This window comes from Pelodiscus sinensis, chromosome 12, assembly GCF_049634645.1.
Source record: "Pelodiscus sinensis isolate JC-2024 chromosome 12, ASM4963464v1, whole genome shotgun sequence".
In the NCBI taxonomy this organism is placed as follows: Eukaryota; Metazoa; Chordata; order Testudines; family Trionychidae; genus Pelodiscus; species Pelodiscus sinensis.
In genome coordinates, this window is record NC_134722.1 from 26481619 (window position 1) to 26553707 (window position 72089).

At 42.5% G+C, this 72089-nt stretch overlaps 1 long non-coding RNA gene across 1 annotated transcript; it reads right to left on the reverse strand.

Annotated features, from left to right (window-relative positions):
• Nucleotides 1–28157: 28157 nt before the first annotated feature.
• Nucleotides 28158–54959, reverse strand: LOC142831155 (uncharacterized). Its single transcript, XR_012906822.1, has 4 exons — nucleotides 54592–54959; nucleotides 48316–48411; nucleotides 46501–46618; nucleotides 28158–28708 (listed from the first exon to the last, which is right to left on the reverse strand). It is a non-coding gene; the product is annotated as an uncharacterized LOC142831155 (long non-coding RNA).
• Nucleotides 54960–72089: the final 17130 nt, after the last annotated feature.

Genomic DNA, 72089 nt, shown 5'->3' on the forward strand with positions numbered 1-72089 from the left:
AAATGGCGATCGGGGCTCTTTTCCGGAAAAGCGTGTCTACATTGGCCACAGACACTTTTCCGGAAAAAGGGCTTTTCCAGAAAAGCAGCCTGCCAATGTAGACACTCCTTTTCTGGAAAAACTGAAAACGGAATAGGATCAGATTCTTCCCCACTTTTATATCTGTGAAACCCCATGACCTTCAATATGACTCAACATAAGTTATACTATGTAGGTACAACTGGCTAAATACTATTTATGGATCAGATGTGTGAATAGTTGCGAAAAGCTTAGGTTTCATATACAAACGCTTAGACTGAAAACAATGATGGCATGAGTGAAACCATGAAAAGTCAGAATTTTATTCTATCATCTGCTTTACATGAGACATAAGGAGTTAAAAAAGGAATCAGAAAATGAACACCAGGAAATTATATTGGGGAGGGGGAAAGCAAGGGAAGAAAGAGAGGAGCAAAGAGTGAAATCCTTGACAATGGTGGAGGGGGGCGGAGGGATGAATTAGGGAAAAGTTTTCATAGTATTTGTCCAGTTCTAATCAGAAATCATAAAACTGAGCCTTAAAGGTAAATTACACAAGGGGCTCAGCATTGATGCATGGACTAACTGAATTTTGAGTCCAAGAAGTTTATGGGTTTAACTGCAACATTGGTGGAAAAGGATTTTAAATCATTTTCAGCAAGTCTTTTATAATGACTAATATTTACATAGTTATATTCCTTTATTTCTAAACAGCTCAGGGTACTTGATACAGTGATTTATTTACTTAGACAACAGAAGGGAATGCTTTACTTGAGATTAAATATTTATATCTATGTGTGTTTCTGCCCAGATATAATATGTTAATAATTTAGGTCGTTGTCAAAGTAGGGTAATGATAGGCAAGGGATACTACAGAGACATCTCATCACATTTCCTGGGTGACATGTTTTGTCACGTTGGATAATTGGGCTCCAGACAACACATGGCATTTGAGTGCACAGCAGGAATTTGACACAATATTTGCACAGTACATCTAATCCACTCAAACTGAATGCAAGTGACACCAAAAAAGATGCTACTTAATGATCCTATGGGAGGGCCTCTGTGAGGCCCTATCTGGCTGCAATCTAACTCCAAGACACTTTGTGAGAGCCCGCTCACTACTAAGAGTATTTGATCTCCCTGAGCATCCCTCTTCATTACAGTCTGATGCTGCTCCTTCCAGGGAAATCACCAGCTCTTTGGTAAACAGGGTTTGGGGCCCTGAAGCTCCAGTCCTTACGAAGCAAGCTGCTCTCTTACAGCCTCCCAAAAGGTGCCCTCCTGCGCATCTCCGTGGCCCACAAAAAATCAAGCCAGACATTGCTACCCAATCTCTTCTTGGACATAATCAAGGTTAAAATGGAAAACACTTGAGATGAAAAATATCATGAGTATCTCTGAAGAGGAAAAGCACAAAGCTTTCTGTAGTGAGGACCCGAATGCCGGGATCTGGGATTCGGTGTTCTTTCCTTGAAAGGTGATATGACTGTACAACCATTTAATGCAGTTCCAAAGGAACTAATATGGAAGGGTAGGGAAGGACTGTGATTCTAGCACTACAACTGATATTGCAGACAAGACTTGGCTCTAGCACTGAATGATCGTGCTACAGTGTAAATAGACAGCATTAGGAAACAGACAATGCTTTAATGAAGTACGTTCAATAACCATTATATAACATATAGTGAGGTACCTGTGAACAATTAGTTAAATGTTTTCATTAGCATCGTGTTCAATTAATGTATCTGACCACATTTAAATGCTATAGAGTATATTTTCCTGTCACTCTGCAGAGAATAACATGTGTAATTCCCATTACATCTGAATATATTAAAATGTAATGATTAATTTGTTTTCTAATTAAGTCTTACATATTTGTAGTTATTTTTTATTCATTGGTTACATCTCCAACACTGCATCTAGGATAACATAGGAAAAAATTCTGTTTTGACACTTGTTTGCAAGTCCCTCTGCAATGAATCTCAATTTGTTCACTAAAATAAAATGCTGGTTTAATATAGCATATTTTGTCAGTGCAGAGTCTGAGAATAGGCTCTCTCTGAGGGAGTGCCCATCATTTAGAGGTGTCTTCTTCTCAGGAATGTGTGTGTGATAGCTCAATACGGTCTAGAGACATATTTTTAAAGGGGAGAGCAATGAATGAGCCCTCTAAAAGTTGTGTGCGTGCATGAGATTGTGAAAAACAGTTTTTGTGCAGTAGAAAGATATGTATTCTCACAGAAATCTGAATACACACATTTTTGTAATATGTACAGATGTGTATTTTCAAAAGTCCTGTGAATGCATTTTTGGAGGCTCTTGCACATCCCTTCATGTTTCATGACTTCTTCTGCTTGGCTTCACTGCCATAGCAATTGTTTCTTCAGTCTGAAGGTTGTACAAAATCCAGTACAGTATATGTCATCAAGAACTAGTTGTAAGGCTGATAGAGAGCAGCAGAACCTCTTCTTGATTATCCTGCCAAGCAGGATGAAGTAGAATGCTATTCAATGTCACTTCTTTGAGTCTTGGCACTTTTCCACAAGAAACGTCATTTATTCCTACCCTATATTTTGAAGTTTTGCATTTAATGCATTTTCCAAATCTATACAACAACTTTAGGTCTAATTTATGAAAACAAAATACAACCCTAAAACTTTAGTTTTCACCACAGATTATAAGCAGGAAATCAGGAATTTACAATGAGCTGCGGGATCTAATTGAACACCTATCCAAACACTCTCCAAGCATTCTTCAACCACATGGATGAAACTGCCCCCCAGGATAGTGAATCAGGGCAGAAATAGTGGAGACTCTTGTAAAGCTTTGTCTTGGCTCCAGCTGGAAGCAGAATTGATTGCTCTTTTACCCCTTCTTAATGCTGCACTCAGACTACTACCAGTCCCCTAAAGAGCCATTACCAATTATTGTGACAGCCAGACATAATTGGTGTATTATGTCTAATAACAAAGAGTGGCGATCTATCCCACTTAAACATGATATCTCCCATTAGTGTGGCCCCTATGCAGGCACTACCCCAGACCCATCTGAACTGCTTTCATTTCTTCAAATGTCATCCAGATTACTACAGGAACAGCATTAAGTATGGATGTCTAGCAAATTTGACTTAAACATAGTTTCCCTAAAAGAGAAATGGAAAGAGGAACGAGGCTAATTATTCTCTGCTACAAATGGAAAAAAAATGTTAGCCAGTGATCTGAACTGCTCCTTGGACCTACAGATATGGGTAATCTGTATGCAAAATGCATTGGCTCCCTCACCAATGGTTTCAAAACAAGTGCCACTCCATCTGACAAATGATGACTTTGTGATTCCTATATATATTTGTTAAACTCTAAGGGTATGTCTACACTAGCCCCCTAGTTCGAACTAGGGTGGCTAATGTAGGCATTCAAACTTGCAAATGAAGCCCGGAATTTAAATATCATAGAATCATAGAATCATAGGACTGGAAGGGACCTTGAGAGGTCATCGAGTCCAGCCCCCCTCCCTCAAGGCAGGACCAATCTCTGTCTACACCATCCCTGACAGATGTCTATCTAACCTGTTCTTAAATATCTCCAGAGAGGGAGATTCCACCACCTCTCTTGGCAATTTATTCCAATATTTGACCACCCTGACAGTTAGGAATTTTTTCCTAATGTCCAATCTAAACCTCCCTTGCTGCACATTACTCCTTGTCCTGTCCTCAGAAACCAAGAGGAACAAATTTTCTCCTTCCTCCGTGTGACACCCTTTTAGATATTTGAAAACCGCTATTATGTCCCCCCTTAATGTTCTTTTTTCCAAACTAAACAAGTTCAGTTCATGAAGCCTGGCTTCATAGGTCATGTTCTCTAGACCTTTAATCATTCTTGTCGCTCTTCTCTGTACCCTTTTCAATTTCTCCACATCTTTCTTGAAATGTGGCGCCCAGAACTGGACACAGTACTCCAGCTGAGGCCTAACTAGTGCAGAGTAGAGCGGCAGAATGACTTCACGAGTTTTGCTTACAACACACCTGTTGATACAACCTAGAATCATATTTGCTTTTTTTGCAGCAGCATCACACTGTTGACTCATATTCAACTTGTGGTCCACTATGACCCCTAGATCCCTTTCCGCCATGCTCCTTCCTAGACAGTCGCTTCCCATCTTGTATGTATGGAACTGATTGTTCCTTCCTAAGTGGAGCACTTTGCATTTCTCTTTATTAAACTTCATCCTGTTTACCTCTGACCATTTCTCTAACTTGCTAAGGTCATTTTGAATTATGTCCCTATCCTCCAAAGAAGTTGCAACCCTACCCAGTTTGGTATCATCTGCAAACTTAATAAGCGTACTCTCTATCCCAATATCTACATCATTGATGAAGATATTGAACAGTACGGGTCCCAAAACAGACCCTTGCGGAACTCCACTTGTTATCCCTTTCCAGCAGGATTTAGCACTGTTAACAACAACTCTCTGACTACGGTTATCCAGCCAATTATGCACCCACCTTATTGTGGCCCTATCTAAGTTATATTTGCCTAGTTTAGCAATAAGAATATCATGCGAGACCGTATCAAATGCCTTACTAAAGTCCCGGGCTTCATTTGCATGTTCCTGGGTGGGCACCCTTTTTAAATCCCCTTAGTTCGAACTGACTGCCCGCGGCTACACACGGCAGTCAGAAGTTAATCCGAACTAAGTCCTTAGTTCGGATTAATTGTTACTCCTCCTGCAATGAAGTATAACAGTTAATCCGAACTAAGGGCTTCGTTCGGATTAACTTCTTACTGCCGCGTGTAGCTGCGGGCAGTCGGTTCAAACTAAGGGGATTTAAAAATGGCGCCCGCCTGGGAACATGAAAATGAAGCCCTGGATATTTAAATTCCGGGCTTCATTTGCAAGTTCAAATGCCTACATTAGCCACCCTAGTTCGAAGTAGGGGGCTAGTGTAGACATACCTTAAGGGTACATCTACACAGCAGCATTATTTCAGACTAGCTGATGTTATTCCAAAATAACACAGTGTGCATCTACACTATGAGCCTTTATTTTGAAATAATGTCAAGTTGGAGGACTTCTTACTCTGACTCATGGTAACTCATGGTAACTCTCATTTCATGAGGAGTAAGGGAAGTCGAAGGAAGAGTGTTCTTCCTTCCACTTCCTGCTATGTAGGCAGCACCAAAATCTGAAATACGCTGTTTTGACTTAAGCTACACAATTGATGTAGCTGAAGTTGTGTAGCTTAATTCAACTTTAGCCCTGCTGTGTACACATACCCTAAGGTACCATAGAACTATTAAATCACTAAAAACACTAAATCTGAAAAAATGGAAATCCATAAAGTGAAAAGCTCTTGTAGATAGGAACAAAAAACAAACTAAGCCTGGCTACTATGGAAAAAATTGTATACCATAAAAAAATCCTCAAGAAAAATTCAGAGATATGAAAGGCGTTCCTGAAAGTAGCAGAATAATCCTATTAAATGCCTATCCCTCACCCCTTTATCACCCACTTCCTTTCCCCCTTTTCTCTTTCTCTCTCCTCTGCAGTTTTGCTTCTTTTCTTTATCTTATTCTAATTTACTTTTTCCCATTTTTCTGCACCTAAAATAAGTCAAAGTAAGATTCAAAACTAATTGGATTTAAAAACAAATGTTGTTTTGTAGACTTTGAAATACAAATTGATTTGTGTTTTAACCATATTATATATAATCCAAGCTTTCAAATATAGTTAAAATAGGGTAGCAAATGCTTAACACACTCTGAGAAGTGTGTGTTATGAGATGTTTATGTGTAGTTTGTTTTTTCTCTGATAATAGGTTAATAGGGAAAAAAAGAAACAACATACAATCTTGCTAATTTTATAAATTCTTATCTTTCAGAGAAGATACAAATCACATTTTCCCCCAAATGATAAGCTACAAACCCTTAGGTTGAATAAAATTGACTAATTTCTGCGGCTCAGGATCAAATTCTCCCCAGGATGTTCATTCTACATATGGCTTCAGTGGGAACTCACACATATACCAGTAGCAGAATTAGGTTTTTGGCTATCTTAGAACTCCTTTAGTCTGATTACACTCTTAGGCTGTGTCCAGACTCAGGGGTTTTTTCGAAAAAAGTAGCCTTTTTTCGAAAAAACCTCACCTGCGTCTAGACTGCAGCCACGTTCTTTCGAAATTAAATCGAAAGAACGCGGCTTTTCTTTCAATGGCGGTAAACCTCATTTCACGAGGAAGAACGCCTTCTTTCGAAAGTTCCTCTTTTGAAAGAAGGCGTTCTTCAATGTAAATAGGGCTTCTTCGAAAGAGAGCATCCAGACTCACTGGATGCTTTCTTTCGAAAAAGCAAGCCGCTTTTTCGAAAGTTCAACGTGCAGTCTAGATGCTCTCTTTCGAAAGAGGCTCTTTCGAAAGTATCTTTCGAAAGAGCCTCTTTCGAAAGAGGCTTGCAGTCTAGACATAGCCTTAGGGTATGTCTACACTGCAACATTATTTTGAAATAACAAGCTTTATTTCAAAATAACTTTGTGTCTACACAGCAGGCATTTATTTTAAAATAATGTCAAAATACTGTTAAGCTGGAGGACTTTTTACTCTAACTTCAGTAATGTTCATTGTACGAGGAATAAGGGAAGTTGGAAGAAGAGTGCTCTACTTCAAAATAAGTGCTGTGTAGACACTCCCAATTTCAAAATAAGTGATTTCAAAATGAGCTACGCAATTGACGTTGCTCAATTTGCGTAGCTCATTTTGAGTTAAACCCTACTGTGTAGACGCACCCTTAGTTACGCACATGCAAGTTGGTAACTCCTTTCAAATCAATGACATTACAACAGTGTACATTCAGTTTAGCCCTGAACAGAATTAGGTCTTCTATTCCTAGGTTTTCCACAAAGTGGGTAAAAAAATAAATATAGATTAAAAAAAATTAAAAAGGACGCTGTCAAGATAAACGTGTTAACACAGTCATGAAAGACTTTTAATCAAAGCCTGGGAAGGGGGAAAAAAGACATTTACTATGTTATGTTTCTTCAGGGCCAGGGCAAATGCAAAAGAATGAAGAACTAGACATTCTTTGTAGTTGATATAAAAGGCAGCATCTGTCAGAAAATTGTTCCCTTGTAGGACAGCAATGGAAGTGCTTTTTGACAATTCTAATCAAGGATGTCCTAGTTAGTATTCAAGATGGCCCTGGTGATAAATTACATGAATAACTTTGGTTCTTTGTCAGGACCTGGATAATATCTGTCTATAACACATCTGTATCAGTGCACACTTAATTACTGACTAAAGGACAGATACAGAAGCACAAAAGTTTTCTACACATCCTTTATACCCAGAAAATGACAAATTCATGTAAATTATGGCATACATTACAGAAGCAGACATTATGTTCAATTTCTCTGTCACTCATTATACACTAGTGGGGGCACATGGCCCATACTACTTTGGAGCCATGCAAGAAAAGAGCTTATTTGAAGAGTTTACTTATTTTAACAAAATAAAAGTCACTCTCTCTTTTAGCAAGACCATTTCAGTAACACATATAGGAAAATCATTCAATGAGAAATCTGCTTGAGTAGAGACTCCAGGATTTGGTCCTATATGAGCAAGGAAATCTTACTTATTACTACTCTAATGATTACTTGAAAAGAGTATTTATAAACATTTACTTTGATGGCCTCCTTATATTTGTTCTGAAAGGTTTTAGGTGTATTTTTTTTCTGTTTGCAATAATTTTTGCAGAAAGAAAAGGCATTGCTAATAATATTCTGAATAGCTAGTAACTCTGCAAGTATTTCATATTTGATCCAGCAGTGTGAATATACACTTATATGAAAGTTCTTCGAATGGTGTCCCTGTGGGTGCTTCACTCTGGTGTTGGTGTGTCCTCGCACTGTTGAGCAGAGATTTTTAGCCTAGCAATGCCTTCCCACACCGCATATGTACAGCAGCCATCTCGTGCTGTTTTCATCAGTTAGCTGTGCGCATGGCACAAGTCTCCCTCTGTTCCTTTTCTACTGTCCTCTGCAGAAGACAGAGTTTCCAGCAGTGCTCTCCTCAGTTGAGAAAAAGATATAAATATATAGTAAGTTGTAGTTTATTCAGTTTAGGGTTAGTAGTGCTAGTTAGTTACCATTAGTAGTGCTAGTTAGTTACCATTTAAAAAATGCTACTCCCTGTTTTTTCCTCCCTGCGTTTGGTTCCCGCTCCAAATTCTTGGCCCCAGTCAGCATTATGCAAGGCTTTAAAAAATTTGACTCCTGCAAAGTGTCGATGCTCACTTCAGATGGGCACGCCTCATGTATAAAGTGTCTAGGCCAGGGGTGGGCAATAATTTTTGCAGGGGAAGCACTTAATGAATTTTGGTACATGGTCACAGGCCAGCTCCATCTCTCGAAAGGGGCAGGGCCTGAAGCAGAAGGGGTGAGAAATTAGCCTCTCCCCAGAGTTGTCTGGGGAAGGAGGCTTTGAATTAAAAATACAGCAAAGGGATCATGGCTCCTGGACCTGCCACGACCACATTGTCTGGCTGCTGCCTAGAGTTGCTGAGGCTGTTTAAAAGACTGACAGGGTAGGGCCATGATGGGGAGCTGTGAGCCATATAAATAGGATCCTATGCCTGAACCATCACACAGAAATTCAGTGGCACAGGCAGATGCAGTCCATGGGCCAGATCAAAGAGTTAGGTGGGTCGGATTTGGCCCCCGAGCCGCATCTTGCTCAGTCCTGGCCTAGGCAAAGGCCATGTGGCACAAAAGTTCCCACATTGTCAAAGTATGACTGCTAGGGCCAGGAAGGACCAAAAGATGAGGCTCAAGAACTTGCTTTGTCAGAAATGTCTTCAACCACCAGAAGCCAAAACAATGCCTCCTTCAGAACCTGTAATACTGAGGAAAAAGACTAACTCGCCACCCATAAGGGATTCATATAAGTCCTGGACCTCTCCAGCATGTTTCCTGCCTGCCGTGCCATCCACTTCATATGCTGGGAGCTCACCTGTGCCATCAACATCAGCACAGAGTATAAATGAAAGATGGCACCGACCCAGGATGCCGAGCAGGAACCCAAAAGAAAGAGCATCGTGCCAGCACCGTCAGCACAGACACCCACAAATATGCCACCTCCGCTAGTGCTGAAAGATGCTACGGCACTGCAACTACCAGACTCCCGATGCCCAAAGGCACCTCAACATCCTTCTGCACTGCGCCAAGTCTAAACAGAGCGAACCACAGTCTTGGCACAGGACACTACAAATCATCAGTAAGAAGCCTCCTTATTCTACTAGGATTGTGGAACCTAGCCCGCACCAACGTTTTCCCAAAAACATTTCTTTGTCTCGTACACCATCATCTCTGGGTACCGTACCTGGCACAAGACAAGACAGTCAGTTTTCTTTCCAGCATTCCTTACCAATGGCTTCAGTGAACTCTTGGTGCACAAGCAGTCATAGATCTTCATACCATCCACCTCAACTTTCTTGGTTTAACCACCTATGGCCATATACATCCCAACAATATCAAACCCAGAGGCCACCCTGGGAACCATGGGGCCAATACCACTCTTGACCATCTCATCGATACTGATCTTGTCACTCAACTGTGCTCACCCCAATGTGCACACCAGCAAAATTTCCTCCACAAATGGTTCAATCCTCTCCAGCTCATCCCCCCCTCAACAATGTCAGCCATGACTCAAACCAGTCCAACAGAGGATGATGATGACATACCTCAGTCAGACTCAGACAGCCACTCCCTTCTCCGGCAATCTTCATCCTCCCCAGAAGGACAAAGTGGTGTTTCCCTCCGCCTCTTCTCCGCCAGCAGAAACAGATCTGAAACAATTTCAGGAGTTATTCAAAAGGGTAGCACAGTCACAAGACATACCCTTACAAGAGGTGCAGGTAAACCAGCAAAAACTCTTAGAATTTTACAACCTTACTCAAGACACTTTTACCCGGCTGGGTCTTTTAATAAATGTACAGAAATTTACTCTGGATCCCACCCAGGCTGTGTCCAGACTCGGGGTTTTTTCGGGAAAAGTAGCCTTTTTCCGAAAAAACTTCCCCTGCGTCCAGACTCAAGCCGCGTTCTTTCGAAATTAAATCGAAAGAACGCAGCTTTTCTTTCGATGGCGGTAAACCTCATTATACGAGGAAGAACGCCTTCTTTCGAAAGTTCCTCTTTCTAAAGAAGGCGTTCTTCAATGTAAATAGGGCTTCTTCGAAAGAGAGCATCCAGACTCACTGGATGCTTTCTTTCGAAAAAGCAAGCTGCTTTTTCGAAAGTTCAACGTGCAGTCTAGACACTCTCTTTCGAAAGAGGCTCTTTCGAAAGTATCTTTCGAAAGAGCCTCTTTCGAAAGAGGCTTGCAGTCTAGACATAGCCCCAGAGAATAGAATGCATCAGAGTGTTTCTAGATGGGCAGGGCGTTTCTTCCCTTGAGCCATTTCCAAATGCTGTGCAATGTTGTTCAAACTATTTTACAGTCCCCAGTGATATTGGTCCAAATATGTCTACAGGCCCTATGACATATAGCAGCCATGATCTTAGTGGCATCCTTGGCGAGACTCCATATGATATGCCTACAAGTGTGGCTGGCATACATGTATATCCCCAATTGACACAGCTTGCCAAGCAAGTTACACCCACATTACTAATGCTCACATCCCTGCAATGGTGGAACTGCCCACACAATCTTCTATCCGGAGTCCCCTTTTATCACCTAGCTCCCTCGCGGGTATTCACTACAGATGCTTCCCTTCTAGGCTGGGAAGCCCACTGCAGGCATCACGTAGTGCAAAGCAGATGGTCACAACAAGAGTTAGTAAAGGTTCACAATCATGCTGGAAGGGCATAACAAGTGGGGTTCTTCAGGAGTCCGTTTTGGGACCGGTTCTATTCAATATCTTCATCAATGATTTAGATGATGGCATAGAGTATGCTTATTAAGTTTCAAGATGATATCAAGCTGGGAGGGATTGCAAGTACTTTGGAGAATGGGGTCAAAAATAAAAATGATCTGGACAAACTAGAGAAATGATCTGAGGTAAAAAGAATGAAGTTTAGTAAGGATAAATGCAAAGTACTCCACTTAGAAAAGAACAATCAGTTTCACACATATAGAATGTAAAGTGATTGTTTAGGAAAGAATACTGCTGAAAGGGATTTAGGAGTCATAGTGGACGACAAGTTAAATATGAGTCAACAGTGTGACACTGTTACAAAAAAAAGCTAACATGATTCTGGGATGCATTAACAGGAATGTTGTGAGCAAGACATGAGAAGTCATTCTTCTGCTCTACTCTGCACTTTGGCCTCAATTGGAATATTGTGTCCAGTTGTGGGCACTATGGGTACGTCTAGACTACAGGGTTTTGTCGACAGAAGTTTTGTCGACAGATTCTGTCGACAAAACTTCTGTCGACAAAGCGCATCTAGACTACCTCAAGCCATAGACAAAACTATTTGCTTTGTCGACAGAGAGCGTCCAGACTGCAGGGCGCTCTGTCGACAGAAGAAAGTACCCGGAACTGCTTTGCCAGGTCACAGGGGCAGCATGTACTTCCTGGTGCTGCTGCCTGCACTTTGCAGAGACACATGCTAAAAGGGACACCCCCCACGACTAGCCATTGCTCTGCTGCTGCAGCTGCCTAGAGGGATAGCAAAGGTTCTGCAGTGCCTGTTTGGAGTGCCCTGCTTCCTGGCACGGCACATCAGTGGGGGGGGGGGGGGGGGGAGAGTTTGAAGGTTTTTCCAAACCTTTCTTTACCATGGAGCGAGAGCTTCCCCTGGCCAGGCGCTGGCCCCACTCCACGGTGCTTCAAATGCTGCTGCAACTGCATGAGATTATCATGCTGTTAATGCCTGGTCCGGAACCTGAACCCAGACTGGATCCCCTCCTTCAGGATGCAGCAGCACTGTTCCTGCCTCCGAACTTTTTCCCGGACAGGCGATGTTGGAGGATGGAAACAAGTACGGACTGGTGGGACCAGCTCGTAATGGAGCAGTGGGATCATCAGGCTTGGCTCCAAAACTTCAGGATGCGGAAGTCCACCTTCCTGGAGCTTTGCAACTGGCTTGCCCCCACCCTGCAACGACAGGACACCCACCTGCGCCCTGCCATCCTGCTGGAGAAAAGGGTAGCTATTGCCCTCTGGAAGCTGGCCACTCCTGATAGCTACCGGTCAGTGGGACAGCAGTTTGGTTGATGGAGGTAAGTCCCTTCAGGACGGGGGGAGGGCAGTCCGTAAGGGGACTGTAACCGAAAAAGGGTGGGTGGGGGTTAATGGAGGGGAGGTGGTGGAGGGCTCCTGTGTCTTACACCATGATACTACTGGGAGCAATCACTGGGGGGGGGGGGTTGGGTTCTTGGGGGGGGCGGATGGTCGCCAAAGGACTTGGGCAACCCCTTTGACTTCATAATCTGTGTTTGTTTGTATGTGTCTATTTTTGCAGGTGGTGAGGGCCATCAACTCACAGCTGCTGAATCGGATTGTCCGCCTCGGAGACCTAGACACGATCATGGCTGGTTTTGCAGGGCTGGGATTCCCAAACTGCGGAGGAGCGCTCGATGGAACACGCATTCCCATCCGTGCACCACCCCATCAAGCCGCCCGGTATATCAACAGAAAAGGGTACTTTTCCATTGTGCTGCAGGCCCTGGTGGACCACCGTGGACTATTTACGGACCTGTGTGTGGGGTGGTTGGGCCAGGCACATGATGCTCGGGTCTTCCGCAATTCACACCTGTACGAAAGGCTGCAGACAGGAACCTTCTTCCCCCAGCGAACCTCTGCTATCGGGGATGTAGAGATGCCGGTCTGCATTGTGGCCGATGTGGCGTACCCCCTCATGCCCTGGCTTATGAAGCTATACACAGGGCATCTGACACCGAGCAAGGAAGTGTTTAATGTGCACCTGACACGTGCCCGTTTACAGGTAGAATGCGCATTTGGCCGGTTGAAGGGAAGGTTTAGGTGCCCGCTAACTCGCCTTGACATGGGGGAACACAATATCCCAGAGGTGGTGGCAGCATGTTGCATCCTCCACAACCTGGTGGAGAGCAAAGGGGAGGCCTTCCTCCCAGGTTGGGGGCCAATGGCTGAAGTGGAGGGCAGGCGGTTTGCGCAGCCTCGGACAGCTGCCGTGCGCCAAGCCCATCAGGCGGGGGTTTGCATCCGGGAAGCTCTGCGTGAGCGCTTCTCAGCTGGAGGCCTATGACTCCCCAAGGTATCCCCAATGGGGTCTGTGGGCCTTCCCCCCCATCCCAAAACCTTCCCTCCCACAATCCATCCCTGCATCTGAACAGTTAAGGCGCACACACCATGTTAAACAGTAAAAATATGTTTATCAAGGAGTAACGTAAGAAATTAGATCTGTTATACAAAATATAATTGTTCAACAACTGTGAAAAATAAAGTTCTTTTTTTAACTAATAACCTGTGTTTATAACTGTGGTAGGAGGGGGGATTTCAACCTGGAGGAAGGGAGGGAGGGAGGGAGGAGGGATTTCCAACATGGAGTGAGGGAGGGGAGATTTCCAACATGGAGTGAAGGAGGGAGGAGGGGGGATTTCCAACATGGAAGGAGGGACGGAGGGAGGGAGGGCAGACAACTTAAGGGTAATGGCGGCCTCGCCTGGGCCGCAAGGCTTTGCCACCCCTGGTCCGTGGACCCAGCCGTCCTCGGGCTCGAGTGGGGGCTGACAATGACTCTGCTCTAGTGGGGGGGGGAGGGGCAGGGCTGGAGGGGTGGCAGGGGCTGAGGGAGAGGAAGGAGTGGCAGGGGCTGAGGGAGAAGAAGGGGGGTCAGAGGGGGCTGAGGGGGAAGACGGGTGGTCAGAGGGGGCTGGAGCTGGATGGGCAGGAAGAGTCCCCAGGGGAAGAGGGCCTGGCACAGCCAGGGACTCCCGGATGGTGGCACACATTGTGCTCCACTCTGGGAGGAAGTCCTGCAGCAGGCGAGTATGCCACCGAGCCTCCTCCCTCGCTCTTTCAGCCATGGTCTCTTGCATTTTGGCCACGATCCCCTCCGTTTTTTCCATGACCTCCACATGCCTCCTCAGGAGGTCGTTGTAGGTCCTCCAATGCCTGCGGGTGCTGTGGGACCGGGTGGGTGGTGGCACAGGCGTTGCTCGGCGGATAGCAGCAGCAGGTCCAGCTGTGGAGAAGAAGAGGGAGAACTGATCAGTGTTAGCAATTCACACACAAGTCCATACAACAAGGGATGGGAATGTTGTTACTGGTAGGCCACGTCTGGCCTTGCCAGCCGCCTCGGCTGCACAGGGGACCCGTTGTGGCTAGGACAATGTCCACCTCCACCCGCTAGATCCTCCCGCCCTCCACTGTGGCCACCCAGGCCAGATCAGTGTGCAGCCACAGTAGGACAGGGGCCTGCTGCACCTTGGGTCTCCCATGCCCCCCACCCACATACCCACCATCTGCCCGCCTGCTTGTACATGCACAGAGAGATGCAAGCTGTCCAGGAGGGAGGACCAAGATGTGAACACTGCTCTGCATCCTCTCTGCTCCCACCTCCCCTGTGCTGTGTCTGTGACCCTGCCTGCACTCACCTGATGTTCCTTCTCCTGCATCGGAGGGTGCCTGCGAGGCTTCCTGCGTCTCTGGGACAGGCTGCAGAGTCAGGGTCAGGGTGTCCTCCGTCTGCTCCTCCTCCTCCTCCTCCACATCTTCCCTGGGGACCTCCTGCCGGCTCTGCTGCACTGGTGTGTGCAACCCTGTCTGCATGAGCACTGGTGCAGACATAGGTTCCTGGCCTCCCAGGATGCGGTCCAGTTCTTGATAGTAGGTGCAGTTCACTGGGGCTGTATCTGAAGCCGAGCTCTGCTCTCGGGCCTTCATGTATCCCTGGCGAAGTTCCTTCACTTTGGCCCGGACCTGTTGGAGTGTTCCTTTATCGGCCAGCCCCTGAGCCATGCAGCCATAGATGCTGGCATTCCTGCGCCGGGTGTGTAGGGCCTGGACTGCTTCCTCCTCCCCCCACAGTTCAAGCAGAGTCAGGACCTCTGTCCCTGACCAGGCTGGGGTTCTCCTTTTGTCGCCTGTGGGCACCAGGGCTGGCTCCCTCAAAGGTTCTTGGGGGCCTCGTGGCGCTGGAGCTGCACACATGGCCATGTGCAGGTGACGCTGGGAGAGCTCTGGGCTGACAGGCTCTGTCTGTGGCCAGCTTCCTGTCACAATGCCTGCCAGGGATGTCTGTGCCTTTAAAACATGGCTACAGACAGGACCAAGAAGAGGTTTTTCTTGAAGAAGGACTGTCCAGCAGGGGGCTTGCCTGGAGGACTTTTTCTGTCGACAAAAGAAACCCCCGCGTCCAGACTGCCCTTTCTGTCGACAGAACTCTGTCGACAAAGACGTTATGCCTCGTAAAATGAGGTTTACCAGCGTCGACAAAACTGCTGAGTTCTGTCGACGTTATGTCGACAGAACTCAGTGGTAGTGTAGACGCAGTATAGTTTTGTCGACAAAAGTCCACTTCTGTCAACAAAACTCTGTAGTCTAGACACATCCTATATTTCAAGAAAGATGTGGTGAAACTGGAGAAGGTCCAGAGAAAAGCAACAAAAATGATTAAAGGCCTAGAAAACATGAGCTATGACTGAAAGAAATGGGCTTGTTTTGTTTAGAAAAGAGAAGACTGAGAGGGGACATGATAGAGGTTTTCAAGTATCTAAAAGAGTGTTACAAAGAGGATGGAGAAAAATTGTTCTCCTTGGCCTCTGAGGATAGAACAAGAAGCAATGGGCTTAAATTGCAGCAAGGAAGATTTAGGTTGGACATTAGGAAAAACTTCCTGTCAGTGTGGTTAAGCACTGGAATAAAGTGCCCAGGGAGGTTGTGGAATCTCCATCCCTGAGATATTTAAGAGCAGGTTAGACAGACACCTGTCAGGGATGATCTAGACCAGTGGTCACCAACTAGTAGATAGGGATCTACTGGTAGATCTTGGAGCCTTTGACAGGTGATCCTGACAGGTTTGGCCGGGAGACTATCAAGTGCCAGCACTTTAGCTGCCCCCCTGCCCTTTGCCTTGGAGCTGCCCCCCACCTGTGGGAGCCTCCTGATTGCTGTGTACAACATGAGAAGAAGAGGAAGGGGGGGTACTGATTTCAGGGTGCCCCTCCTTCCACCCTGTACTCCATCTCCACAGAGCAGAGGGGGTAGGGATGGAGAGTTTTTCGGCTGTTTTTGGGAGTGGTGTAGGGGCAGGGGTGAGCCTGCCTTAGCCCCCAGCACCACCACACAGAAGCCACCTGTGGTAAGTGGTGCCCAGCTGGAGCCTGCATTCCGAACTCTGGCCCCACTCCTGAATCACTCCTGCACCCCAAATTCCTGCCCCCCAGCCTGATAAAAGAGGGTGAGGGAGGATGGAGTGAGCAGGGGAGCGGCCTCGGAGAAGGGGCAGGAAGGAGGCGGGGTAGGAGCATTGGGCTTGAGGTAGATCCTGGATTGCACTTAAATTCAAAAAGTGATCTCATGCTTTAAAAGGTTGGAGACCACTGATCTAGACAGTGTTTGGTCCTGCCATGGGGGCAGGGGACTGGACTTGATGACCTCTCAGGGTTCCTTCCAGTTCTATGATTCTAAGAGATGAGGCTGCACCTCAATATCTTAGAACTCCGAGCAATCCGCAACGCTTGTCTCCATTTTTTGCCACTGATCCAGGGCCATTCTATATATATTGTCACGGACAACACTCCCTGTATTTATTACATCAGTCAGCAGGGTGCCCGATTATGCTTACTATGTGCCGAGGCAGTCAATTTCTGGAACTGCTGCATCACAAACAACATTACACCAACTGCAATGTACATATCAGGCCAACAGAATATCAAAGCAGACAAGCTGAACAGACATTTCTTTCAACACCATGAATGAGAACTTGGCCTGACAATCATCTTACACATTTTTCGGCAATGGGGGTTCCCAGTCATAGACCTCTTTGCCATGAATTCAACTGCAAATGCCATCGCTTCTGCTTCTGAGGGGAAAGGGCAAACACTCTACAGGGGTGCGTTCTCCATACTATGGATAGCTCCTCTCTCATACATATTCCCTCTGATTCCCCTAATCCCCAGGGTAATCTACAAAAGCTGAGAGGACCGAGCGAAGGGCATCCTAATAATACCAGACTGTCTGAGACAACACTGGTTTCTGTACCTGTCAATCACCAGACCCATTCAACTCCCCTTCACTACGTAAACTACTTTACGTAGCTCTGTTGACGGAGCCATGTAGTCTAGACACACCCATAGTTAGCTCATGGATTTTACCAATGACATATATTGGAGCTGAATATCCTTTTAGGGGAATATGTTTGAATCAGGTATTGTGGGATCCATCATAACAGTTATGATTTATCAGTTCTCTGTTTTTGTTCAAGAAACTAATTGCCTCTTATGATTTAAACTTGGATATGAAAGAGTTTGGGTTGGAATATGTGGACAAATCTTAAAAAAAACCCAGATTATGGTTTGCAGAGCACTGTATCTTGATGCTTTAAAAACCAAAAATGTCAGCATCAATTAATGCAGTGGTTCTCAACCGTGGGCCATATGGCTCCCCAGGGACCACGCCCTACCTCTAGGGAGCCACATGAAAAAAATGAAACCTTAGGTAAATTATGTACCTTTTTTTCCAACTAACAACAGCTATGAGGGGGGCCACAGAGGTAAATGAGGCTCAGAAGGGGGCCATGAGCAAAAAAAAGGTTGAGAAACACTGAACTAATGCACATTAAACCAAAAGAACATGGCTCTCAAACCATAGAATCATAGGGTTGGATGAGATCTCAGGAGATCATTGAGTCCACCCCTCTGCCCAAAGCAGGACCAGCCCTAAATGTGAACCGAGTGGAATATTAACCAGACAAATGCAAAAGCAATTGCTTAGATTATAAATTTCTTGGCGAAGGAGCCATTTTTATGTTTGAGGTCTGTACAGTACCTAGCACTATGGTTTCCTGGTCCATGACTGAATTCCAAGGTCCTACCGCACTACAAATAATAGTACAACAAGTACTATTATAACCGCACTACAAGTAGTTCAACAGAACTAATAGGTCAAATTGTGTTAAATGAATTGGAAAAGGAGAAGACCATCAAAGACATCTGAAAATGCTAGTTGACAGACTCGCCTGCCATTCTGTTCTAGTCAAGAAGTTACCAGAATCAGTAATTTCCAAATCAAGTGCATTAGCTGTGTAATTCCAATAGGTTTGAAGTCCTGTTTACTGAACATATTGTGTGCTAAAATGCCAAGCAAAAAAATTTTTTTTTAGAAAACTGTTGTCTGAAATTTGTTCATTTAATCATATTCCTTATAAGATCCTTTCCAGTTGTACAAAACAAACACTTCTGACACGTCATATATGACTTGACAAAGCAGAAGAGTTTTGCATTCATGTCTATGTGGGCATATGTACTCTGGCCACAATATTGATTATATGTCTTCAATAGCAATTTTCCAGTTGGATAACTCACTATATCAAATACAGTACCATTACATTCCAGGAATTCACAGCATCAAAATGCAGTGGTTACAAAAATAGCTTGATTACCTGCCTAAGTTTCTTTTAAATTTTACAGTAAATATTTTGCCATCACTGATTTCCCCCCACATAATTATTGGAGCCGTGAAAACATGCAGCATTAGACTAATCTATCTTTTTAAAAGTTAAAGTACAATGTTACTTTCCTGCTGGAAATCTAGTACATAGAATAAAGCAGAAAACATCTGGAATGCCTTTTTATGGAGCAAATACGCCTACCTTCAGAGAGCATATACAATATTGTGGGTAGGATTGAGGCAGTGGTAGGATGTTAAGAACCTACCGTGTAGAAATCTACAAGCCCCTACCCCAAGGAGTCATCAAGTTTCCAAGCAATCTAGCACTGCTCCCAGATGACTGCCTTTTGTATTTAATAATTAGCAGATGGGAGAGATGAAGACATATGCTTATGCTTCCTTTTATGCAAAAAAAAATGTCCACTGTTGGAAGACACAGATCATTTTCCTAGCTCATCAATTTAAACACATCCCTCCACTCTGTGTCTTTCTTTCCATTAGTTCCTCCATCTCCAGCACCCCAAACACAAACTACTTGTCTTTACCTTTTAAAACCCTTTCTAGCCTATCCTACCTCCCCTATCACCACTGGTATGCTGCCAAGCTGACAACTCTTGGCTCAGTTTTGTCAATAATAACCAAGCTTCATGGCCTTATTTTTTTTTCTTTCTCTCATTTCATCCTCTCTATACATGGGTGAATTCTCTGTAGACATCTGATAAGGTACCTCTTTGCTTTCTTCAACCTCCTCCTTAAATTGTCTTGAGCTATAATGTTTATTTTTAAAAGGAATGATTAGGCAGCTGGTGTGTTGTAACCACTGATTGTCATACCAACTAGTATAATTATCTTGTTGTTTTCTTAATTCCCTTTTTTTACTGCAGTTACCTACTGTATCTTGTCTTAGACGGAAAGTTCTCCAGGCAGTTACATGTTTGTACAGCACCTACTGCCTGCTCCATGACTGGGAACTCTAGATGCTACTATAAGTTAGAGAGCCCTGTAAACCTATGAATATCCACAAGTATCCACAATCATGAATGTGGATGTGGATGTCTGTGGGTTATTTTTGCAGATGCGGTTGTGAATACCAATTTTGTATTCATGCAGCACTCTACTAATATGCTAATAAATAATAATAGACATTGATTGGAAATATGTCTGTATTGTTCCAAATAGTCTACTGTTATTGTTGCCAAAAAGTGCAACATTTGACTGTTTGCTGTTTATGTTTATTTGGTTATTCATTATCGGTATTAAGTGTAATGGATTTGATTGAGCAGTGAATTGAATAGGTTGAGAATTCAAATAAAGTTAGCCGGGATGACAAGATGAAGTTACTCATACTGTGCAGTAATGATGGTTTTTCGAAATGTGTGTCCCTGTGGGTGCTCCACCCCAGTGTTGGTGCATCCTCGCGTTGGCAAACAGAGATTTTTAGCCTAGCAGTGCCTTCCCATGCCAGGCATGCACAGCAACCGTCTCACACTGTTTTTTTCCATTAGCTCCACATGTGGCGTGAGTCTTTCTTCATTCCTTTTCTACCACAAATCCTGTAACGGACTCCAAAGTAAAGGCAAGGCCGGCTCAAGCCATTCTTGTGCCCCAGGCAGCAGGCGTCCCTCATCGAGTTAGACAAGCAAGCAGGGAACCCTGAAAACTGTCAGTTTGGGGTGGGGGTCGGGTCCCCTTAAGCACAGCCCTCGGCTAGCCTGAGGCAGCAGCTCCACAGTCTAAATCCTAACCTGATGCCCTGCCGGCACTGGTTCTGGCCAGCCTTAACTTCGGTTCAGGGTCCACTCAATGTGGACATGCTATTTCGAATTAGCAAAACGCTAATTCAAATTAGTTTTTAGGTCTAGATGCACTAATTCGAATTAGCTTATTTCGAATTAACTAATTTGAATTAAGTTAGTTCGAATTAGTGCTGTAGTGTAGACATACCCGAGTAGAATTAATAAGAGGGTGAGGAATGAAGCACATCATCCTTTCCTGTTATCAACTTAGTGTCTTTGTACGGATGCATTATGAACAATGATTATATCTTGTATTTTTAAGAAGTGCCTGATCCTTTAAGAAGAAATTTATCTTGCTAGCATGTCCACTGAGGTGGGTTTAAATACACCTTTTACAGAAGGATGCTTACACAAATACATTGTCCCAAATGCAGACAGCGTATTTTCTCTGCCATGTGTCATGTTAGTGGCCCTACTGACTAGAAAGAGGACACAAAGTAGATAATATTTAGCTTGTAATAGGTACACATTGCTACAAATGATTTGCAGAATGGTAGATGAAAATAAATTTGCTATATTTGAGCAGTACTCAGTCCCTAGTTTGCATTTGTATTTTAAGCAAATCATTTATCGTATTCAGAAATGGTTATCAAAATACTGACTGAGATCACATTGAAGGCCTCAAATTCAATTCTAAATGATGTGCTATATTCAGAAATCTAGTACATCTCACATCCAAGTAATTTTTAATTGATCATTTCAAAACTGTTTTTCAAGGTTCTGAAAAACAACCTGATCCAACTCCCATTGGAGTTGATCTAAACACTGCTGTTGATTTTAACGGCAGTTTCATCAAGGCTTAAGCCACTTAGGACAAAATCCAGCCCAGAATTGCACCTGCTACAGAAGTTCTCGAGTGGTCTTTGCTGGGCTTGACTAAGTGCAAAGGAGGATAGCTCAAGGTGGACTAGGATGGGTGAAAAGCCATGTCCAGAGTGCACCATACTGCTGCTTCACAAACGAGAAGCAAATATTAACATCCCTAACCAGTACTGCCAATCATAGCATGCACACAGGGATGCTGGCTCCTAAGTGCTAGGCCACATCACCTTGGAACTAAGAATTACCAGCAAACTTGTTAGCCACATATTGCCACCTAGCATTGCATGGCATACTAGAAGCATGTCTGATCCTGCAGCTCTCAAGAAATATTGTGTGAAGGAAAAAAGGAAAGAAAGAAACTATGTATTCTGCCCCCTGAATGTAATGGAGTAAATTTAGCCTTTAGCGAGGTTTCTAAACAGCCATTCCACTACACAATCCACAAACAGAGCCAACACATCCTATAATATACATGTTAAAAGGTTATTCTTATTTTACAGCAGTATAATGCCAGAAGAGCCACCTAGTTCAAGAAAAAACCCAGTGGCTTATATGAATTGTCTAGCAATGGCTACCGTATGTGAGCAAATTGTCTTCACTGGGACATGCACAGTCTATGGACCTGTGCTCTTATCACAGTGGTGCTTGACTTGTGGCCATCTGCTCCGAGCAGGTTCTCTCCTGAAACCTGGAGAATACCTGTCTGAGTAAGCTACTGCATTAGCATTTCACCCCAGAAGAACTAAAATGAAACCCTCATTTAGGTCACAAATAGAAATTAGCTTGGTGGATTTATCTTAGTCTCCACGTGCAAACTGGACAATTTGGGAAGGTAGTGATTTGGGATGAAATAAGAATAGGTAGTGACAAACAATCCTATCCCTCCTCCTTAAGAAGGGTGCCACAGGCCTGCTATCCTCCTCTTGGGCATGGTAGTCTACCTTTGTGTTATACAATGCAGAATCGAGACCTTGCATTGTTCTTCAATGTGGGGAAAGCATCTGCCTTTGCTTTATGGATGATCCATGGTTTAACTGAATGGAACCAAAGACTAATCTGAAAACACCTGCAAGATCAAAGCATATCTGAATTGCACTTGTGAAATCTAGGATACCAGCAATATAAATGAGAGTGGATTCTAAAGTAAATGGGAATATGAAGAAAGGGGAAATAATTTAATCAAGAAGACACCTTCCTCAGCTATTCACTGAATACTCAAAGAACAATACTGAATAGTAAATATTGGTGATGGGTGATACTATGGTGGAGATAAATAAAAAGTATGTGAAACATACTTGTGCTTATATTTTTGTGAAGGATCTGGAGAGAATGCTTAACATGTTACAGGCAAGTTTTCTCATCAGATAGTAACCTACATAACTCCCATGTAACTCAAAAGGGAGTTATAGATACCTGTATCTGGGGGCATACTTTGACCTTTTTTGCAGAGATGATGAGTATGTGGAAGACTAATTTTATTCAGATCCTAGCTTGCATGATCAAGAGAATAACTTAATACATGGAAAGCTTTAATATAATCTTCAAAGGGACATTTTCCCTTGGGCAGACTTTACTTTGCAGGGTGGCAATCATGGAAAGAAAATTAAGATGAAAATGCAAGTCAGCTGGCAACCTGTTGGAAAAATTAATGCAATCTTGAAACCAGCCCACCAATGTGTTTGAGAAGAAAGGCTTTCAATAACGACTGCTGGCAGGGTTTAGGGCAAAAACTGACCTATAGGGTGGAACAGAAGGGCAAAAGAGAAAAATGCTCTAAGAGAAAATGCTCTAAGAGAAAATGGTGAAGGGTAGGTATAATTATTAATTTTGACAATGCTAAATGAGTTTGCAATAGGGAATCAAACTGAAGAAGACAAAAGCCACTCTGGGGAGATAAATTAAATTAATTTTGACTACTAAGGGCTGCTGTATGAGACAGCTAGGAGCAACAAAACAAGATTATATGAAAAGCTGGGTAGCTACATATGGGATTGTCCAGTTTGTGACTATAATCGTCATTGAAAATGGCAATTACATAGGATTTTGATCCTTCAAATCTGCACTCGTACAAGTAGTCCTAGGGATTTCAATGAGAATTGCAGTGGAAATTTTAGTGAAAGGTAGGGCTGTGATTCAGGGCATTGACTATTAGGTGTGTATTGTAACAAATCCATTTCAGCCATTACATTTCCAATTAATAAGAAAACTTTTGGAAACATTTTTGTAATATTTTATCAACGTGGTCTATTTATTGTGATTGTGGAATGGGTGAATAAGTTGATTTCTGGAACATTTTGGTATTGTAAAGATCACTGCCAATAAATAATATAGTAAAAGGAAAAGAACGGAAAGGAAATTTTAAGCTGAAATCCTTTACACACACAGGGAAATGAACTATACTGTACTAAATAAGACTAACATTTGGGGCTGACTTTTCCATGAAAATGTTTATACATGCTAACAAAGAGCTTTTTCCATAGACAATGTACCATGGAGATTACATAAAGATTTTTCCTAGATTTGTTACACTTTAGCTTCCCATCAATAGTTTGAATTTATTATATAAAATGTCTGTTTTTCTGGCTGAAGAAGCAAAACACATGTTGTGAATGTTACAGCTGAGCTTATTATGGTGGACAAAAAGACCACAGAGGAGAGAGGGTTACATATTCACTAATCTTGAGCCTAGCTTGGAAGGTCAGTGTAAATGAGAGTTGGAGAACACAAGGTAACCTGAGCATGATAACACAATTGTACAAAAATTATCTCTATTTTATAAGTCTTCAAGAAGGTTCACAATTGTAAACAGGGGCTAATTCCCTTTCTATTTCTAACAATATCATATATTTTTGTAGACTGTGCTTTAAATAATAAGAAGCAGTAATAACTCTACAGGTACAAGTAATTCTGAGATCCTAATGATTAGCTCAAACACATATTAACACAATGTACGGTGTGGTTCTGAAGGAAATGCTTTTAAATTGAGGGCAAGAGGCCAACTGGAGTTATAGTCACACTTAACACACATACTGTAGATTGTAAACATTTTTAGTCTCATAAACACTCAACAACTTAGTTTATGAAACAAACTTCTCTACAGGAGTGATTTTAATCAGGTTTGCCTGCAACATGAAGATTAGCCTGCTTCTGTAGTTTCTGAAAAAGCAGGATGTAAGTATTAACCAGCGTGGATTTAAATTAGCTGAAGCTGAATTCCATAGATGATAATCTGTATTTTTAATTATGATAGTTTCTTCTTAAATGAACTCTGTAGGTTTGCCACCTTTTTTGTATTAATGTACTTTAATAATTATAGTTTCAGAAGCCTAATGGCATAACAGCAGCATATAAAGCTGCCAGGCAAAATACCCTGGTTCAAAATACGCCTCTGGGTTTCAGTTCAGGGCCTTTATACACATCTTGAAGATTCTGCAATGAGGTGAAAAGCTAGAGAACTTGTTCTATTGATTTAAAAAAAAATGTTAAGGAAGACACATGCCAGCTTTGACTGACCTTCAAGCCAGTGAAACTTCCAATGCATAAAACTTCCAATGAAATGGAGCTATTTTACATTTCATGTTTCTTACAAATTGGTCTTCTTGACATGTAAATTTGAATAAACTAAAGTAGGGGACAATTATATCCAATTCATACTCAACATAATGATTTTTATTTTCTTTTAAAAGCCAAGCTGGTTTGTTAGCATAAGTCCACCACTTGTAAAAGAAGCATGCCGTAACTATTCCTCAAACAAAGATAGCACAAAAGTATAAGCAATAAGAACTTGAATGTATGTGTGTGCATGCATGCATGTGGGGACTTTCACATTTTCTTTCTATTATTTTCCTACACAAAAGCTCTTACATTTGGAAATGTCAGATAGCAATCTATATAGTAAAAAAAAAAAATTGATACACGAGAGATTTTCTGAAAAAGCACTCTTCTGAGCCTTAGGACTTGTCTAGATGGAAAGTTAGTATGTGGCAAGCAGGCAATAGATCTACAGCACACTAGTGTAATCCTTCTGCTGGGTAGTGCCAGCAGCAAGTCCACAGTCGGTGCTGTTGTGATGCAGGTAAGTCTGGAGTGGGTGCTGCATTCCTGCCCGGGGGAAGGGAAGACTCCAGGCTGAAGAGGTGCGGGGAGTGCAGGAAGCCTCATCACTCAGAGACCTCTGCCATCCCTCCCTCACACAAGCCTGCTGCTATGGGGTGGGGGACTATGGGGTGGATGGCCAGGTTCAATATCTAGGGATCCCTTTTCATCTATCTCACACAGAACCGGCTCGGGCCCCCACCCAGTAGCCTGGAAAATTCAGACAGCCCTGGGAGCCTCTGAGAGGTAATGCTTCCCCATTCGCAAGCACCAAATCTGAGGGGTAGCAAAGAAACTTTTAATGAAAGAGAGAGAGAAGTTACATGGCATTAGCTTGGAAAAATACTACAAACTTAGTTCCTAACCCCCCATGAGCAATGGATTGAGCAATGTCCTTTGCCCCTCAGGCTCACTAGTCCAAGGTAAGGGTTCCATTCACTTACCCAAACTTTCTCCGTACCCCACTTCAAATGCCCCACTTACAGTTCTGTCCAGTCAGTGCAGACCATTACACATCACCCTGATGCCTCCAGTCATTGAGCCTGAGGCCATACCACCGTTGTGCTGCTCCTGTGGTCTGCTGGCGCCACTTACCACAGCTCATACTGGCTGCCCGCTGGTCATTCCCGCCAGCCGCTCTGCTGGCTGCCTGCTGCTGCTCTGCTGGCTGCCTGCTGCCGCTTCTACCAGCTGTCCACCAGTTGTTCCCACCAGCCACTCCACTGGCTGCCTGCTGGTTGTTCCTGCCAGCCGCTCCGCTGGCCGCCACTCCTACCGGCCACCTACCGGTCACTCCTGTCAGCAATCTTGCTGGCTGCAAAGGGTCTGGCTCCAGGCCGAACCAGTGACTTCAGCTCTTAGGCTATGTCTACACTGCATGCTTCTTGCTCAAAAACAGTTTTGTGCAAGAGTGTGTCTACACTGGTCACAGCGCATCGTAAAAGCCATGTGCTTTTGTGCAAGAGAGCGTTCACACTGGCGGGATGCTCTTGCGCAAACACTTCATCCCGGAACAACTTTGGAGAGGGCAAAAGGGCACCAGGACTTTCCGGGGGTAGGGCTGGAGCTCCTTTGAAACACGTGCTTAAAGAGATCTCCCTGGGCAGCCATTTTTCTCCTGCTGCGTGCTTTGGGACCTCTTGTAGGGACTGAAAGCTGTAGAAGTTCTAGCTGTGGTTGTCCTCTGCCTTACTGGACACCACAGCTTTGTGCCCTTGTGCCCTTTGTGCATTTGGCCTCCTCATTGCTGTGCCATGGAGCCAGGGCTGGCCCTGTGCCTGCTCTGGCCCCACACGGCCATCTTGGAGTGCCTGCAACTGCTGCTCCAGGCTGCTGAGCTACTCCTGCAGGATCTCGAGACTGAGCTCACTCTGGACTCCCTCTGCCCGGATGCAGTGGTGTACCTGTGGCATCCCCACCTGACTGTGGAGAGGCGATATTGGAGACTGGATACCAGTACCGACCGGTGGGACTGGCTGGTCCTGGAGCAATGGGATGACCAGCACTGGCTCCGGAAATTCAGAATGCAAAACCAAATGTTCCTGGAGCTGTGTGCCTGGCTTGCCCCTGCACTCCAGATATGTACCACCCAGCTGCGGCCCACCATCCCTGTGAAAAAGATGGTTGCCATTGCCCTCTGGAAGCTGGACACCCCAGACACCTACCACTCGGTGGGACATCAGTTCGGGGTGAGCAGGTCCACAGTCAGTGCTGTCGTGATGCAGGTAAGTCTGAGGTGGGTGCTGTACTCACTGCCTGGGGGAAGGGAAGACTCCAGGCTGAGGGGGTGGGGTGAGTGGGTGAAGCCCCATCACCCAGAGACTTCTGCCATCCCTCCCTCACACAGGCCTGCTGCTATAAGGTGGGGGGCGGTGGGGCAAGGGCGCCCTGGTGTGTTTGGGGGCAGAGGGCATCAGAAAGCATCACAGGGGGATGGGCACCCCATGCTCTTCTGCAGGTTGTCCATGCCATCAATGACATCCTGCTCCAGAAAGTCATATGCCTGCGGGACGTGGATGCAGCGGTGGCTGGCTTTGCTGCCCTGGGGTTCCCCAACTGTGCGGGAGCCATGGATGGGATCCACATCCCCATCCGTGCACCAGAACATCGAGCAGCCCATTTTATTAACCGCAAGGGGTACTTCTCCATGGTGCTCCAGGCCCTCGTGGACTACCATGGCTGCTTCACAGACATTTATGCGAGGTGGTTTGGCAGGGCACATGATGCCCGCATTCTCTGTAACTCCAGCCTGGATCTCAGGATGGAGGTGGGCACTTTCTTCCCCCAGCAGGAATTTACAGTTGGGGACATCCACATGCCTCTCTGCATTGTGGGGGATGCGGCCTACCCCCTCATGCTCTGGTGGATGCTGCCCTACCCAGGATGGATGGACCCCGGCCGGGCATGTTTCAATGACCACCTGAACTGGGCCTGCAACCAGGTCAAGTGCGTCTTTGGACGGCTGAAGGCGCACTTCCGTTTTCTGCTCACCTGTCTCGAGATGAGTGAGCAGACCATTCCTGATGTTGTGCCAGCATGTTGTGTATTCCACAACATCATGCAGCAGAAGGGGGAGGCCTTCCTCCCAGCGTGGATGGCAGCCGAGGGCTGGGCATTTGAACAGCCCCGCACAGCCGCCATCCGTACCACGATGAGGTGCGCATCCGGGAGGCCCTGAAGGACATGTTCTCCCAGGCCCCGTAGTAGGTCGCTTCTGTCTCCCATCTACATCTCCTTCCCATCCCCAACCCTTCCCTTCCCCCTCCTTCCTTCACCTCCCAATAAACAAAACTGTTTTTTGTTCAAACAACAGAAAACTTTTATTTGTATTTACAATAGGGAAGAAGGATGGGCAATGGGAGGGTGTCTGAACTGGGAGGGGGAGGAGGAAGGGGCTCTGAAGTGGGAGGGGGAGTTATTGCTAGGATGGGTGACTCCTGCCAGTGGCTCTACGGGTGCGGAGGCCTCGCCGTCCTTCAGGCCAGGTCGGGGCAGGCAGCATGGGGATGTGGGCAGGCCAGGGTGCAGCAGGTGGAGGCATGGCAGCAGCTGGAGGGGCGGCTGGAGGGGGCATGAGCATGGCAGGGAGGGCAGGTGGACGTGGCAAGGCCATGCCGTAGTGCATGGCATGACTGATGTGCGATGTCAGGGTGGTAATCGCATTGCACAGCTGGTCGCACCTCTGCAGAAACTGCCCCCCTGCCTGCTGCCGCTACTCCAGGTCAGCCTCGATCTTTCTGCTGACCACCGTCTCAATCCTTTCGATGGCCTGGATGTGCCACTGGAGGAGCTAGTCCCGCCGCTTGGCCTGCCGGACTGGTGCCTGGGTGGTTGGTGGTGCCACCGCCACTGCAGGGCTGGAGGGTCCCTCGCTTCTGAGTGGTTCTGCTGCAGAGAATACAGAAAATGATGAGGTGATCAGGCAGCCCTGCCCACACTCTCCCTGCACCCCATGCCCTCCGCCCAGAGCCCAGGTGACAGCACACTACTGTGGCTTGGGCCTAATCAGTCCCCTGTGTGTATGTTTGCATACAGGTCTCCCCTGGAGTAAAGTGATCCTCCATGGATTACAACCCTTGGAGACATAGGGTTAGGGTTAGGTTGCAACCCTTGGAGACAAATCTGTAGTACCAAGTGTGTTCTTTGGGTAATGGGTGAGGTGAGGGGAGTGTCCGTATGTGGACAGTTCCAAATTAAAAAGATGTGGTTAAATGTTCATGGAGCTGGTAATCCCACTCTGTAAAAACAAACTGTCTACAGAAATAACAGACAGTAACCAAATCAGTATGCAAGAGGCTCATACAAGAAATCTACTTCAGGTGGAGCATTTGGTGGGCATTAGCCAAACTCATAAAGAAACGAACATCCTGAAAAATAAAGGCCAGATTAGGAATGAAAATCAGATTTTGGAATATGAGAACAAAGTATGAAGCTACTCAAACCACTCAAATGTCTTTGGCATCAATAGGTGTAGATGGACAGGTTCAAACAAACTACATTTTAGAAAAACTAATACTTTTAAAGTCAAAGGAAATAATCACGATCATCTAGTCTGACCTCCTACACATCTCAGACCACAGAACCTCAGCTACCCACTTCTATAAGTAGGACACCTAACCTCTAGCTGAGTTACTGAAGTCCTCAGATCATGCTCTAAAAACTTCAACTTACAGGAATCCATCAATTACATTAGGTAAAACCTGCAAGTGACCCATGTCCCAAACTGAAAGGAAGTTGAAAGACCCCATTGACTCTCCTTTGCAGATGCTTACACCCATTTAAGCATTGCATAAAGTGTCTAAAATAATGTGATTTAACAGCTGAGGATCTAGATGAAGCCTATTCATTTAATACATTTTTGTATTCCTTTATTGCTGAAGCTTTTGACTATTTCAGAAGCTGTCTAAATCAAACATACTGTGAGAGAAGGCTAACAATATTTGTAGGTCCTTTCAGCTCTAGTGAATACACTGTAAAAAATTCTGACTAATGTTTAATACTTCACACGATGTTTCACCAGTTAATGTTTATGTACTTGAAATTGCAATGAAGTACATTGGAGAAACTCAGCTGCTAACTATTTCAGCTATCTCACCACTATGTCATAGACTTAAATACACAAAAAAGAGTTTAGTTTCAGAAAATCAGAAAAAATAAATGCACAGACTATCTTCATGAACCAAAAAGAACTAAGTACATGAATGGCTGCTTCTGAAACAGTGTTGCTTATAAAGCTACTGAGTTGTCTGCTTGCTATTATCCCTTTTCTACCACTGATATGAACCCTAATCTACACACTGGAGATAAAATTCAGTCTGGATGCTTATCCCATTTTTATTACTATGTTTCTTCTGAAAACGGTGTTTTCCCAAATATCTGAATTATGTATTTTGTTTAGTGACTTAGGTGAATGATGACCTCGCTAGCACTAGTTCTCTGGTCTCACAGATGAATAGATTGTGTATTCTCTACTAAGTCATTTATCTATTATGCTTAAATAACTGTTCACTAAAGACTTGATTGAATATGTAAAATAAAGACTAAATTCATTTTTTGCATTCTTTACTATAGCTGCAGTTTTCACCTCACAGATGGCCTTTCTGTGTTTCCTGAACGTGATCCTCAGATTTTTCAAATCCTTAAAGCATGCATTTCCCATATTTTGAATGAAATGTCCAAATTTTTCATTGCTTTAGACTAGTAACCAAAACACGTCTCAGTATCAGTGACTTTAAATCAGCGTTTTTTTAAACTGTGTTCTGTGGCACACCGGTGTGCTTCGAGGCAGTCAGAGGTGTGCCGTGGAGAACAACAGAGTTCAAAATGGCCATCCTTAAAAGGGCAGGAGACCTCTTCTTTTGTTGTTTTTGCTCAACCAAAAAATCCTTAGTGTTCCTCAAAAAAAAAAAAAAAGGATTGTTGGGTGTTCCTCGGTCTTAAAAAGTTTCAGAAACACTGCTTTAAATCATGATAGAGTTAAATGGAATATATTGTAAAGTAATGGCATGGAAATTACTTATTGAATCACAGTGGATGTATGCTTGTATGATTATTATATTTGTCATCCACAACAGGATTCACATTATACAATGTTTTCATTTACCAAAGACAAAAAATCCATCTTTATTTTCCCAAGACATATTGGGACTGGAGAAAGGAAGGGAATGGAATAGACCTGGCACAGCAGAAAGGCCATGAAGATCCTGAGAGCAGAGAGCAGAATAACACAAGCTAGCTCAGCCACCCACCATACTGCTGCTCCAAAATGGAGCCATCTGAAACCTACTTAAGCTTCATTGCCAAATGCTGCATACGTGCCCCAACCACCACTTTGGCCCTTCAGTAGCCCATAATCCAGACAATGCAAATGTGACAAAACCACATTTGGCCCTTCCCATTCCTGGATTGCACAAAATTTGCCACCATGACTCCAGTCTTGCGAAGGGATACATATGGGCAGCATGGACTTGACGACCTTTCAAGTTTCCTCCCAGTGGTGTCTACTAGAGCTAGACATTATAAAGTCCTTCCCTAGTGTAGATATACCGCCAGAGTCCCTTTATCTTCAGTGCAGGATCAGTTTCTTCCTTTCATGGGCAGCTTCATAAATTCTTCCATTCCAGAACCAAATAAAAACAAAATAAAAAGTTGAATTTTCTTGCAAGCCAAAATTCTGAGTAATTCATTTTGACAAAATAAACATTTTATTTTGATTCTGACTTTTCTAAAAAAAAAAAATGATAATATAAAATCTGCAAAACTGAAACAAAGTCATCTCAAAAGGGAAAATTAAAATTTTCCACTCCAAAAAATGGAACATTTCAATCTGATCATTTCACCCTCCTCAAAAAATGAGGTTTACAGGTTCTTTCGAAAAAGGGGTTTTGGCAAAAAAATTTCTTCCGCAAAAAGGATCAGAAGAGGATATGCAAATGAAGCATGAGAATATGCTAATCAGCGCTTCATTTGCATTTCCTCTTTTACAAGAGGAAAGCCGTTTAGATGTACCCTAAGAGACAAGAGGCAGCAGTTGGTTACAGACAGAAACAAAGGAGCACAAGGAGACAATATTGGTCAGCATGTTGGACAGTGGTCTCAGCACATCAGCAGCCTATTTGTTGTCAAGTTGTTAGTGTGTAAGAGATAGGAACAGAATTCAGACACTCTTGATGCCCAGTTCTATGCACAGACTAATAATGAGCCTTTGCTCTTTTTTAAGAACTTCAGAATTGCCACTCCTTCTCCACAAATTAAGGCTATGAAGAGATGTAAATACAAGTTGAACCTCTCTAGTCTGGCACCCTTGGGATTTGACCAGTGTCAAACCAAATAATTTGCCGAACCATAGATGGTCAATATGTCTAGCAGCATTACCAATACTTCTACTGCTTCCTAGGCTCTTAGAAGACATTTGGGGGTAAATTAGAGCCCAAAACAGTGCAGAACCTGAGAGTTAGGACTGGTGGCTATAAACAAACTTTATAGGGCCACAGGAAACTTGGCCACACCCAGGATAAGTGGACACCAAGCTAACTAAAATAATGCCGGACCATGGATATTGCTGGACCAGAGAGTGCCAGACTAGAGAGGCTCAACCTGTATAAGAAAGACAAACAAGCAAACCAGCCCTTTTCCATCACGATTTTCTGTGCTTTTGCTCTTTTCCTTATCTCTGTGTCCAGAATGTGTAAATATGCTATTAGTGGATATAATCGTAGAAGAGAATTCCATAGTATTTTTATATCTCTTCTATTGATTAAACCAGAAGAGGATTTCTATATCAGAAGCAGGTCTTCTATTAACCAGAGCTCTAAGACTGTCATCGCAACAATCTGAATACTTCAATAAATATTTTTCCTAGTGTTTCTGTTCATAAAATGAGATTCCTTCAGCAGATGTTATTTTACAGCTGAACAAACAAGATAGCTAACAAAGCCACAGTGGTAACAAAACAATTCTTTTTTCCCCCTTCAGACTGCAATTCTTCATTTATAGTATCAAAGAAAGGCTACAAAACTCCAGCAGCCCTTGTGTACATTTAAAATAAATCTTATTTCAAGGAAAGGTTTTCAAGTTCACATCAAATCTATGAGTTACATTGTGGAAAAAGAAAACAAACAAGCCATAGCAAACTTTCATGCTTCTGCTATTATTGGATCATAATGAAATAAAATACAATTCTGCTGATGTAAAGTATATACATTCTGCAGCTGAAGTGAGAGGAACACAGAAATATAATGCCAACACTAGCCATATACCCTGAAAATCTACAGAGAAATTGCAGCACACTAAGACACATATTTTACCTGGTTTTCTTGTTAAACACTTCCTAGAGTTCTCCAAGGGTACGTCTACACAGCAGTGTTATTTTGGAATAACTGACATTATTCCAAAATAACATAGTCCACATCTACAATACAAACAGTTATTTCAACATAATGTCAAAATAATGTTGAGCTGGAAGACTTCTTACACTGACTCCTGTAACCCTCGTTTACTAGGAGTCAGGGAAGTTGGAGGAAGAATGCTCTTCCTTGGACTTCTTGCTATGTAGACAGAGCCAAAAGCTGAAATAAGCTATTTCCAATTAATCTACCCAATTGATGTAGCTGAAGTTGGGTAGCTTATTTCAGCTTTAGCCCTGCTGTGTAGATGTTCCCCAACAAGAGTCATCTCATTTTGGGCTGCAAACCCTTACTCTTGGGAGCATCCATATTCATAGGATTAGTGCTCTTGATTCCAGTGGAGCTTCTCCTTTGAGGAAGGATTTTCAGGTAAGTAAAAATTTGCAAAAGGGAGCCTTTAATTTGTTTTGAACTTGAAAAACAAGTATACATTGTAGAATTTAGTCTGAGTAATTACCACAGATGAAGCTAAACATCTGAGTTGATTTTATTGTAGCCCCTTCACAGATTAAGCAGCACATTTTTTTTCTATAATTCACTGTTTACATAACAAGGCATTTCATAGAGGAAATGAAACATAAAGCTAAAATACTTATGTTTTTACCAGTGAATCTATAATAAAATAATAAGAATAAAATAATAATAATCATAAAACTATCTAATAGAGAAGGTGTAAATTATAAGAACCTCTAATACAAAGTCACCTGCACTTAAATCATTTGGTGTTTGGCAAGGGTACTGATAAATTTACTCAGACAAGCAGCACAAGAATTTGAAAATTTCTATCTTTGGGCAAAGAAATAAAAAAGGAAGAGGCGACAAACCCTTGATGTTGTGAGGTACTTAAATCTGTCATCTCCCAGGTTAGTAAGCAGGTGAGGGTGTACGATGGGCACCATCTTGGCTGAAACACTGCACCTTCCTGCACTGCACCAGGAAACTCAGAGATACAAACAAACTGTCACAGATTTGACCAGAAGAGCCAAGTTTCCCTACTTAGGGCTTGTAACAGACTCATGTGTTTGTAGCCAGACACAAAACCCCATCTTGTTTTTCCACGAGCCCCATCTTGTTCCCCCCCCCCCCCAGAAAGCAAGAGAAAGGCAGTCAGCCTTTGATGCCCTGGGAACACAGGTTTGCTGCCTGTCCCTGACTCTACCATAAACAGAAACCAGACAGTAAATGGGCTAGCTGACGACCCGGGGCCTCCCGTCGCCCTGATGGCTAGTACCAGTAATTGACACGCCTGCACTGTCCCAGGAGAGGAATCTTCGCCCATCACATACCAAAGGTGCCCATTGTCTGCATTTTCCCAGGTGTAAATTATGCTTTGCACCCTTCGTGGGAAACTTGGCATTCAAAGCCATTTTTCCTAATTGGCCACTTGAGCCTAGGAAGAAGCCTTCATGACCCAAGGGGTATAAAAAGAGGTTCAGCCGCCCACCCCATTTGAGCTCCAATCATCTATACCTGCTGGCAGGTATTGATTGTCTCCCGAGGTCTGTGGGACGCCCAACCTCGCCCTACTTCTTCCCGAGGGATTGAGAGAAAGACGCTGGCCACGCCAAGTCTGGAACGCAGGGGTGAGAATATATACCTGCTATGTGTCTATTTTGCATGCATTTAATAAGAGCTCAGAGAACCAAAAGGGTTTCATGGTACCTGTAAGTGACTTATTAGTGTAATTTCTGTCCTGTCCTTTGTAGTGGCTGTGTTATCTGTAACACAGCAGTAGCATTTAACAACTAAGTTTACCCTGTAACAATAAAATAGTAACTGTTTAAGCTTTAACCTGACTCCTTCAGTTGCTGTAACAGAACCAAGCACAATTTAAAAGAACTTCAGCCGGTCATAAGGGACTCACTGCCCTGACCGTCGGCTGACAGTGTTCTGCAAATTAGGCATGGATCCAGATCTGTAACATCCACTCACCAGTGAGTTATGGTTACTTAACAGCTCATGGGATCCACCTCGGGGGAGTGGTAATAAAGCCTGTTTAAATCCTCTGGTTCACTTACTAGTTCCAATCCAACTTTGGAGATTGTTCTTTGAAGGCCTGGGTGGAAGTCAAATCTCATTGTGGACTGGGATTTCCAATGAGCCAGATGAGAGTTGGGTACCTAACTCCAAATGGTTCTTTTAAAATTCCTAATTACTAGTGACCAGCATCATTAATGTAGAACTAACTGTAGCAGTTTCACCAGACAGGCTAAAGAGCGGATGATTCTGGAGACAAATAATTTGCTCACTATTAAAAATGATCCTGTGAGTGTTTTGCCAGGCAGGCTGGAAGGGGAAGCTTGTGCTTCTGCTACCCCGGATGTACATATTCCTTGTATAAACACAGGACTTTTGTCCTCAGGATTCTAAACTTTCCAATAAATCTAAATTCAGCTAAAAACACTTTAGAGCAAAATGACTTCTACTTAGCACATCAGAGTGATTTTTATAGCTAGTTCATATGAACCTGAGTATCAGGTAATGATTCCATTACAACTTCTATTAGTGAAAGAAGAGCTCCACAGAACTCTTCTTCAGGACCTCAAGTTAGTTCTATAAAAGATATTATCTCACCTGCCTTGTCTTTCTTAATTTGTACTTGTACACTGAACATATTTAAGAGTTGAGCTTGAGAACCCAATCCTTCAAACCCTATTTGTGTGAAAATATTTACACATGTGAACAGTTCATTGGGTATGAAGTTGGATACTCAAAAATTGAGACCCAAAATCAAAGTCTGTTTTTGAACATTTTAGACTGTGTAATCAATCTTCTTGTGTCCATGTCATCAAAGAATATATTACATTTTATTCAGTCTACTTCACCAGAATAGGATATGAACTCATTTATATATTTTATTTATCTAGATGCAGAAATCTCTGCATGTGTCTGCCACTATAAAAAAATATCAATTGTCTTCATCTTTAATCCATTTATTGGGTGATTCTAAGGAATTTGCAAGAAAGGGACTTTAATACAATGACAGTATTAAATGAAAAAGAATTAGTCTTTGTCTAGGTATATGAAAAGTGCATCTGGAATTTTAATTCCTGTCACAATATTTGCCTGGATCTAAATTTTAAGGGAAACATTACCTTGTCATACTTAAGAAAAAATGACATTTTCATGGCACCGTGTGTTACCTGAAAGTGTTTTGTTTTTCACATTTTATAAGGCTGCCCAGCATTGCTGTTTATCAATCCAATTATTCCAAAAGAGCCTACAGTAAAGCTGAAAAAAACCCAACAACCACCCAAGATCTGAATACTAAGCAAGCTAAACATCAGCGGATCTGCATATTTTTAAAGTAAAACCCCAAGAGCTTAATTTAAATGAACTTATCACCCAAATGCCTTCAGGCTCTGAATCTCACTCTTTCTCTCTTCCTCTTTTTAGAGGGATCCCACCACCAACTCAGTAAGTTGATTCAATACCTGACTTTTTCAAACATCTTATTTTATTGCTGGATGCATTTCAAGTATAATTTGTTTGCTATTTACTATTACAAGTTGAGCCTGATTCTCCTCTCCCTTATATTGGTGTAATCTATTTCTGGTTTATACTGGTGTAAGGTCTTATTTACATGGGACACCTGAAGGTGTTTAGCTTAAAACAAACTAATTTAATGAAAACTGCAAATTCCTGTGTGGCCATTCATTGCAGTTTGAGTGTCCAAATGGACGTCAGATTAACAAAATCCATTTAAATTCACTATTTAGGTTCAGATGATGCAACTTGTCATGCAGGCAAAGCCTTTAGTGAGATCACAGTTAAGTCTGAGCTGTATCCCCTGGATTACGAGGATAAGCCATTGCTGAGACACACAGCGGATAAATAATCTTTTCTTGATTACACTACTTATCACACACCTTAAAATTTTGGCAATTTTGGCTTAAATAAATAGATATCCTAGGAGAAATATGTGCCCCATGCTTACCATAGAGAAAACCCACAATACTGAAACAATATTATCTAGTGGGCTATTAAGGATAACCACTGTATTTTGTACTTCAATGGCTACAACTTTTCTTGTAGTGCAAGGCTACGTCTACACTGGCCCCTTCTTCGGAAGGGGCATGCTAATTTTGAAAGTGGGAATAGGGAAATCCGCGAGGGATTTAAATATCCCCCGCGGGATTTAAATAAACACGGCCGCCGCTTTTTTTCCGGCTTGGGGAAAAGCCGGAAAAAAGCGTCTAGACTGGCCCGATCCTCCGGAATAAAGCCCTATTCCAGAGGATCTCTTATTCCTATTTCAAAGTAAGTAATCCTCCGGAATAGGGCTTTATTCCGGAGGATCGGGCCAGTCTAGACGCTTTTTTCCGGCTTTTCCCCAAGCCGGAAAAAAAGCGGCGGCCGTGTTTATTTAAATCCCGCGGGGGATACTTAAATCCCCCGCGGATTTCCCTATTCCCACTTTCAAAATTAGCATGCCCCTTCCGAAGAAGGGGCCAGTGTAGACGTAGCCCAAAGGTGAAGGAGTGAGAAGAGAGAAAGTTTTGTTGGAGGGAATTCCACTCGTGTGTCACATAGATCTCTTGCTGTGGTACGTTGTGTGAAGGGAGCAAAAATGCAGCATTAAGCTGTGTCGCAGCTGCTTATACAGCAGCATGAAAGGGTTTGGTGGGAGTAGGGCTGGGATGGATCCCTCATAGGATGAGCAGATGCTTGAGGGCCCCTGGAGCTATTACAGACCCCAAGCTGTAAAAGTGGCTCCACAGTTAGAATAGGGGAGGATTCCTTTCCCTCTTTTCCGGGGATATGGAGAGCTGGAAACTCAGTTTTGCAAAGGATTTGGAGAGTTCAAAATTTAGCTTCATTCAAAATAGCAACAAAAAGCAAACATCTCTAGATTCTCCATGAAGGAAAATTGAAAAAAAATTATTTCAGGTAGGTCAAAATATTTTGTTTCAATGTTGACCTTTTAAAAATTTTGTATGATGTTATGATACACATCATTATACCAACTAAACCAATTTCAAAATGCATTTAAAAATCACAGAAGAGTAGAACTGGAAGGGACATTGAGAGGTCATCAAGTCAAGTGCCCTGCCCTCACAGCAGTACCAAGAACTATGTAGAACTCTGATGGATGTTTATCTAACCTGCACTTAAATATCTCCAATGATGAAGATTCCACAACTTGCTTAGGCAATTTATTCTAATGCTTTCAACATTTTGTAGGCAGTTCCCCGCAACTGTCTTCTTTACATGTGTTGCAAAACTTACCCAATTTTTTTGGAGAGGTAGCCATGTTAGTCTGTGTTATCTGTCCTTGGACCAGTCGAGGAATGAACTTAGACAAAGGGCCAACTGGAGCAGTAGTGGGGTTGTTTATTAGTACAGATTCTTAAGGGTACGGTGGTATTCATACACATCACATTCATGCTGGCAGTATGGAGGCAGGCAGCAAGTGACGAGAGTCAGTTTCGATTTTACAGGTGGCTGAAACGTGGCCAGGTGACAGCTCCCCAGAGGCTGGCCGTGAAGGTGATGAGGGTCCCCGGAGGTCCCTTTGGATCTGCAGGAGGGTTTTACTGTCTCCAGGAGGCTCTAAGGATTCTGCTGTGAAGTTACATCTTGTCCAAGAGAAAGAGAGAGACCTGGTTCCCTGTGATGTTAATTCATGCACTTTGCAGGGTCCTTTCTTACCTTAAAAGATTACAAATCCTGGACTGCTTTTTAATTGGGTGTTTCTCAATCTTACTACCCACTCATTCTATAGGCTATATTCATATTCATAAGCATACATTAAGCAATATGGTTTCTAAGCAACCATCTGGCCTTACTGGCCTTGACATCCTAACATAAATTGTATTGCTTGACACCTAACATAAATTGTATGGGTTAACATAACTAAAGCCTAACTTAAATTGTAGCTGAGTGAGTCAGAATCAAGGGAAAAGGGGGAAACAAGGGTGTGTGTCCAGCCATCTAGACTCCAATGGGGGAGGCAGAGGTCGTGTCCAGCTGGCTACAATCTGTAACTTAAAAAACTCAAAAAACAATGAATAGTCCTGCAGCATCTTAGAGACTAACAAAACATGTAGATGGTATCATGAGCTTTCATGGGCACAGCCCACTTCTTCAGATGAATGGAGTTAAAGGGTCCAGATTGCAAAATACCCAATTTTGTTTTGATTTTGACAAAACTGCATAGTCCAATGGAATATGGTTCTCTTGCTCCAAGCAACTTTATTTTTTTCACCTGCACACATATTTCTCCCCAGCTCAGGATTTACCCTTTTATGCTCATGAACAAAAATGGACTCCCTATCTCTCAGCTACAGATTTGACCCCACAATGTCAATGTGAAAATGGCATGATTGATCAATCTGCTCTATTAAAAATAAATTAAAAATAATTGTGCTTGTGGGATTTTTGCATGATAAAAACTCAGTCTGTTCTGATTTTTCCTCTTAAAAATAGAGCACAGAATGTCCATTAGAGTCATTTACCATGGCTGAAATGATAATAGATATTAATTCATATCTAAAGCAGCAGGGTACTGCTCAGGCAGCTAAAAGCAGCAGCTGAAATAAGCGAACTAAGAAAGGCCAGATTGAGTCTGGCTTTATGTGAATCAGAGAGAACAGGTGGGCATATGGAGTCATGCTCCACCACCTCTCATGTACTACACATTTGGGCCAGTCACAGCCCCTGTATTTAGTCTCTGCTGCTTGTGCATGCTCCCAGGTTTGCAGACATTCTCAAACAAGTTGATAGGAATGGGGATATGGTACAAACCCTTCTGCATTGCCCAGTCACTGGGATGATCAGGCTGCTGCAGCTGATACATACCTGTTGATCACCTGCAAACTAAGAGTGGGATTATGCATCTTCCAGTCTCCAACAATCAAGCCTCCAGTCATGTATAGTGTATAGATTTTATCTTGCCATGTACCTAAGCAACTGAGCAGTGATTCTGCTCTGGTAGAAAAACAAAAGGGTCCACCCCCATCAGTTTATACACAAAACACACTTTGCTCCTGATCAATTTGAGCGCAAATCTCTTCTTCTGGTTAATAGGAGATCGTTGTTCCCCTATTGTCAAGTCTTCTCACTAACAGATTTAATTTAGATTAGGAAGACAAAATGATACTGAGCGGGAGCCAGATTTCAGACAACATCTGACAATTAGGGCATCTTATTATATTCATTTAGTACAAATCAAGAAGGGTTTCCCTTACAATGAATTTTAAGGAGAGTGAATACATGAGGTACAGTTAATCCTAATTTATGGAATGCAGTGTAATTTTATATTGAGCAGAACAAACATCACGTATGGTTGGTAACATCCTAACACTAAACTTCCTGTAGTCCTTCTTGGTCAGTGTGTGTTATAGATCCACCTTGTGTGTCTGGTCCATGCAAAAGTCTGTTACTGCCCGTGGGTATGTCTACACTACCCCGCTAGTTCGAACTCGTGAAACGAGGTGTACCGGTAGTTCCGAATAGGCACCCTAGTCCGAACTACCTAGTTCGAGCCCCGTGTAGCCGCGCTGCACGGGGTTCGAAGCAGCGGGGATTTAAAAATGGCGGCTCCCCGCTTATGCTAATGAAGCCCGGGAAATTCAAATCCCGGGCTTTATTAGCAAGTGCGGTATGCATACATTACCCCGCTAGTTCGAACTAGCGGGGTAGTGTAGACATACCCCTAGTCAGTGAGGCTTTTCTATGCCAGTTTTGAAGTCTCTTGTTTTGTCCCTGATATGTGGGTCAAGATGGTGGCTGAGACATAAGGCACACACTTCCATATGCAAAATACTCATTTATGCCAGACATCAGTCAGTGGTTCAGCCTGACAACTTCTAAGGCTGTAGTTATTCATTTTCAGTACAAACCACATAACGAAAATTTGGGAGCAGCATAATATACACTAGCAATAAAGGATACTGTGCTGACTGTATTCGCCTAGGGGAACAAGATGGCGGGGAGAGACATAGTGAGAGGAAGTGCCTCGCAATTCAAGGATCCTGCTGCATACATTAGTTCTAGTCAGTCACCTGGGCCATGATGCATCAGTAACAGTATTTTTCCTCTTCAGTTTTAAAGAAAATTATAAGCAACAGTCCATTGGAAATGTTATTCTGATCACTAAGACTCCCTAAAGCCATGCTTACTTTCAACATTGTGTTACTTTTTCTTCTCACATCATGTAATCCTTTCCCTCCCAGATTCAATTTAGATTATGAAGAACAAAAGATATTGAGTTATTTCCATTTTGTTCAATTAAAACCTGTAATAAATCAGTTTTATTGTTCATGCTCACATGGTTTTTGACAAGAGGGGGTAAACAATGTGTAACAAATGATTTATTCTGTTAAATTTGCCTTGCCCCACCTCTGCAGGCTTCTTTGTAATCTGTCTTCTCAGCCTCCCTCGTGCTTGCGGATTGTCTCTCAAGTGGAGGGAAGATTTGGAAAGACCATAGAAGAAGAGCACCCAAGCAGTATCCTTCAGACTTCAGACACGCTAGGATACTAAGAATGTGGCACAAGTGAGTGAGATAGGGGCAGGGATAGAACAATGATCCTTTGCCTTTCACTCAGAAAGAAGGGATAGTCAGACTGTCCTTGCTATCTCATAGGACAATGGCTATAAACTAGAGTAATAGACCCCAGGCTCCCTCTCTGCCTCCCCCCACAGAGAAGACTAAGAGTCTACTTGTAAAGTACTGTGCTCACTGATTCCAGTCCAGAAACCCAGTGAAAGCATGTACAAACCGAGTTGCGAACGGTTGCCTTACGACTGTTGGCAGTTACGACCGAAACTCTTGTAAATGGCGGACCCCGAGTTACGAACGCAATCCGTCCTTACAAACAGGGCGGTTGCGTGTAACTCAATGGGGTCCGAATTACAAACAAACAGAGTTACGACCAATTGCTTGGTCCATAACTGGCTCGTAAGTCGGAGAGAGGCTGTACCTAGTCCTAGTGAAATCAGTGAGATGGCTCAAATGGTATGTAGGCCCCCTTTATTATAGGAGCTTCTAATGGAAGGTTCCTTTGTTTTGCAGTCTTGCCCTAGTGACTTCAACTTCCTTGATGCCTTGGAGAAAAAAGAGGGAAACTGTTGCTCTCTTCCAGGCAGTGCAGGGAGAGAGTTGGTGTGCTCCAATTTAGAGAGAGGATCCAGATTTCTTGTGTGAAGCCTTTTTCAGTCCAGGAGCTGCAGCTGGAAGCTAGAGCCTGCTGCTGAGAGCCTGCTGGGGCTTGGATCTAACAGGCTGCTTCAGGGGGTGTTGGTGATTATCCCTGGAGAGGAGAGACTCTGGCTGTGCCTGTGATTGAGAAGGGCCTGCACAGAAGTAACTGTAACTGTGCTGTTTGGAAAAGTGCTGCCTGGGATGGAGCACAGAAGACAGACTCTGGGTCCAAAGAGAGGCAGAGCAGTTGGCCCAGTGAACCAGAGCTGCTGGCATTTGGTGGGGCCTGCTCCAGTGTCAGAGGGATTGTGCAGCTTGTTGCCTGCCTGTACTGACATTCATACAACCTGCAGAGTGCTGTTTCCACTTCAGCTGCAGATCTTCAAGCGCGCCTACGCAAGCGTCTGGGACTCTGAGATCCAAAGGAGCACACACTCTGGGGTGGGTAAATGGTGACAGTGTAAATGCCAATTAGATACATTTCCTTTATTTTAGTGTACTTTTAAAATTGATTTTATTCAATTTTAGTCTGTTAAACCCTGTTTCTTTAAGTTGTTAAGTACAGGTGTGTTGATTCTAATTTAATCAGTTACATGCATATTACTTATAATTGTAGATTGGAGTTAGATCCAGATCATTACTGGAATAAGTTTATTCCTGGAGATTTCCAAAGCACTCCATTAAGGGTGTACAGGGGCCAGCTAGGTTAAGGAACCACCATTTTATATTTCTTTAGAAGCAAGGGACTAAAACAAAGGGGTTCACAGAGGATCCCCAACTATCCAACATCACCACTAGGATACTCAGGATGTCCTTTAATGTTAAAAAACATCAGGAGCCCAGGCACACAGGTTAGCCAAGTAACCCAGGAAGGAAAGTGGGGGTTCCTCAGTGGAGGTAAAATTAAGCAGATAGTTAAATCTTGAGAGTGAATGCAGTGCTCAGCCACTTGTGTCTTAAAATGTTTCTCGGGGCAATAAATAGTCTAACAAAAAGGACACACAGAAATCCTGAAGCTGTGTGAACCTTGCCTCTTTTTGATTATTATATTACGGAGGCAGAGCTCAGAATAGATGAGGTAAAACCTCTGTCTAAATCTCCCAGTGGGAGCTTTGAAGGATTCCTCAGCCTGTGTGAAAGTCTTGTAAAACCCATGGATGAAACTGATTTCCATGGGGCCAGGATTTCACTGTGCGGGTATGTCTACACTACCACTCTAGTTCGAACTAGGGTGGTTAATGTAGGCAACCGGAGTTGCAAATGAAGCCCGGGAGTTGCAAATGAATTTCCCGGGATTCATTTGCATGTTGCCGGGCGCCGCCATTTTTAAATGTCCGCTAGTTCGGACTCCGTGCCCGCGGCTACACGCGGCACGAACTAGGTAGTTCGGACTAGGCTTCCTATTCCGAACTACCGGTACACCTCGTGGAACCCAGGGTAATGGGTGGGCCTAGATTCTCCCCAATCTCTCATTAGTCACTGGGGGAAGTGGCCTGGACTTTGAACTACTCCCAAAGTACCCCCAAAGGGACTTAGAACTACTCCCAAAGGGAACTGAACCAAAAGCGCCATTTCGGAAGGCTAGGGGGGACAGCAGCCATGCGCTCCGGGACGTGGCTAGCTTTTCATCCTGTTCCCCGGACACTAAGGGAGTGAAGGGGAAGTGCTTGCATTCCATGCATTTCTCTCAGACCTAGATGTTGAGTTGCCTTCAGCAGCCAGGTGTGAGAGGCATGCACAGAATGCAAACATTTTCCCTTCACTCCCTTAACATACCAGCAATGGGATGGAAAGCTAGCCACGTTCCGGAGCACACAGTGGCTGCCCCCCAGCCCCAGCCTCCCGAAATGGCGCCCTTACACTGAACTAAAGTGGCCCATTTGAAGAGCTGGGCCCGAGGGTGAAGACATTGCCTCCAGATAAGGTTCCCTGGGACACTGTTCTATTCTGGAGCTGGGACAAACTGAGAGACATTACAGAGAAGACTTAGAGGCCCCTGTTGGACCTCTACCTCAACAGGGATATGTGTTGCTTTTATATCACAGACAGACTGTGTGCACCTTGGCCAGAGGGCGGAGTCAGCAAAGACTGACCACAAACAGGCAGAGAGAGTGCAGGCACGTGCACTCGGCCAAGGGGTACTTGAGAGAGGTGAGTGCAACCCATTACACCCAGCATATCCAAGTAATAAGCTTTATAGTGGAAAAAGAGCACATATAGGAATAATACAGGATTTAAACTTTCAATGGGAATAAAATCTGAATGTAGACAAAACATTTTAATGAAAATGTTTCATATCAAACACTTCATTTGCAACTCCGGTTGCCTACATTACCACCCTAGTTTGAACGAGGGTGGTAGTGTAGACATACCCTAAGAGACTATAAAATCCTATTTTTAGAAACATAAGGGGGAAAATGTACAAAGAGCTGCTTAAATCCATAGCAGTTAAAATGGGTTCATATTTGCAAAGTTATGGTTGATAGCAGTGGTCTACTCTTTGGGTAAATACAGCCATCAGCAGCATCACCAACAGTGCTTTCTATCACCTTCAATTTTTTGGTTTGTTAAAATCTCTTAAATGGAATTAGGATGACTAATTTATCCACATTGCATGCCTCATACCTGGCATTTCTGTAAACATTTTCTCTGATGATCTGCAATAGAAATAGTAACATTCATTTTTTCCCTATAATTGGCAATGGATGATCAATGTATCAACCACAATACCAGACTGCTGCTCCAGAAGTCACTTTAAATGGTTACAAATCCAGTAAGGAAAACCTTTGAAAAGTCAGTCTTAAAAACTATCTGAGTTTAGGGCCCATAAAGATAAATTTATCCAATTTCAAATTCAGTGAGAACACAAATTCATTATATGAGTTGTTCCATTATAACTTCAAGATAATAAGGGTAATTCATAAATATACACACACACACAAAATGTAAACAATTACAGACCTATTGAAAATGAAAGGTCTAGCACTGCCAAATTTATATAAAACTTCAAGTAGCTAAGAATCATCCATTTGTACACTAGTTAGTTTACGTAACTGCATGATCTTATTATTCTTTCCTTAATCATCCCCTTGTGCTTCAAAAAGAATAGAGTACACTCAGGCTATGTCTACACTTCAGAGTTTTTCCAGAATACCAGAGGTATCCTGGAAAAACTCTGCCGCGTCCAGGGAATGCATCTGCTCTTCCAAATTTTTTTTTTTGGAACAGCAGACGCACCCTTTCAGAAGCCCTTATGAGGCATAAGAGATCTTCTGAAAGAGGAGGTTTTTTCCAACATTTGGTCCCATGTAGACTGGCCAAATGTCGGAAAAGCCTCTTCCAAAAGAAGAATCAGAAAAAGGTATGCAAATTGTGGTTCACAATTTATGAATTGTACCTTTTCTGAACCTTCCCTCCCCCCAGCAATTTAGACATAGCCTCAGGATGTCCTTAGGATTTATGGGGCCCTACACAGTAATATTAAACTGATACCCCATCCCAGACAACAACCCAGTGTGCGGGGGGTGATTTTTTAGAGATGAGATTTTACAATTGTAGTGCCCTCTCTCTACCTGGTTACCTTCTTTAATGCCAATCTACTTACAGGTTTTGATGGATAGGTCTGGGTTCTTCTGGATCCCGCCACCCACTCAACTTCATTTTTTCCTATGGATTTATTTGGCCTCCACCCCCGTCACGCCTTCCTGGCAAGGTCACCAGGGCAGCTTGGGAGGAAAATTCTAACCCAGGGTAATCCCCACGTACTTGCCAGATAGTTGGAGATTCCCAGAAAATAGCACAAACACATACACTATATTAAACACAATTATATTAAACAGGACACAAATATAACAGAACAGGGTAAAACACTATTTTTAGGTTCACCGGAGCCCAGCAACTGTACGGTTAGTGTCCCGTTGATACAAATACTTTGTTGGGGCCCTTGATGACTTATGACCACAAAATTCTTCTCTGCAGTGGTTTAGCAGTGGTACTAACTGGGTCCAGTACAGTCCAAAGAATTCACAAGTGGGAGAAGGCAGTAAATCCCTCCACAGGTTTAATATGCAGCAGGTTATAAAATCCCCAAACAAATTCTCTGACTAAGTAAAGGGTGGTCCACTCACACACTCCATGAATGAGCCTCAGGTTCAGAGATGACTCAGTCACTGCAGAGGGGCTGGTTTCTTCTGGCAGGGACCCTCTTCAGGCAGGAATCAGGCTGCTTTGGTCCCGGAATTTCCCCTCAACACAAAGGGGTGCAAATCTCAAGGTGCAAGTTACACAACGGCACTAAAATTCAAACTGTAATCTCCTACCCCAGCATTCTGACACACACACATCAGCCAGCAGCCCTGAACTAGCAGGCAGAGCAGAGCTGACCATGTGGTGACGGGTCTCACCCAGGGAGCCGGAGAGCCAACACAGCCTGGCTGGTGAAGTTTCCCAGAAAACTCTACAAACTGGGAATCAACCAGAGGAGAAATAAAACCCAGCTTTCAGGTCCCTAGAGGCTAGTTCTCAGGGGGAAACCCTGCATGCAGGTCTGGGGCCTACTCATTTCCACACAGCCAGCCCTCCCCTTGCCCTGGCTGGCTCCAGACTGTCCCAACCATGGCTCCTCCTCCTCCTCCTGAACTCCCTGAGAGGGGCATCTCACTCCCTATGGGTTGTCAGGCGGACTCTGTCCCTGGTAGGAAGGGGGAGCTAAGGCAAACCCTGAGCTGCCAGCAGACAGAGCCCCAGGAATCTAGGTAATCTCCTTGGGGGTTACATAATTTTCAGCAACACACTAATGAAACACTTGTAAACCAAATTGTAAACTACATTCTTGTAGCGTAACAAAGTAAATTCAGCAACTGACAGGATATACCTAAGGTTGGCAAATGCCTGTTAAGGGGCTTCATTACTACGTGAATGGCTCTTTCACAGGTTCAGTGTTCTGCTAATAGATCCATTAAGCTTCTTTACTTTTAAATGAACTAGATTCTCTCTGGAGGAAGCAGAGACCCACTGGTGCCCCAAATTGTCAGGTGACCTATGTAGCTACATATTCTGCAAATGGGTAAGGATGCCCCTGAGTACTGTATGGTATAAAGGATTTAGAATAAATCAGTGACATGAGCTTGTGATGGCTGAGTGACTTGTGAGTGACAAACCCACAAGTAAGTTATGAAGGTGATCTGGAAAGAGTTGATGATTGACTGACATATACATATATGCAGCTAGAACAGATTTGTTGCTATGATAAATATGACAATTCCGTGATGCAGGTTAAAGACATGTAAATCGTTCACAATATAACACTAACAAAAATACTCTCAGCAGGAATATTTACTTAATCAGAACAGGCTGCTGAACTGTACATTTAAATTTGAAAAATCAAGGTCTCTCAGTAGAAGTTTTGTAAACAAAGGGGAATTGTTCTCAGCAAGCTGCCTGTGAGAAAAATGCTCATGTTCAGCATAAATTGAACATAACAGCCCCTTTGCACCATACATAATTTGGCTTTGCCTAGGCAAGAGCTGTTCTAAAAAAAAAGCTTTAATGTTTTCATGTTAATTCAAAGAGTGCACTAATAATGTTCCAGAATTAAATTAAAGAACACTTTGTAATATAAGCACTGGCATAGCAAGAAAACACAGTTTATTTATGTGACGGTTTCGTTTCGCCTCTCCCCCTCCCCCTCCATGCATTATTAAATTGATTTATGGATATAAATATGCATAACTTGAAGATGCTTTAGACAAAATACCTCATGTAACCTGTCAATTTTAATGTCACAAACTTCTGGATCAATATATCTTATTTTGGTGTATGTATCTTTCTTGTATGTAAAGTTAGAAATATGGGATAGGAAATGGTTTATGATTTTAAATGTGCAAATGAAAGCTATCAAGGGTGATTCCAATGCTAGAACACGTCAGTGTCTGAGTAATTACCTGTAAACTCCTGTGTCCTTTAAGTCTTAGCAGTGGTTAGTCTTAGGAAGACATATGATGACCCCAACTGCTGGTAACATTTGACCAGGTAATTTTCTATGGAAGGGGAGAATGTAAAACAAAGAATTCCCACTTAAAAGGGAGGCTATTCAAGATGTATCCAGTATGCTAATATACTATGTAATATTGGCACATTTGTCTATCTAACCTACTTATATGCCCCTTCCCTCCAACAGACTAGCTTCTAAGGGCCTAGCAATGTATTTATTCACACAACATCTTGTGAAGTAGGTAAATTTTACTATGACTACTTCAGGAAAGATGTGGAGAAATTAGAGAAGGTCCAGAGAAGAGCAACACATATGATTAAAGAAACCAATACATTTGGGGCAGAGATACAAACATTTCTGATTTATCAACAACTTCCATTCCTGAGGTATTTGTAACTCTGTTGTATAACAAAATAATGATTTTTCATAATCTTGCATAAAAACCCTCAAAAGAAATATTTTTGTAAATGTGATTGATGCTAGTTTAATGCCTCTGGCTAAGCAGTCTGTAAGATATAGGTATATAGTTAGAAGCTGCTAAAATGAGAACTGACTTTTTGGCGTGAAAGTTGGAATCTTAGACTCAGATGAATCTTCATGAAACTCTGCACTTGGCATGCTATCCAACGAGCTTTGTGAAGATTATGTCTCTGTATTTTTAGTGTTAAGTTCCTCTTGGTGATGTTAATAAATATAGCGCTGTTAACAGAGCAGATGAATATCACACCTTCACAGAGCAGAATGTGTTAGTTTTTTAAGATGACGGAGGCTTCTTGTACTCAGAAATAAAGAAAAAAGTGAACATTCAAACTTAGGCAATCAGTGCCTGCAGAGTCTGAAAAGTTCTAGATACTGGAGACAGTTTTCTGCTGTTGGCCAACTGGAAAAAAAAAGAAAGAAATCACAAAGATACAAGCAACTCCGGTAAATATCAAGGCCAGTAGGCTACCATTGGATAGGTGCTGGGTCTTCATACATATTTGCTGTTATTGACAAAAGAGTGAGGAAAAGCTCTTCTCAAACATTTAGGCAAAGGAGAACCAAAATTAAATTCACCTTAGCTGCTGTCTTTTATATTTGCTTCTCATGCACATTTGTCAGGTGAACTGTTTGCAATGAAAGCTGAGCCTCGTACAGTGTTCAATGTACTCGATGAGATGGATTATGAGAATAAGTGTTTGGGCAGTTCAATAATAGCAGCAACCCATTGACATTCTAATCAGTGTGCAGACCTATTTTGAAAAAAGAATTGGTGAGATGTAAAATGAGGTTACTGTTGAAGGGACTGATGTTTTCCCTATTCAAAATTGCAGCAAAAATCCAATCTGTTGCAGAGACCAAGCATTGTAGTTACCTACCTGTGGCACTTCCTCTATTGCACATCATCTTAGCCTCACTATATCGTCACTCTCAGTACCCCAAGCACTAATTAATTGTCTCTAGGTAGTGTGAGGGATCTCAGTTGAGGAAGCAATTGTAAGTTTGTCCTTGCCATTAAGAAGCCAGTGCTTGCATCTAAATGAACTTCTTTTCCCCCATGCAAAGGAGTGGGAAGAAGTGATTTACTCTCCAAATAGGAGAATCAATATGGTGGTGGATTCTTCAGGGAGTGTTACTCCAGAGAAAATCCCTGTGACAGCCTCCTGTAAATTACCTACAGCTTTCAGTCCTCACAAGATTTCGTAGGTCAAAGGCTCACATCACTTGTATCCTTGAGATAGCTGTCATTTCCAGGCATCCTGAATGCCATCACTATGTTGAACATACCGTCTCTTCCATTGATCTAGCCACTTGGCTGGCTGGCTCTGACTTTTCTTCATTTTTAAATGGCTTGTGCCTTGGGCCAGAGGTTGGTCCAACCTTATTTATAATGCCAGTGCTGCTTTTCTTTGAGGGAAGCTCCCACTGAGTAGGCTACCTCCTCCTCTTTGAATCCTCTACGGACCCAAGAACAGCCAAGCCAAGCCCTTATCTTGTCACTCCATAGGAAGGCCTCAGGCATAGTTCAAGTCCCAGCAATAGCCAGTCCTTAAAGGCCACAAGCCTGATCAAAACAACTGTCCTAGGAACAGGGTTACACAGGCAGCAGTTCCATTTCTTATCTAACCCCTGTCACATAAACCTGTCAGTGGCCTGGTTACCTCAGTTCAAGTAGATCCTTTGTCACGTATTATTAAGCAATCCATTGCTGGTACCCATGAAGTTTCACTTTTTTTTTCACTTTTCATTTTTCTTTTTTTTTTTTTCCCCCATGACCATCTTCTCTCTTCAACTGTTTTTATAATGGTTGAATACCTTTCTGCAGCACAGTGCAGCCCTCATGTTGCTATGATAACTTGGTGACTATACGTGCTAATTAACTGGACAAGAAACACCTTGGCTAATCTTTTCCTGGTCTCCTTCTACATAGAATCATAGTACCATAAAGCTGGAAGAGACCTCAGAAGGTCATCAAGTCCAGCCCCCTACTCTAGGCAGGACCAATCCCAACTAAATCAACCCAGCCAGGGTTTTGTCAAACTGAGACTTAAACACCTCTAGAGATGGAGACTCCACTACTTCCCTAGGTAACCCATTCCAGTGCTTCACCACCTTCCTAGTGAAATAGTTTTTCCTAATATCCAACCTGGACCTCTCCCACCACAACTTGAGACCATTGCTCCTTGTTCTGCCATCTGTCACCACTGAGAACAGCCTTTCTCCATCCTCTTTGGAAGCTCCCTTCAGGAAGTTGAAAGCTGCTGTCAAATCCCCCCTCACTCTTTGCTTCTGCAGACTAAACAGACCCAACTCCCTCAGCCTCTCCTCATAGGTCATATGCTCCAGCCCCCAAATCATTTTGGTTGCCCTCCGCTGGACCTTCTCCAATGCGTCCACATCCTTTTTGTAGTGGGGGGGGGGGGGGGGGGAGGAGCAGAACTGGACACAATACTCCAGATGTGGCCTCACCAGAGCCGAATAAAGGGGAATAATGACATCTCTGGATCTGCTGGCAATGCTCCTCTTAATGCAACCTAATATGCCATTAGCCTTCTTGGATACAAGGGCACACTGTTGACTCATATCCAGCTTCTCATCCACTGTAACCCCCAAGTCCTTTTCTGCAGAATTACTTCTTAAGTGGTTGGTCCCCAGCTTGTAACAATGCTTGGGATTCTTCTGTCCCAAGTGCAGGACTCTGCACTTGTCCTTGTTGAACGTCATCAGATTTCTTTTCGCCCAATCCTCCAATATGTCTAAGTTACTCTGGACCCTATCTTTGCCCTCAAGCGTATCTACCTCTCCCCCTACCTTAGTGTCATCCGCAAACTTGCTGAGGGTGCAATCCATCCCCTCATCCAGGTCATTAATAAAGATATTGAACAAAACCAGTCCTAGAACCTAACCTTAGGGCACTCCATTAGAAACCGACCACCATCCTGACATCAAGCCGTTGATCACTACCCGCTGGGCCTGGCCTTCTAGCCATCTTTCTATCCATCTTACTGTCCATTTATCCAATCCACATTCCCTTAACTTGCTGGCAAGAATATTGTGGGAGACCGTATCAAAAGCCTTGCTAAAGTCAAGGTATATCGCATCCACTGACTTTCCCACGTACACCGAGCCAGTTACCTCATCATAGAAGCTAATCAGATTGGTCAGGCACGACTTTCTCTTTGTGAATCCATGCTGACTATTCCTAATCACTTTCCTCTCTTCCAAGTGCCTCAAAATGGATTCCTTAAGGATCCCTTCCATGATTTTTCCAGGAACCGAGATAAGACTGACCGGCCTATAGTTCCCTGGATCGTCCTTCTTCCCTTTTTTTAAGATGGGCACTACATTTGCCTTTTTCCAATCATCTGGGATTTCTCCCAATCTCTATGACTTTTCAAAGATAATGGCCAAAGGCTCCTCAATGACATTTGCCAACTCCCTCAGTACCCTCGGATGCATTAAGTCTGGACCCATGGATTTATATACATTTAGCTTTTCTAAATAGTTCCTAACCTGTTCTTTACCCACCAAGGGCTGTCCATCTTCATCCCATCTTGCGTCACTTAGCGCATTAGTCCGGGAGCCCACCTTGTCCGTGAATACAGAGGCAAAGAAAGCATTGAGTACTTCAGCTTTCCCCACATCATCTGTCACTAGGTTACCTCCTTCATCCAGTAGGGGCCGCACACCCTCTTTGATCACCTTCTTCTTGTAAAAATGCCTGTAGAAACCTTTCTTGTTATCCTTCAAATCCTTAGCCATTCGCAATTCCATTTGCACTTTCATCTTCCTGATAACCCCCCGGCTTTGTTTGTTTCCCAGGCTTCTCGCATTAGTGTACAAACACTTCAGATAACCAGTTGATCGCTCTATCTTCTCCATTCGAATCAGGAGTCCTCCTTCCTTGCTAGTTCCTCTCTGCATTTCTTCCCGGTATCTGACTTTCCCACTCCTCTCAGGGTTTTGGTTACCGTCCCCCGATGAACCTAGTTTAAAGCCCTCCTCACTGGGTTTGCAAGCCTGCCTGCAAAGATGCTCCTTCCTGTCTTCATTAGGTGGATCCCATCTCTTCCTAACAATCCTTGTGCCTGGAACAGAGTCCTATGACTGAAGAAACCAAAGCCCTCTCTACGACACCACCTGCGCAACCATGCATTTACGTCCTCAATTTGATGATCTATGCCCAGTCCTTTCCCTTCAACAGGGAGGATGGACGAGAACACCACTTGTGCTTCGAGTTCTTGGATCCTTCTTCCCAGAGCTACATAATCTGCAGTAACCCGCTCAAGGTCATTCTTGGCCTTATCGTTAGTTCCCACGTGGAGAAGCAGGAAGGGGTAGCGATCTGAAGGTTTGATCAGTTTGGTAAGCCTCTCAGTCATAGTGTGTTTGGAACAAAGAAAATACTGCTTTGTCCTCTAGCACAATAGAAACTATGTGGTGATCTTATGGGCAAGTGCTTTCGTCTTTCATAAGCTAAAGAAGGTTTGTACTCTTTTGTTTTGGGTAAAGGCCCAGATCCAGAGATAAGACCATAAGATACGCAAATGTTTATGCCAAAAAGCCACAGAAGCAGGAGGAATATATTCAGCATAAATCATAGCTCTAGAAGCTCCACCTATAATATGGCTAATACATCTACTAATACATCTGGCTAATATGTCAAATTTGGGATTAAACTAAACCAGAAGGATATTACTACAGGCAGTCCCCAGGTTACGTACAAGATAGGGACTGTAGGTTTATTCTTAAGATGAATTTGTATGTAAGTCGGAACTGGCGTCCAAATTCAGCCGCTGTTGAAACTGACCAGCGGCTGACTACAGGAAGCCTGAGGCAAAGCTGCTCTGCTCCGGGCTTCCTGGAATCAGACGCTGATCAGTTTCAACAGCGGCTGAATCTGGACGCCTGGGACAGAGCAGCTGGGGTGCTGCCGGGTTGGTCCAGTAGCGCCGAGAAGCGGTGCTGCGGGACCAACCCGGCAGCGCCCCAGCTGCTCTACCCCAGGCGTCGACGAGAAAAGCCTGGTCTGCTGGGGGGGGCACACTAGCTGTGCCCCCCCCCCCCAGCAGACCAGAGAGACGCGGAGCAAAGCTTTGCTCTGCGGCTTTGCTACGCGTCTCCCTGGTCTGCTGGGGACCCCCCCCCCCCCCAGCACACCAGGGAGACGCGGAGCGGCTTTTCTCGCCGCAGAGGACGCGGCGGCGGGACTGCAGCGCGTCTGGGTGGTCCCGCCATTCGCATCCTCCGGGGCGAGAAAAGCCCCGTTCGTATGTAAGGATCCGACGTAAGTCGGATCCATGTAACTCGGGGACTGCCTGTACTTTTCTAAACAGGACAGAGTTATACTGAAGACTGAAAAAAGGGAAATTTTTACCATCTAACACAAAAAAGTAATTTTTGTCATGGTAGTTTTTACTCCAGTCACTATGCTAATATTTAATATTTAACATATTTAGTATATGTTAAATATTAAACCTATACCTATAATTAACTATCTTGTAAAATGGGAGACAGATGGAATATGTCCCATATTTTAGTGAATATACCCCACACCCAAATGTACCCCGCACTCGAATATACCCCGTGGTTTTTGTTGTTTCATTAAAAAAATCTTGCACGAGTGTAACCCACAGGGTATATGAGACTGTGCCGAGAGTAACCCACAGAGTATATAAGACTGTGCCGGGGGTATATTGACGGTGCGGGGCGGAGGGGGAAGAGTGGGAAGTAGCCAGCCACTCACCCGCCCGGTTCCTGCACAGCCGCCAGCCTCCAGCCTCCGGGCAGGGGAGCGATTCAGCCAGGCGCCCTCCCCTGCCTGCAGCCACCACACGCAGGCGCTGCCACGAGCTGGCTTGTTGCTCCTGCACAATCCAGCCGGGCGCCCTTCCATGTCTGCAGCTGCTGCCACTGCACGCCGGCCCCACTGTGCACTCACTTGTTGCTCCTGGGCCAGGACATGGCTCGGGGTGGCGGGCCAGGCGCTGGCACAGGAGCAACAAGCGAGCGTGCAGCGGCACTGGCATGTGGCAGTGGCGGCTGCAGGCAGGGGAGGACGCCCAGCTGGATTGCGCAGAAGCAACAAGCACTATACCCCAGCCCCGCTCCTGTGCGCCGGTGAGTGGGGCCGGGGGCTGCAAGGGGGCGTGGGGAGGTTGCAAGTAGGGTACAAAGGAGGCTGCGGGGGGGGGGGGGGGGTGTTGCGGGGATCCGCAGCGCGGGCCACCAGCTACCTAGGACAGGGCTCCGGGCTCCTTCCCAGTACTTTCTGTAAAAAAAACCAGTATACCCCACACACGAATATACCCCGCGGGGATGGAGGGTGCGGGGTTTGTAAAAATGAATATAACCTGCTGATTATATTCACTAAAAGACGGTATACAGAAATATTTTCATGTTTACCTGAGTACATATGACCTGATAGGGGAATATGAAACATGAAGTCTTTATCAAAAGAGTTATAGATTTTCATGCTGACTCAGCCACTGACCTCCTGAGTGACTACGGGCAAGCCTTTTTATACTTCAGTTCACCATACTAAAATTAGCATCCCATCTTTTCTCCCTCCATTGCCAAGGATTAATCCATTAATGTATATAGAGTGCTTTGAGTTGCTATAATTGTGGGATTGCCGATTAATCACAGTTAATTAAGAGGATTAACCCAAATTAATCATATTTTAAAAATTAATCATGATTAATCACTGTTTTAATCACATTGCTAAACAATAGCATGCCAATTGAAATTTATTAAATGTTTTTAGATTTTTTTCTACATTTTCAAATATACTGATTTCAATTATAGCGCAGAACACAAGGGCTGTGTCTACACTGGCACCCTTTTCCGGAAATGCTTAAAATGGAACAGTTTTCCATTATAAGTATTTCCGGAAAAAGCGCGTCTACATTGGCAGGATGCTTTTTCGGAAAAGCACTTTTTCTGGAAAAGCGTCCGTGCCAATGTAGACGCGCTTTTCCGCAAAAAAGCCCCGATGGTCATTTTCACGATCGGGGCTTTTTTGCGGAAAAGACTAGTGGGCTGTCTACACTGGCCCTTTTCCGGAACAGTTTTTCCGGAAAAGGACTTTTGCCCAAATGGGAGCAGCATAGTTCTTCCGGAAAAACAATGATGATTTTACATTAGATCGTCATTGCTTTTCTGGAAAAGCAAGCAGCCAGCGTAGACAGCTTTCAAGTTATTCCGGAAAAGTGGCTGCTTTTTCAGAATAAGTGGCCCAGTGTAGACATAGCCAAGATGTTCAGTGCTCACTTTGTTATTACAAATATATGCACTGTAAAAATGATGAACAAAAGAAAGCTCTAGTGCAATCTCTTCATTGTGAAAGCATAGTTTAGAAAGGTACAACTTTTGGGGGCTGTTGATTAATCACAGTTAATTTACACTATTTGATCTGAGGAAGTGGATCTGGCCCACGAAAGCTCATCATCTAATAAACCATCTTGTTAGTCTTTAAAGTGCTACATTGTCCTGCATTTCGCTTCAGTTAATTTACATATTAACTCAAATTAATTATGATTAAAAATGAATCACAATTTTTGCAGTTTTTGCAGTTTTGTTAAGCAATAGAATACCAATTGAAATTTATTACATATTTTTGGAAGTTTTTCTACATTTTCAAATATATTGATTTCAATTACAACATACAAAGTATATATTGCTCACATAACATCCCTAACAAAAGACAGGACTATGCAGCACTTTAAAGACTAACAAGATGTTTCAAATTTCTTCCACAAATTGATCTGATGAAGTGGGACTGGCCCATGAAAGCTCATCACATAATAAACCATCTTGTTAGTCTTTAAAGAGCTTCATAGTCCTGTCTTTTGTTTCAGCTAGACCAGACTAACACGGCTACATCTCTATCACTATAACAGCCATAGTCATAGAAAAGTAGAATTGTTAAAATATAGAAAAACATATCTCCGGCTGCCAGCAGCATGCTGCTGACATATTACTTTTTTTCAAAGCCCCATTTCACTGTGATTTACAGGGGTTATCATTAGGTGAATACCCATCATTAGGGAGGTGTTGATAAGTATCAGTTCCTTCAGTCCTTGCCTTTTGTTCAGCTCCCAGCACAGCTTGCTATTTTTCTCCTCTCCATCTAGGGCCACCTGCTGCTTCTATCTGATACTACTTTGTTTGCCTCTCACTAGGTCAGGGCAACATCATCCACAAAGCTGATTCAGATTCTTACTGGAAAAGCCTATATGTTCAGTGTCAACAAGAGCAAGCGAAATCTCATATCCACCTCCCAGAGAAATTTTTAGAACCAACATTTAAAAATTATGCCTGCAAGTTTTGCATGTGAAAAATGTGTCAGTGAAAAACTCCAAATGTATACAAATAAAACTAAATTATCAGATTTTGTGTTTGTGAAAATGGCTGACTTTAAAAACCTTGAGAATGCTATTTTATCAGAGGCCCATGTGAAAGTACATGAAAAATGTGGTACTGTATCATTGACAAATGATTAAAGGATGTCTGTTTAGTTTACTTAAGCTTCAGAGGGGTAGCCGTGTTAGTCTGTAATAGGAAAAACTTAAAAACAACAAATAGTCTAGTAGCACCTTTAAGACTAACAAAACATGTAGATGTACAACATGTTAACCTATAACTGCGTGTATTGATGGCATGCTGATTGAAAATGTTGGTTGCCAGTCTATAGTATTAGGAATTTCACCATTATTAGTGCAATGATAGGAATGGTGGGATGCTCATCTGACAGAAAACAGCACCTATTGACTTGTGACTTGAAAATGAATAAACAAACAGGTACTGAGACCTTTATGGAAATAACTATTTTTACTATTGGGTTAAAATCTAACTCCCACCAGTGGAAAGTGATTTATCTCCATCCCCTTTACATATGGTTGGTGAATAGGTTATTCTCATTAGTTTTTCTGCCAGAAACATTTGGTACATCTATTAAAGGGGGCGGGGGAAGATTAGTTAACTCATGAAATCAGAAATCATGATAGATTTTCTTCCCTCACCATCCTGCAAATATACCTTCATTTTCTTTGCATCCCTTTGTATTGTATTTAAATGGCATCCTGATAAGTTATTTCCATTTTACCACTTCTACTCAAGTTCAATTACTCAGGGTATGTCTGCACTAGCACCCTAGTTCGAACTAGGGAGGCTAATGTAGGCATTCGAAGTTGCAAATCAAGCCCGGGATTTAAATATCCTGTGCTTGATTTGCATCTTCCCGGCCGGTCGCCATTTTTGAAATTTACAAGTCCGGACTAACTGCCTGCGTCTACACGCAGCAGGGACCCGGTATTTCAAATTAAAGACCTAAATCAAACTACCTGTTATTCCTCCTGCAAGGAGGTTTAACAGGTAGTTCAATTTAGGGGCTTTAATTAGAAAAACCAGGTCCTTGCCATGTGTAGATGCAGCAGTTAGTCCAAACTTGTAAATTTCAAAAAATGGCAACCGGCCAGGAAGATGCAAATCAAGCACAGGATATTTAAATCCAGGGCTTGATTTGACACTTCGAATGCCTACATTAGCCTCCCTAGTTCGAACTAGGGGGCTAGTGTAGACATACCCTCAGGGTGGTATGTGCCAGTGTATATGCATCTAATGCTGATTTATGTTTTTCTGGTGATAATCTGGCTTTTAATCAATGTTGACTAGCATTAGTAACAAATAATTAAAGATGTATTCCGTGGTAGAGCATCATTGATATATAATATGCATCCATGCACCCCAAGATAAAAAACCTTCAAATTCAGTTCATGTCAATTTTGGTTCCTATTTTGATTTTTTTTTCCTCTTCTGCCCTTCGTATGTTGATTGTCATCATATGTTCATGGTCTTTGGGGTAGGGACCATGCTTTGTGTCTGTATAAACAGCATCTGGTACTAGGAAGTTGCATTCTTGAGCTCTGATGCAGCAAAACTCTTAAACACTGTATAACTTTGATCATGGATGAAGCCTCCATGATAGATCATAATAATAAAGAATATAAATATTAGGCCATATCCTGCTAGCCTCATTAAAGCAACATTTCTATTTAAATTAATGCACATGCTGTTTAAGAAACAACTGTAGAATTTGTCTCAACCAGATTTCCTCCATGTAGAGGGGATTCCCAAATGCCCTCAGATGAGATCTGAAATATACAGAAACCCATATAATACAGGTTGAACCTCTCTAGTCTGGCACCTTTGGTACCTGACTAGTGCCAAATTAGAGAATTTGCCGCCCCATAGGAGATTAATAATGTCTAGTTAGACTGTAAGTTCTTAGGTATATACAGTGCCTAGTACAAGTGCCTCAAACTCAGGTGCTACTGTCATAACACTGGGAATAAAAGGACTGAGGTGTCATCATCCTTGAACTAGGTGATAGAAACACTTCCGTAAAATGACATTTTAAAAGTTGCAAAATACCGTTTTCTGCCAGTCCATGTATTGTAAAGCCCTTCTCCCCCGGACAAAATGAAAACCAGAGTAAATAAAAATATTATAATGGATATTTGTATGCCTCCCCTCCTAAATGATGGAGACTGGCCTTCATCTGGGACAATAAGCTAATGAAAGGCTACTTTAATAACCTGAAAAAGGAGCTGTGCTGCTAACGAAATGAATAATTTCTTTACCATTAACACTACATTTAATTTGCAAGTGGTGGAACAGTTTTTCAGAAGAAAGGGAAGAGAAATCAAGTCACTATAAAATCAAACCTGCCATTCTTCCTCAAGATAAAACTGGACAATGGGAACTTTGGTTGAGTAAAGGCTACAAGATTTTGACCTTTGAAATGGAGCAAATAATATCTGGTATTAAAATGTCCTTTGAAAAAGACAGACATGGTATCAAACAGCACAAGACAGCTATACAGAGCAGGAATTTTCTATTACCCAGTCCTAAAGTTCACTGTGCCTGAAAGGCTATAGTTGAGATGATTTGCCAAACTATTCTAAAACTTTCTTATTCACTGTCTTGTTTTATTTATTTCCTACTTATTTCTCCCTTTAGTATGCCTGGGAAAAGCTAAAGGCTATAAATCTATTTAATCTAAAGAGACTAAAGCAGCATTTGTCATTAGACACGTCAAACATCGTGAAGGAGAATGCTGTCAATAAACTTAATGTGCTGTTCTAAATGAATGTCGTAAATGGTGATGACGAGCAAAGAAAGTGAATGAAAACCAGATAGCTTGGCTTTATCTGCTGGGATATTTTAGGTAAGAAGAGGAGTGTCAAATGACAAACCCAATGGCTAAAGAACATTTACAACCTGGGAACATTGCGACTGAGGAGGTGTAATGTTTCATACACGGGTTTATGTTAAAAATTATGCAAATTGAAATGACTCTAATTTGCATGTTAGATCCTAGAATGGACTAATTACAACGCAATAGAGAGTTGCTCATATGTATCAGAGGGCAGACTAAAAAATGTTGAAAGCTTCAAATAATTACACCCAACAAAATGCACAGGAGACCCTTGCAATTCATAAAATTGCTATTCGGGGTTCTGTGTATTTGAGGTGTCCTGGCCTGGCCTGTGGGTTCCTGGCAGCTGTGGTGTGTTCCCCATAGCTCCCGGTCATAGGGTGAGTTCAGGAGCCACAGCTGCCAGTATTTGCCAATTTTGCCATTTGTGGTGGTGCCAGAAACGCATCTACTGTGAATGGGGAGGGTTTCCTTTATAGTACTTGATTCAGTACCAGCTATTTGAATGGTGCAAGCCCAGGTAAGTCTGTGGATAACTGCTGTAAACTAAAGAACTTTCTGTCTACCTTCTAAGCCAAATCTCAGCCTCCCCTTCATCTTTTCATCTCTCATGCTAAGTGTCTGGAAAAACAAAGTATATGGGGTAATATCCTTTATTGGACCAACTTCTGTCTGTGAGAGAGAAACTTTCAAGCCATACAACAGTCTTGTCTCTATTACCCTCAGAAGTTGGTCCAGTTCAAACTATTGACTCACCCACCATGTCTCTCTCATATCTTGGGACTAAGGTGGTTAAAATGACACTGCATATGTGTCTCAGGGAAGTCAGATTTCCCCCCATCTGTAGTTTTGATAGAGATACTCTTCATCACCCCTAGGGCAGCAGTAACACCCCTGCATGTGCCAGATTCAGACAGTCTTACTCACCTTGATTAATATTTCACTCAGAGTCCCTTTGATTTTAGTTGGGCTATTTGAGGAACGCAGCACGAGAGCATCAGTATTTGGCTTGCTGGTGGCAAGTGGGGAATGATGGTGACTCAGGAACAGTCTGGGGCCTGTCAGTTTTAAAACAAAAGGAAATGAGCCAATAAGTTTTGCTGCTGTAGAGCTACTATATTTGGTGGAATTGAACCAGAATGAATTCAGCCCACTGCCTAGAGGGTGAGAGGTTTTTCCCTCTCCTGACAGTTTGAGATTCTTCTGGGTTCTTCTGCTCCATTATGTCCTGACATTGAGACATTAGAGGGAACTTGTGCAACAGTATATATATATATATATATATATATATATATATATTCTCTGTACTTAGGGCTTGTTTCTGCTGTGTACTTTTCCCACTTGGAACCTTGTGTTATCGAAAGCATTTATATAAAAATCATCTGTCCTCCCAGGACTATGTGATGCTTTGCGAACACTGGCTATATGTCTATGCCACACTCCTTTTCTTAGAATTTCCCATCATTCCTATCATTGCACTAATAATGGTGAACGCCCCAATACTATAGACTGGCAACCAGTAGAGCAGGGACCTCCCTTGACTTGCTCAGGGGCCTAGCGAGGTTGTTGGCCCTGTTGATTAGGCTTGGAGAGTTTGTTTTGCTTCTAAGTATATAAACTTGCATTTCATGATTTTGATTGCACATTCTGAGAATCCCACACTCGTGATTTCTCACTTCCTTTGTCTTAATAGTTTTCAAATTCTGTTAGAAAAAAATACAATAATATTTTTGCCTACTTATGTAAGTTCACTTGAGCACCAAAAACACTCAGATGACTGTAAATTCAACTTGCAGAGATGGATTTGCATTAAATTAATCTACAGACCATCTTGCATCCTTTTTATATTCAAGTTCTGACTGAGTGATCATCTGTCACTCTTTTATATCTTAGTTTTGACTCAATCTTTTACTTTCACAATCTAATTTTATAACTTTGAAAAACTTTAATGTTTTTTCCCTTGGCCTCTAACTGCTTCCATTATGCTCAATATAATAACTTTTACTTGACTTAACACTGAATGATAGAACAATTTAACAGCTTGCTCTCTTCAAACAGTTAGTTATAGACAATTAATCTCAGCCCTATTAGATTTGAAGAGTCCCTCAGCTCACCAGTCAAGTCTTTCCCAGGCATCTATACTAGGAATGGGCAAACTGAACGGAACAACATAAGGACTGGCCAGAGCCTCAATCCAAATCCCAAACTCAAATTAAGTCTGAATGCTTCATTTAGATTTACAGGTATCTCATACCTCGGACAGGTCTGCTATCTTCAATGAAATTCATTTTGGACATTTAGCAGATCTGAGAATTGCTATTTAGAAAGTTAGGGCTAAATCCTACAGACTGCTGAGCAATTTGACTTTGATCCAGCAATTAGTTTCCAACTGGAAACTATCAATCAGTTTCTGGGGGGAAAAGAAACTTGTTCTGATTACAGCATATAACAGTCTCCTCACTCATTAAAGCCCTGGGAAATTTAAGATCTGAATAAACAATGGAGAAGGCTAGAGACTAGAATAATATATAAAAACTAGGGGCCACCAAATGAAATTAATGGGCAGCAGGTTTAAAACAAATAAAAAGACGTTTTTTTCACACAGTGCACAGTTAACCTGTGGAACTTCTTGCCTGAGGAGGTTGTGAAGGCTAGGACTATAATAGAGTTTAAAAAAGAGCTAGATAAATTCATGGAGGCTAAGTCCATTAATGACTATTAGCCAGGATGGGTAAGGAATGGTGTTCCTAGCCTCTGTTTGTTGAAGGGTGGAGAAGGATGGCAGGAGCGAGATCATTTGATCATTATCTGTTTGGTTCACTTCCTCTGGAGCACCTGGAATTGGCCACTGTTGGAAGACAGGACACTGGGCTGTATGGATCTTTGGTCTGACCTAGTATGGCCATTCTTATGATCTTATGTAAAAAAAGGTGCCAGATCAAGGGCCTAGATAATAAATAATATCATCATCAACCGAGTCATAATTCTGGGCCTCTATGCAGATTTTCCTACTTTAAATTTTGATTCCTGTATTAAATTATTTAAAATATGCTATTTATGGATTGGTTTTGTTTGCAGGTCTTACTTTCTGCTTCATTTAATAATAGTTCAACACAATGGTTAGGTATGTTAATTGAATAGGTGGTCATTCATCCCTCACTGCCCTGCTCTATTTCAGTTAGTCAAATATTCTTCTTAGTCCGTTCCCTCACCCCCAACTTCTTCCAAGCCACATCTCCTCCCTTCCCTCTATTACATTTGCCTGGTCACACTAAAGCACTGCTGTATATGGCTGTCCTCTGCTCTTTCATCACAAATTAATACAGAATCAATGAAATCCTAAGCTTTCTTTTCCACCCATGAGTAGTTCTTTACATTCCTGTTGCAGTCTTACAAGGCTAGGCTGATGAAGAAGAACACTGGTACCTAGAAGAATACAATCTATGCATATTGAAAACCACAAGACAAAAGCAGAATATTTTAATTAAAAGAGCAACATATAATTTAAGACTGTCCCAGATCAGTAATAATTCGCAGCCTTTAAATTTGTTGTATGGTCAGCAGCGGAAATAGGGCAGGGCGAGCAGGGTGACTGCCCCGGGCCCCATACTTCAAGAGGTCCCGCACATGCGCTATGGCGTCATGGCACATGCGCCGTGTCAAAGGGGTGCCCCGCGAAATTGTGCTGCCTGGGCCCCGCGAAACCCTCATCCGCCCCTGTGTATGGTATGTTGTTTGTAGTAATACATGTTGCCCATCTTCCAAGATTCCCTATTATACCACTTTTCTGAATGAGCTAAACTTACTAAACTACACATTAGCTCCCAACTGCTTTAACCCCTACACACAATACTTTCCAGCTAGTCTCAGTTCTTACAGATTTGCCTCTTTTCCTACAGAAAAGCTTCCTTAAACCGTAATTCACCTAGAATTTTCTATCATGAAGGAATGAAAGTACTGTTTTGAAGTTCTGCAGGGGAAATGTTGAATATTGGTCTTGCATTCTTTGTTGATTTTAAAAATTATTTTTAAAAGGACCTGAATAGTTTATAAGGATTTTGTTTCTGCATGGGGTTTTATTTACTGCTTATCTAGAAATACTGAGAATGTCAAGTCTGATGTTCATTAGCTTTAATCAAAGAACTCTCAGATGTGGATTGGGAGCACTCTTATATCTATGTTGATGGATCATTGGATGAATTTTCAGAGAAATAAGAGTCTAGAATTGTCACCATACTATCACTAGCTCCTCTTCCTATAGCTATAATCAATGCATTTTCCCCTGGCAGGAAGGTGAATAGTCTCTTCAGAAGCCACAATGTCAGTGGTGCTTTGAACTATACCTATTGGAGTAAAGAGCAAATCTAAGTCCTCCTCTGTGTGTTAAGTATGTTGGTCTTCTTATCTACTTGAACTCCAGGAGACAGACAGATGGACACACATTCACCCAGGATTGTATAACTTACCTAACATCACAGGCCTAATTCACAATTACGCTGCAGCATGTTTAGCCATTTGCCCCAGTGCAAAATAGTGACTTTCTCATTTGGTGACACTGACCCTCACTTTGCACCAGTGATTCTGGTCCAAAGTGAACAGGGTTCAGCCCCATGCAGCTTTCCCCACGCAGCTCCTCTACTCATTTCAGTTTCAGGGATTTCCTTATTTTTCCAAGGACACTGACTGGACAAGGCTCCTTCCTAAGTCCCACACTGAGGCTTCACAAGTCAGCAGAGTCAGATCATTGCCAAGCAAGGCCCAAGAACTGCTGCAGAAATCCAAGTCCCTGCTGACTCATAAGTCAAAGACTGAGTTAAGCATTTAAACGGTAGGCCCCCAGATGGCAATGCATTATACAAATGATAGACCAATTTCCAGGCCAAACTCAGCTCTTCCCCTTGCCTATTCAAATGGTAGGCCCTTACCGAGCAGAGATGGACAAATCTCCTGAACTGTTCAGTGATTTTGTGGTTCATGCAAAGGGAGATTAAAATAGCACCAACCATCAGCTTAACTTTTAAACCAAGCAAGGGCTGGAAACAATATCTTTAGACCTTAAAGGTGTCAGAAGCTATGTAATCTCGTGGTCTGATCTGGTTTATTTCCTCCAGGGAGTCCCCAAGCAGACGCAATGGGCCACATTCTGACCACAGTATTAGTGGTATAAAGTAACTGAACTACATAGACTGTAAGGGGTTTGGAGCAAGGGTTGTCTTGCTGTTCTATGTTTCTGGACTGTGCCATGGTCCACAACCATAGCATGTAGGCACTCCCATAGTACAAATAATAAATAACTGATTTCAGTGGAGTTACTTCATATTTACACTGGGGAAAGGATTAAGAACAATCATCTAAAATATCTACATTACTTCTGATATTTTTGGCTCTCTCTTTCATAAGTAATATCTCACTTGTATGTGCATCATTTTCATATAGGTAATTCTTTTAAAAAGTAAAATACAAAGATCCACAACATTTCCAGCATGATTCAACTGCATGATCATGCTGTCCATTGACTGCTTTGCTTCAGGTTCCTTCATTTGGCATTGCTAGAGCTGGACTCGCATATACTGCAGCAATCTGTTCCTAGGGGGAAGTCCACAGTATAAGAAATAATGAACACACATAGAACATTCTAGAAACTCCCCCCCCCAAACCCAAATAGAACTATACCTATACTGCTTTCCATTCAATATAAAATTTTATTTTAAACTTCTCTGTACACTTTCTCTGTATACTTTCTGTAAATATATGAATGACTAGGTGTTGCTATCAAGAATACGCTGAAAATTAATTTAAACCCACATGTTTATTAAAAGTGATTTTTGAATAATCTATTCCAGTGCTATTTGTGCTGAATGAGTTACTTATGCAAGCCATCCAATCAGGGAACAATACCAATGCCACATTATTTGCATGAATAATGCACTGTGGATTATTAGATTTGAATATTGACAAAGTGTTCACAAAAGTCTACAGAACAAAAATTATTTGCAAAGGAAAGTGTGAACAATTTCACATAAACTGCTGAGAATGTCCAATCTTTTTATGGACAAATGATCATTTTAAAAAAAAAGTAGAAAGCAACTGCATTGTTTTTATTCACTCAGTTCTATGCAGAAACTTCCCTAATCCCCTTACTCAAAATGCATGTATTAGAGATGCAGTATGTCAAACTATTTTGTGAATGGGGAACTCCACAAACACGTGGTAAAACTGTTGTGTTCATATTTTCCACCAAAATCCCATTATACTATCGATCCATATTTTATTTTCATCATGAAAAATTCCTTACATTTCAATATCACTTCATTTTGGAAGAGACATCTTCTAATTTGAATGGGAAAGTTCCTTGATTTTCCTCTGACGATTTTGAATATATTCTCTGATTTGGGAAATACAGAGGAATAAAAAATGTTGGTTTTGCTATAGGGTGGCCCAGTGCCAAAAAACCCCAAAACCAAAACAAAAAAAAAATTCCATGAAGAGTTGTTGAAGGGGGAAAAAACCCACCAGGGCCAAAATGCGGTCACAGCCCCTTTAATTGCCGCATCTCCCGAGCGGGCTTTCATCTGGTGTGGCGCGAGTGCCAGGGAAAAGTGGTGAGTGCTCCCAAAAGAGATGATGGTACACTGTACCAGAGCATGCTGTCACAAAAAAGCACTAGAGTGGCCCCATTTCCCTATGTTGAATATAAAAGATCTGGTAAAATTATTTGTATTGAAGTGAGTTCAATGGCAATCAATCAGAACTGTGCAGTACAAATAGTCAATTTCATATCAGATTGACAGAGCTGGATTCTTTTTATTTATCTTCTTACCTTTAAAGCTTTAGGGTTCACATGGAAAGAGGGGGACAAACTCCCATACACCTCTTTCACATGGTGGGGTGACTGATCGACCTGACCAGCCCTGGTCATTGCTCTGCACCTTCCTGGTGTGACTGGGCCCCAGGACAGATTCACATTTCCTGGTACCCGAAGCTGTGTCTACCCAAGGCAATACATGGGTCACTGTGAAGGGATGAACTCTGCAAGGGGGGGAATGTGTAGAAGCAATGGCGAATGAAGGGGTATAGCAGGGAAAGGACAGCAAGAGGGGGAGCATGTAAAGGCATGATGAGTAGACAGTAGAAGCAACAAGTAACCGGCCACTGTCTGGCACCTGCTCACACTCACCAGCCGGTGCTGCCTGCAATGACAGTCAGTCGCGGTTGGAAATGGGAGGGGGCGGGGCCCTGCTGGCAGAGAACCAGCATTCAGCAGGGGCTGCGCTGATAGACCTGCAGGGGGAGTGGCCAACCCAGTGCGCTGAAGCTTTGCAAACGTTTACAAACAAACTGCTCAATTTATTACATTTTACATATTATGGGATAGTGGTGTTACATCTGAGATGAATATGACCCTATTTTATTCATTTTTTAACAAATATATGGATTTATAGATGCAAAACTATGTACACACAATTACTACTTCTTTCCGTGTAAAAGTCAAATGCAATACATCACTGCTACTCCTCTGCAATTTTCCCTACAGCTGGCAGCATCTTGACTGGAATTCCTTTCATTTCTGAAGATGAAAAATGGGTTGTGTTTGCTTTTTTGTGGATCAAAAAAAGATAGGCTTGCATTGTAAATTGGAATAATGGTAATAAGGAGCATCTGAAAACCTCATTTTTCCCCCTCAGAAGCCAAGAAAATACTAAATTCTCAGAAAATGTAGCAAGGGCACTCTCTCACAAGGGAGAAAGCAGCACAGAATTTAAAGTAAAGATACTTTTAGTTTCCTTGAAGAAGTCCATGATTAGGTTAAAATGGAGGTCCTGCTCTAGACAGTTTTATATGGTAATAAAAAAGAGATTAGTTTTCCCTTAAATTCAGTACTGACTGCTCCCTTATTAGAATGTGCTCCCACTGCATTATTTGAGAGTTCTTGTTTTGGTAGAATTACAATTCATATGTTTTCTGAGAGTTTAGTGCTTGTTTTGGTAATATTACAATTCATGCAGTTGCTGTTTAGAGACTGCACACTCCTCCACCCATCTCCCCAGTCAGGACAGTCACACTTACTAAAGTATAAACTTTTAAAAGTAATTGAGAAATACTCCCAAGGTTTGATGTCAACTGAAAGGGTTAAAGTTGAGGCAGAAACTTAATGGCAGGCATGAAATGCAGTATTTTATCTTTATAGCAATAAAAGTTTTTAAATAGTGCTATGCTGCTGCTACGCTGTTCCTTTTACTCAAGCAATTGGCAGCAGATACCTCCTGCATTCACATGAAGGGACACATTAATAATAGCAAGAAGAAGGGAATGTTACAACAGTAACAACAACAAAAGGGAGGAAATGTTCCCTGTGGCTCTTATTCAAGGTTCACCTTTCAAATCATTGGCTTAGCCAGGAATGGACCAGAGGGCATCCTTCCAAAGTTCCAGAGTAGCCAGCATTTGATATAGTCAGAATATAACTGAAGTATTTTCAAATAATATTCAGCATTGTGGCATTATTTCAGTGTGGGGTGATCAAACAAACACACACAAAGGAAAATCTGTGCAATTTATGAACACAACAAAACAAAAAAACTTCCCCATGCCCAAAGCTTTGAATTTGACAAAATCCAAATGGGAGTAAAATGTACTGACGAATGTCTCAGAAGTTGACAGAGGAGTCTGACACAGAATCCCATGAGAGAGAGGGGGTGGGGAGGCTATGTGTAGACTGCAGGCTTCTTTTTTTAGGTATCACACTGCAAAAGCGCATCGAAAAGCAATCTGCTTTTTCGAAAGATAGCATCCATACTGAATGGATGCTATCTTGCATTTCAGCTTGATTACTATGGATGGAGTAGCCACCAGAGCACCTGTGCTTTTTCCTCTTTCCTTTTCTTTCAAAAGAACTCCCTCTTCCTCATCCACACACTCCTTTTTCCGAAACAGCTCTTTCAGAAAAAGGCTTCTTTTCCGAAAGAGCTCTTTTGGAAAAAGGCTTTGTAGAATGAGGATTACCAATGTCAGAAAAACCCCTCTGTTCTTTCAATTTTCTTTTGGAAGAATGAAAATGCAGTGTGGATGTAATTGAAGTTTTTTCAGAAAGAAAGAAAGAAAGAAAGAAAGAAAGAAAGAAAGAAAGAAAGAAAGAAAGAAAGAAAGAAAGAAAGAAAGAAAGAAAGAAAGAAAGAAAGAAAGAAAGAAAGAAAGAAAAGGGTCTACTTGCCTGTGATCTACTTTTTTCCATGTGGTAGATCATCTACAGGTGTAAAATGGTCCTGGCTCCACAGATAATATTTGCCTCTGTTCTCTGTTTGAAAAAAGTGCAGGTTTTGGACAATTTTCTCACCTCTCTGATTGCCACGCCTCAACATAGGACTATAACGTGGTCATTGCAGAAGAGGGAAAGGGCACTATGTAAATAAGATAGCTGGAGTCAACATACCTTAAGCTGAGCATGGCGCCATCTTCACAGTGGGAGGTCAATGGGAGCAAATGCTCCTGTTGGCTTCCCTTATGCCTTGCAACTGAGAAGAGTACTGGCACTGACCAGGGGCACCCTCACCATTCAATTTATTGGGTCTTTACTAGACCCTCTAAATTGAACACCAGGAGATCGATCTCCGGTGTGGCAAGTGAAGCCATGGCCATAGAAAATTACATTACACTTCAGCTAAAGCATAGGAGTCCCCAACATATAAGTAATCAATAATACATTTACAAAACAGTAAGACAACGACTACAACCAGCTAACTATTCTAGGACTGTCAATTACCCTATAAATCATACAGACACATTGCTGGTCAATAATAATGAAAAACAAGAACATGTTGCTCTAAGAACATGTGATGAATTCCTACAGCACTGAAATCTTAAAAGCATTTTCAGTGCAAGAGTCTCTGACAGTTCATGATTTTTATAAAAATAAATGTATTTCAGGCTCCAAAAAAAAAATTAATATCAGAGTTCATGCCAAGTCACACAGAAAAAGAAACATCTCTCTAAAAAGCGGTCCTAGACACTTAGTTTAATATCAGCCTTCTGCCTGACACCGCAACGAGAACTGTGATCTCCTGATACCTGCGGAGGTGCAGGTAAATATAGTGGTGGACTGCCAGGGACTAGCCCTGGTAGGTACCATTTTATTATTTTCCACCCCTGCCTTAGATGTACTGAATACTTAACCAAGACTTATCTTTAAAAGCACAAACAGGCAGTCTGACACAAATGTTGTGTTTTGTAATGGGTTTTCATTTCTAACATTTATAAAGAGCTATTAAAATGTACTTGTAAATTCTGATGAATTAAAAGAAGGAAACATTTTGTTGTAATAAACATTGCATCAAAAATTCAGCAGTTCTGAAGCTGTTCCTAAAAACAATTTTCAAATTATTATCTGCCACAGGAAGTTTATTGATTAACAATAAATATTCTAAATGCATTGCTGTCAGGATGCAGGTTTAGTGAAAGCAGTAATAGAGTGTGAGTATATTTAAAACAAACACATTACAGTTGAGTGGCCAAAGCTTTTTTGTGACCTCTAGCTTTTACATTATCATAAATAAAAAAGCAATAATGACTTACATGATTAATTAAAGCTACATTGCACAGTGTGAAAGAAAACCAACTACATGTTATGGTCTACTAAATAGACTGATAGTTCAAAGCTGTAGTTACTTTATAATCTATTGATTTTTGGAAAGTGAAAGAAGATATTTAGCACAAGAGACATTTTAGATCATTAGTAAATTTAATAATTAAAGCATTGTCCCTCCTAGGGCAAAGTATTTTGTGCACTGTATTTTTTCCAAATGAGCAGAAACAAACATTAATGTCACCAGACCATCTTTGCAATATCACACTCTCAAGTCACTTAACAAGTTACATGTAACTCCCTGAGGCTCCAGTGTAGCAAAGAATGTAAGCATCTGTGTAAGTCCCATGGGGAGAGCCTCAGGCAGTGTAAATAGTTATAGCTATGCAGTTATGACAATTGCCCCAGTGGGGCATAAACATGTGGTTAAGTGCTTGGTGAATAGAGCTGGACAGCTGGATTGGGACTTGAAAGATTCCTCAGGGGCTTGAAAGAATATAAATAAATACATACACATAAATAAAGCAATGTTTGATTCCCAACACTGAGATTTATAGCATAAATAGCATAAAAATAAATATTTATTAATGGTTTTTCATTATATTTATGGGTTTCATTTATTATGTAAGCTCATTCAATATTTATGTGAAGCCTTCATTAATTAATATTTCAGTAATTTATTATATTTACAGTGCTAACATTTTTCAGCCTAAGGTAAATGTAACATTTCCTCAAAGTTCATTAATATTCCCTGTGGTTACACAGTCATTTAGTTGGTGATCTCATTATGGAGCCATTAGGATAACATTAAACTGATTTCAAGAAAGCACATGAGTTAATTACAAAGTAACCTAAAACAAACCACATGGAGAATCTATTTGATTTATTCTAATTGTTTATAGATGCTATAAATCCTTTAACTCTCCAACTTTGAATGTTATCTAAGGAAGTTGGTAAGCCCACAGCATTTTTCATTGCGCATTGAATCAGTGTCATCTATTCAAGTGGTTTTCATACTTTGGATCTCAACCTAGCACTGGGTCATGGAATGTAAGGCACTGGCTCACCTTGGTCAGCATGCAGGGACCTTACGGTCAGCTAAAGCTGGGTTGCGATCCACACTTTGAAAACCATCGATCTAGTCCAGACCCCTGAACAAGGACAGGATCAAGTATACCAGAAAGGTGTTTGTCTAACCTGAATTTAAAAAGAAGTTACTCATTTTGCATAGTAATGATGGTACTTCAAGATGTGTCCACCTCTAGGAACTTCATCTATAGGCCCAACTTTGGTAGCAGTGTCCATTGGGCCTACACATGTGTGCTCTCTCCACATGCCGTTCCACGAGGCTATCCAGTGCATGTGAGTTAACCCCCCTCAGTTCTAGCTCTGTTTCAGAATCATAGACAAGAACTTTGAACTCAAGAACAAACAGCTCAAAGAA